Source organism: Phocoena phocoena, chromosome 2, assembly GCF_963924675.1.
Source record: "Phocoena phocoena chromosome 2, mPhoPho1.1, whole genome shotgun sequence".
Classification (NCBI taxonomy): Eukaryota; Metazoa; Chordata; class Mammalia; order Artiodactyla; family Phocoenidae; genus Phocoena; species Phocoena phocoena.
The window spans coordinates 1-53,743 of record NC_089220.1 but is presented as its reverse complement, the minus strand read 5'-3'; the positions used below and the strand labels follow the sequence as shown (position 1 = coordinate 53,743).

Genomic DNA, 53,743 nt, shown 5'->3' with positions numbered 1-53,743 from the left:
AGTCTCTGTAAGTCTGTATGAGTCTGTGTGAGCCTGGGTCAGCCTGTGTGCTTGTGTGAGTGTGTGCCTGTGTGAGCCTTTATGACTCTGTGAGCCTGTGTAGGTCAGTGTGCCTGTGTCAGTCTCTGTGAGCTTGTGTGAGCCTGTGTTAACCTGTGTGAGTCTGTGTGGGCTTGTGAGCCTATGTGAGTCTTTGTGCCTGTGTGAGCCTGTGTGAGCTTGTGTGACTCTGTGTTAGTCCTTGAGACTGTGTGAGACAGTCCGCCTGTGTGAATCTCTGTGAGACTGTGTGAGTCTGTATGAGTCTGTGTGAGTCTGTATGAGTCTGTGTGAGTCTGTAAGCCTGTGTGTGCCTGTGTGCCTGTGTGAGTCTCTGAGCCTATGTGAGACAGTGTGAGTCTGTGAGACTGTGTGAGGCTTTGTGCCTGTGTCAGGCTGTGAGTATGTGTGAGCCTGTATGAGCTTGTGTGAATCTTTTAGTCCTTGATCCTGTGTGGGTCTCTGTGCCTGTGTGAGTCTCCGTGAGACTGTGTGAGTCTGTGTGAGACTGTGTGAGCCTGTGTCAGACTGTGTGAGTCTGTGTGAATCAGGTGTTTTGAAAGCCTGTGAGCCTGTTTAAGTCAGTGTGCTTGTGTGGGCTTGTGAGTCTGTGTGAGTCTCTGTGAACTTGTGTGAGCCTGTGTGATTCTGTGAGCCTGTTTGAGTCTTTGTGCCTGTGTGAGTTTGTGTCAGTTTATGTACCTGTGTGAGTCTGTATGAGCTTGTGTGAGTCTATGTGAGCCTGTGTCAGGCTGTGCGTCTGTGTGAGCCTGTGTGAGCTTGTGTGAATCTTTTAGTCCTTGATCCTGTGTGGGTCTCTGTGCCTGTGTGAGTCTGTGTGAGACTGTGTGAGTCTCTCTGCCTGTGTGAATCTCTGTGAGCTGTTTGAGGCTGTGTTGTTAGCCTGTGAGCTTGTATGAGCTTGTGTGAGTCTGTGAGCCTATGTGAGCCTGTGTGAGCCTGTGTGAACCTTTGTGCCTGTATGAGTCTGTGTGAATCTGTGTGTGTGTTTGAGCTTGTGTGAGTCTGTGTTAGTCCTTGAGACTGTGTGAGCCTCTCTGCCTGTGTGAATCTCTGTGAGTCTGTGAGTCTCTGTAAGTCTGTGTGAGACTGTGTGAGTCTGTATGAGTCTGTGTGAGTCTGTGTGAATCAGGTGCCTTTGAAAGCCTGTGAGCCTGTTTAAGTCAGTGTGCTTGTGAGTCTGTGTGAGCCTCTGTGCCTGTGTGAGTCTGTGTGAGACTGTGTGAGTCTGTGAGCCTATGTGAACCTGTGTCAGACTGTGAGCCTGTGTGAATCTTGTTAGTCCTTGATCCTGTGTGGGTCTCTGTGAGACTGTTTGAGGCTGTGTGAGTCTTTGTGCCTGTGTGAGACTATGTGAGCCTGTGAGAGCCTGTGAGCCTGTGCCTGTGTGAGTTTGTGTGAGTCTGTGTGTCTGTGTGAGCCCATCTGAACTTGTGTGAGTCTGTGTTAGTCCTTGAGACTGTGTGAGTCTCTCTGCCTGTGTGAATCTCTGTGAGCTTGTGAGTCTCTGTAAGTCTGTGGGAGTCTGTGATTCTGTGTGAACCTGTGAGCCTGTGTAATTCTCTGTGAGCTTTTGTGAGTCTGTGTGTCCATGTTCCTGTGTGAGTGTGTGTGTGCCTGTGTGTAAGTTGTCAGTCTGTGTGAGTCCGTGTTCTTGTGTCAGTCTGTGTGTCTGTGTGTGCCTGTGTGGGCCTGTATGAGTCTGTGTGAGTCCGTGTTCCTGTGTCAGTCTGTGTGTCTGTGTGTGCCTGTGTGGGCCTGTATGAGTCTGTGTGAGTCCGTGTTCCTGTGTCAGTCTGTGTGCCTGTGTGGGCCTGTGTGGGCCTGTATGAGTCTGTGTGAGTCCGTGTTCCTGTGTCAGTCTGTGTGTCTGTGTGTGCCTGTGTGGGCCTGTATGAGTCTGTGTGAGTCCGTGTTCCTGTGTCAGTCTGTGTGCCTGTGTGGGCCTGTGTGGGCCTGTATGAGTCTGTGTGAGTCCGTGTTCCTGTGTCAGTCTGTGTGCCTGTGTGGGCCTGTATGAGTCTGTGTGAGTCCGTGTTCCTGTGTCAGTCTGTGTGCCTGTGTGGGCCTGTGTGGGCCTGTATGAGTGTGTGTGAGTCCGTGTTCCTGTGTCAGTCTGTGTGCCTGTGTGGGCCTGCATGAGTCTGTGTGAGTCCGTGTTCCTGTGTCAGTCTGTGTGCCTGTGTGGGCCTGTGTGGGCCTGTATGAGTCTGTGTGAGTCCGTGTTCCTGTGTCAGTCTGTGTGCCTGTGTGGGCCTGTGTGGGCCTGTATGAGTCTGTGTGAGTCCGTGTTCCTGTGTCAGTCTGTGTGTCTGTGTGTGCCTGTGTGGGCCTGTATGAGTCTGTGTGAGTCCGTGTTCCTGTGTCAGTCTGTGTGTCTGTGTGTGCCTGTGTGGGCCTGTATGAGTCTGTGTGAGTCCGTGTTCCTGTGTCAGTCTGTGTGCCTGTGTGGGCCTGCATGAGTCTGTGTGAGTCCGTGTTCCTGTGTCAGTCTGTGTGCCTGTGTGGGCCTGTGTGGGCCTGTATGAGTGTGTGTGAGTCCGTGTTCCTGTGTCAGTCTGTGTGCCTGTGTGGGCCTGCATGAGTCTGTGTGAGTCCGTGTTCCTGTGTCAGTCTGTGTGCCTGTGTGGGCCTGTGTGGGCCTGTATGAGTCTGTGTGAGTCCGTGTTCCTGTGTCAGTCTGTGTGCCTGTGTGGGCCTGTGTGGGCCTGTATGAGTCTGTGTGAGTCCGTGTTCCTGTGTCAGTCTGTGTGTCTGTGTGGGCCTGTGTGGGCCTGTATGAGTCTGTGTGAGTCCGTGTTCCTGTGTCAGTCTGTGTGCCTGTGTGGGCCTGTGTGGGCCTGTATGAGTCTGTGTGAGTCCGTGTTCCTGTGTCAGTCTGTGTGCCTGTGTGGGCCTTCTGACTCGAGGGGCTTGAGCCTGTTCTTCCAGCCCTTTGATTCTCTGAAACCTCTGTGTGTGTGAGGTTGTGTGAGTGCATATGTCTATGTGACTCTGAGTGTGACCCTCTGAGAGTGTGCCAGTGGCTGGCAGGGTGCCTTTGTGTGTGTGTCTGTGTGTCAGGGTGTCTGTTTGTTCATGTGAACACATGTTTTCCTGAGAGGCCCCATGTGCCTGTGTGTGTGTTTGTGCCCATGGGGTCTGTGGCTATATCTCTATGTCAACACCTCTTTGTGTATCCTGTAGTTTGTCTGAGTTTCTGAGTGTGTTTACATTTCTGTGTGTCTCTGTGTCTGCCTGTGTCTGTGTCTCTCTACGTGTCTCTCTGTACCTCTGTGTCTCTGTGGGTCTCTGTTTGTCCCTGTGTCTCTGTGTGTGTCACTCTGTGTCTCTGTGCATTCTGTGTCCCTGTGTGTGTCCATTTGTGTGTCTGTGTGTCTGTGTGAGTCTGCATGGCCATGTTTGTTGGAGACTGTGTGTGTAAGGAGGGGCCGCCCAGTGACCCTGTCACTCAGGCCACACCCTGGGGGCCTGGGCCTGGCTGGGGAGGTGGGTGCAGGCACAGGCCTGGGCCCTGGCAGATGTGGGCGCCCCCAGGTGCTCCTAGCCACGGTCGCCACGCACTTGCTGGCCCTCCGGGGGTCTCAGTCTGTAGGACGATGGGCCCAGAGGCCTCCTGTGTGTGGGGCCTCATGGGGCTTCCATGAGACGGAGGGTGCAGGGTGACCGTGGAGTGGGCAGCCCCTGTTCTGGGCACGGCAGGGACAAAGGTTTGGTGGCAGGATGGGCCACGAGGGGCTGTGAGGCCGGAGCTGTGGGCTGAGTGGGACCAGGTCCTGGGCCAGGGGCTTCGTCTCTGGCTGGCCTGCAAAGCCTACTTCCCCAGGTGCTGGGCCTGTGGGGCTGTGCCTGGTCCCTCCTGTCCATGGGGCCCCCTCCACCAGGCAGGCCACTGGGAAGCGGCCTGGGTGCCTGGTCACTCTGGCCGGGCCATGGCACAGGCTTGGCCACCTGGGGGGAGGGGTGCCCAGGACGCGGCGGGAGGATGGTCAGGAACCCTCCCCACCAGCTGGCCCAGCTGGGCCCCCTCCCCACCATCCACAATGCAAATGCCCTGGGGCCCTGGCTCTGCTGTTTCAGTCTCAGGGCTGTGGGGCTTTCCACCCTGGGCCCCACCTGCTCTGTGGCCCGTCCCTGGCCCGTTTTTAGAAACATTTGCAAGTGTGTTTGTGCTGTGTGTGGGGCGGGGGTGGGGCACAGCCAGCACCCTTGGGGCTTGTTTCTCAGACTGGGCTGGGGGAGGGGAGCCCACATCCAGCCTCCCCAGGGGGGCAGTGAGGGTCCCGGCAGGAGCCCAGGCAGTGTGTGGAGCCCAGGCATGGGTCAAGGCCTTAGTGGGGAAGCCTCTGTGGCTGGTGTTCCCACCTGGGTGTGGCCCACGGCTCTGCCAGAGGGAACCTTCCAGAACCACAGTCTCCCTGGGCCAAGGGGACAGATAGAAAGTGAAGCTGACAGCAGGCCCCGGCTGCACACTCACATCCCATGCGTGTGCCCCCACACACACCAACACACGTGCGCACACACACACCCAGCACTGACTGCCCAGGGGTCCTCACCTGGGCTCCGGGTGGCGGTGCAGTCCCCTCACCACGGCCTCATGCCTCTGACCTTGGTGCTGACCAGGGAGGCTGGAGAGGCCGAGGTGCCCGCTCAGCCAGCTTTCTCTGACCTCAAGTGCAAACCTCAGGGCCCACAATCCACTTGTGTGCATGTGAGTGTAAACATGTTGGTGAGCATGCAAGTGTGTGAAGGCGCATGGCGTGAGCATGACCTGCAAGTGTAGTGTGTAGGTGTGTGTAGGTCTATGGGTGTGCACAGGTGTGTGGGTGTGCAAGGCGTGTGTAGATGGGTGTGGGTGTGCACAGGCATGTAGGTCTGTATAGTATGTAGGCGTGCACAGGTGTGTGAGTGTGCAAGGCGTGTGTAGATGGGTGTGGGTGTGCACAGGCATGTAGGTCTGTATAGTATGTAGGCGTGCACAGGTGTGTGAGTGTGCAAGGCGTGTGTAGATGGGTGTGGGTGTGCACAGGCATGTGTAGATGTGTGTAGCTGTGTACAGGTGTGCAGTGGAGGCTCCTGGCCAGCTCCCCTCACCTTCCAGGCCTGGCTCATCGTCACCCCCAGGACAAGACCTCTGGCTCTCCTCCGGGTCCCTGCGTGCTCCTCAGCCCCCTGGGGGCAGTGACAGGGCTGGGTCGGGGGCCAGGCAGGGTGTGGCCTGTGCCACAGAGGAGACTTGCATTTACGATGTGAGCACCGTGCTCAACAATGGCTGGGGTGTCCTGGGGCAGGTGTGGTGCACAGCCCTGTGCTAGGGCCTGGTGTCTATGCACGTGTGTCAGAAGGCTGGGGCTTGTGGAATTGCCCAGCTCCAAGCTGGCCTGGGCAGAACCCCCAGACTCCCGGCCCCCAACAGAGGCTCCCACCCGAGGAGGGAGGGGTGGCGAGTGGGGGGCCAAGGAGACCCTCGGGGTCAGGGCCTGGCTGGGACTGGGTGGGGGCCCCGTGACTCGGCCTTGGGGGGAAGTGGGGGCCTCAGGGCAGGTGGCCTGTGAATACACGCTCACCCCACTCACATACACACAGAGAAGCACACTGAGAGACACACACACTGAACACAACACCCACACCCACTACACACCCACAAACAAAATACAGACACACAACACCCAAGCTCTCACTCCCCCTCCCCCCACACAGCCAGAGCACATGGACAGACTCACACACACAGGATGAACATATAGACACCCACACACCTACACACCCACACACTCACACCCACACTCACATCCACACTCACACCTACACACACTCACACCCACACACCTACACTCACACCCACACCCACCCACACCCACACACCTACACCCACACTCACTCACACATTCACACCCACACACTCACAACCACACACCCACATTCACACACTCACACTCACACCCACACTCACACACTCATACCCACACTCCTCCCTCCAGGCCCTTGGGGCTCAGGGAGCCCCACTGAGGCTCTCTCATGCCCAGCCACTTCCTTTGGGGCCGAGAACCTGCCCAGGTGTCTGCATCCACCGGCCCCACCTCTCACCCGCCATGTGCCCCCGTCCTGCCTCGGGGGTCCCATCTGGGAGGTGGGCACATGCCCTCCGCTCGGGGAAGGCCCCCCAACACACGGTGCAGGAGCCCAGGGGCACAGGTCAGCTGGCAGCTGGGAGCGGCCGAGTGAGCCCTGGGTCAGAGCCGGGGGCCTGAGTGCAGGTCGGGGCAGAGCGGCTCCGGGACCCACCTGCGCCTCCGGGGTCCGGCCCCCGAGGTCTCTGGGATCCCCTCGGCCCTCTGCCCTGTGTGCTGGCGCTGTGCTTGCCAGGGCAGGCCTCCAGGCCTCGGCGAGAAACCCACAGGCCTGTCTGGGCCCTGAGCACGGGGCTGGCAAAAGGGCCAGCGCCCAGGGGAGCCGGGAGGTGCTGGGACTCTGGGGCACTGGGACCCCAGCCCCGGGGCTCAGACCTGGGGCTGGTGCAGGATCCCCCTCGAGGGGCTGACAGCCAGGGGCTCTGGGCCGGCTGCCCTTGGAGCCGGTGCTCAGAAGCCAGCAGAGCAGGGCAGCCAGCACAGCTCAGCCTGAGGACAACGGTGGTGCTGCGAGGCCAACAGGACGGGGGCTGGGGGCAACTTCCAGGTGGTGGGGGTGCCCTGGAGGGGCCTGTGCAAGGCCGGTGTCTGTGGGAGGCTCTGGCTGAGGTTCATCCCGCCCTGGCCCGGGAGCAGCCGGGGGGCATGGGGAATGAGGGCAGAGGAGCAGTGAGGTGGGGGCGACAGGGCCGGGCGGGGGGCTGGGAGGTGATGGTTTGCTCTGACTGAGCCCAGCTGCAGGGTGTGACCTGCTGGGACCCTGTCCCTCTGGCTGCATGGAGAAGGGACCCAGGCCCAGGCGGAGGCAGGGACATGGGATGGGGTCCTCATTTCACTGAGGGTTCAAGGAGGTCTCCCACTTCTCCAACCCATCATGTGTCAGCTGGGAACCCTCTGGAAGGAGCGGCACCCTCAGCTACTGTCTGGCTGTTGCAGAGCATAAGGCGCCCTTGAATTATTCACTAGTTTTCAGAACAGCCAGTCAGTCCCTGGAGTCAGAGGTCCTGTGTGGAGCCTGCAATGCGGCCCGTGTGCCCACATGGGCGCAGCCTCCAGCTTCTCCCCCAGCCACGCGGCCTCCTCGGCCACCACCCAAGATGCCAGCCAGGCCGCCAAGGCCAGGAGGCCCCTTGCTCCCGCCACCCTTGCCAAGGCAGCAGGCACCCAGGCCTCCACAGGCACCTCCCTCCAGTGGGCCAGTGACACCGTGGCCACCCAGGCATGGGCCCTGGTTGCTGTCCTTCAAACACCAGTGGTGGGGTCTGTGCTTCCTCCCACCATCCTGGGCCCCTGGGTGCTGCGTCCTAGCTGGCCAAGGGCACAAGGGGCCGAGCAGGACTCTGAGCCTCACGTTTTCCTCTGGGGAGGGACCTGCCTGGGGGGCTGCTGGGGGGCTGCTGGGGGGCTGCTGGGGGCTTCCGTGGGGGCCCAGCCTGTGCACTCAGCGCTGTGCTGGCAGGGCCGTTGGCGGCCTGGGGGCTACCTCGTCAGGGTCTCTGGGCCCCGAGGCCAGGCCGTGACCTGGGCCTGCTTCCCCACCCCCCACCCCCTCGCTCCCCCCAGGCAGGTGCGAGGCCGGCTCAGTTTCTCCCCAGGTTACTCATTTGGGGCAAACTTGGCCCCGGAGGGCACATGCAAATGGCTGTTTGCTCCACACCGAAAAACAAGTCTCTCAGTCTCTGAGGATGTTTCCCGAAATAGCTTGTACCGACCACCCACCTGCAGCTCCCCCAGTGTGGCGGGTTGGCCTAGGCCTCAGGAATCGGGGGGCCGAGCCCGCCGGGCCCACCCTGGGCCAGTGGCCACCCTGCGCACGGCAATCTAGTGAAACACAATTGCTCTCAGCTTGCTTGCACCTTTGTGACCTGGTCCCCCACGGGGCGACCCTCAGACCCCAACACTGGGGGCGGGAGCGTGCAGAGGAGAGCAACCCTGTGGCTCAGACGCTGGCCACCCCCCTGGCTGGACAGCCCCCGCCGAGAGCCCGGGATGGTGAGGCCCCACGCAAGCCCGTGGGGCCCCAGGGTGGCCACGGCAGCTGAGCCCCGTCAACATGCCCCTCCCGTGACCCTGCCCTGCCCTGTCCTCATCCTACTGTCCACATGCGTCTCCCCTGCAGCCTCTGTGTCCACCACTCTCGGACTCGCCCCCGTCCCCTTCTCCTGACACCCAGGTCTCTCCCTGTCTCTGTCTCTCTCTGGTTCTCTCTCTGTTCCTCTGTATTTCTCTTTGTTTCTCTCTCTCTTTCTCTCAGTGTGTCTCTCTATCTCTGTCTCTCTCTGTTTTTATGTCCTATGTCTATTTATTTCTCTCTGTCTGTCTCTATGTGTCTGTCTGTCTATCTCTACCTCTCTGTCTCTGTCTCTCTCTGTGTATCTCTTTGTCTCTGTTTCTGTCTCTTGTTTTCTCTCTGTCTCTCTGTATCTTTCTGTCTCTGTGTCTCTCTGTCTCTGTGTGAGTGTCTGTCTCTCCCACTCCCTCTCTCTGTGTGTCTGTTTCTGTGTCTCTTTGTCTCTCTCTCTCTATGTCTTTATCTCTGTCTCTCTCCCCCTCTGTTCATCTCTGTCTCTCCCTCTCTGTCTCTCTCTCTGTGTCTCTCTATCTCTCTGTGTCTCTGTCTTTCTGTATCTCTGTCTCTTTCTCTCCTGTCTCTTGTTCTCTCTCTATCTCTATGTTTCTGTGTCTCTCTGTCCCTCTCTGTCTGTGTCTCTGTCTGTCTATCTCTCTGTCTCTCTGTGTCTCTATGTCTCTTTCTCTTTCTGTTTCTGTCTCTTGTCCCCTATCTCTCCATCTCTGTGTCCCCTCTCCCTCTGTCTATGTCTCTCCCCCTGTCTCTGTCTCTCCCCCTCTGTCCATCTCTTTCTCCCCGTCTGCGTTTCTCCCTGTCTTGAGCTGGTGCGTAAGGGGAGGACGTGAGAACCTGCACCCACTCCTCAGTGATCTGTGCTCCACGATCTTCAGGCAGTAGGTGAGGGAGCTTCTCCTTTTGGAAGGTTCCAGCTGACACATGAAGAAGGGACAGAAGGGGTGGGAACCCCCACCTGTGATCCCTAATGAGACACAGTCCCAAGGCCAGTGGCGGACAGGGCTACCCTCTGGAGTTTGTGGCTCTGGTGGGTGAGGCTGGGGCCAGGCTGGGCAGTGACGGTCGTGGTCCTGACGCCCACACCCGTGGCTCCAGAGGGTTCCCCCAGAGGGCCCGAGGGTCTGAGGAGCTGGAGTGGCCCTGACACCCGGAGCCACAGGACAGTGGCAAGGGCCCGAGTGGGACCACCAAGGGTGCAGGACTCAGTGTGGGAGATTTTGAGTGGCCGGGGTGGCACTGAGAAGTTAGGAGCCACCAGAGCCTCTGGGCCTTGGAGACTCGGGCTGAGGTTTACAGGTGAGACGTGGGGTGTCAGGGCCTGCGTGCAGGTGGAAAAGCCTGAACGCACCGCGACCCAGGCCCCTTGCCTTCCTCAGCAAGAGTTTTCAGATGGACCCTGGAAAGTGCTGAGCGACACGGGGAGCGGGCGGAGGGACACAGGCACGTGTGCGATGTTGACACACGTGCAATGGGAGGCCTGCCGAGACAGCTCTCCCAGCTGCCGTGTGTGTTTGAAATACCTCTAGTCAGCAGGGTGGAAGTGCTCCACTCTGCCAACACACTCCCTCCCAGCCCTGCCACCCCTCACCCCAGGGCTCCCGCCTCCACCTGGACCCCCATCTGGACCCCCACCCCGAGCCCCTGAGGCTCCCACCTGGACACGCAGCCTTCACGCTGGTGTCCCCGCCCTGACTCAGACCCCAGGTCTGTTCCCCATGCAGCAGCCACCCTGCAGCTGGGCTCAGTCAGAGCAAACCATCACCCCCCAGCCCCCCACGCCCGGCCCTGTCGCCCCCACCTCACTGCTCCTCTGCCCTCATTCCCCATGCCCCCCGGCTGCTCCCGGGCCAGGGCGGGATGAACCTCAGCCAGAGCCTCCCACAGACACCGGCCTTGCACAGGCCCCTCCAGGGCACCCCCACCACCTGGAAGTTGCTCCCAGCCCCCGTCCTGTTGGCCTCACAGCACCACCGTTGTCCTCAGGCTGAGCTGTGCTGGCTGCCCTGCTCTGCTGGCTTCTGAGCACCGGCTCCAAGGGCAGCCGGCCCAGAGCCCCTGGCTGTCAGCCCCTCGAGGGGGATCCTGCACCAGCCCCAGGTCTGAGCCCCGGGGCTGGGGTCCCAGTGCCCCAGAGTTCCAGCACCTCCCGGCTCCCCTGGGCGCTGGCCCTTCTACCAGCCCCATGCTCAGGGCCCAGACAGGCCTGTGGGTTTCTCGCCGAGGCCTGGAGGCCTGCCCTGGCAAGCACAGCGCCAGCACACAGGGCAGAGGGCCGAGGGGATCCCAGAGACATTGGGGGCCGGACCCCGGAGGCGCAGGTGGGTCCTGGAGCCGCTCTGCCCCGACCTGCACTCAGGCCCCCGGCTCTGACCTAGGGCTCACTCGGCCGCTCCCAGCTGCCAGCTGACCTGTGCCCCTGGGCTCCTGCACCGTGTGTTGGGGGGGCCTTCCCCGAGTGGAGGGCATGTGCCCACCTCCTAGATGGGACCCCCGAGGCAGGACGGGGGCACATGGCGGGTGAGAGGTGGGGCCGGTGGATGCAGACACCTGGGCAGGTTCTCGGCCCCAAAGGAAGTGGCCGGGCGTGAGAGAGCCTCAGTGGGGCTCCCTGAGCCCCAAGGGCCTGGAGGGAGGAGTGTGGGTATGAGTGTGTGAGTGTGGGTGTGAGTGTGAGTGTGTGAATGTGGGTGTAGGTGTGTGGGTATGAGTGTGTGGGTGTGAATGTGTGAGTGAGTGTGGGTGTAGGTGTGTGGGTGTGTGTGGGTGTGTAGGTGTGTGGGTGTGAGTGTGTGTGGGGGTGTAGGTGTGTGGGTGTGGGTGTGAGTGTGTGTAGGTGTGAGTGTGGATGTGACTGCGACTGTGGGTGTGAGTGTGAGTGTGTGTGGGTGTGAGTGTGAGTGTGGGTGTGGGGTGAGGAGGTCTGTGTGGTCAGGGGCTCTCCTGTGTACGTGTCTCTGTCGGGAGCAGGTGTGAGTGTGTGAGAGGCTTGTGCAGATGCCTGTGCCCAGCTCACGGCCCTTTCTTTCTCTCTGCATCACTTTATCTCCTTGATCTGTCCTCTCTGCATCTCTGTGTCTCCGTGTTTCTCTCTCTGTCCAGGTCTCATGTCTCCCCTTGTCTCTCCCTGCCCCATCTCTCCCTGTGTCTGTCTCTCCCAGCCCTGTCCCTGTGGCTGACCCTGGTGCTGTCTCCCCTTGCTAATCCCTCCGTGTCCCTGTGTGTGGGACGTGGGTCCAGCCGTGAGACCTGTAGGCTGTTCCTATCCTGGCCTGTGGCCCAGGGGGAAGCTGCTGGGGTCCCAGGGCGGTGCCTGCAGCCTGCCCCTGGCTGTGGGGCCTGGCACAGGGGAAGAGGAGGGACAGGGTGCATGGGGTTCAGGGCCATGCGAAGTCATTGCTGGACCTACGACGCCAGCTCCCCATCTGGGCCTGGCTCTGTTGCGGGCTCAGCCAACGTGGGAGCAACACCCTGAAGGGTCCTGTAGCTGGCAAGAGCCCTGCTGGCCCAACCTGGGTGGATGCCAGGATAACCTGTGCAGACCCAGGTAGAACCTAGGCTGACCCTGGCCTGACCCTGGCTGACTGTGGGTTGACCCTAGCTGACCCTGACTGACTCTGAGCTGGCAGAGCCAGGTTGAACTTTGCCTAATCCTGGCTGACCTTGGGCTCTCTAAAGCCTGACCTTAGTTGACCCTGGCTGATCCTGGATGACCCTGGACTGACGCTAGTTACACTGGCTGATCCTAGGCTGACGTTGGCTATTCAGGGTGATTCCAGCTGACCTTGGGAAGATCCTGGCTGACCTAGGCTGCTGTGGGCTGGTACGGTGTGGGGGCTGGGGCAGGTCTCGGGGAACTCACTGCCCCCAAAGGGCTCTCCTGGGCTTTGGCCACTTGCCAGGCCCCAGGGCCCAGTGGCTAGGTCTCTGTTTTGGGACATGATTCTCAGAACAGCAGTCTGGCTGGGACACCTGGGCTAGCCTGTGCTCGCAATGACTCAGCCTCCCATAGGGCTATTTTGGGTGTTTCAGCAGGTGATGAGGTGCAGGAGGCTTGAGAAGAAAGAGAAAAACAAGAGAACACAAACACCATTGCGTCCCCCATCCTGCCTACACTCCGGCACCCAAGCCCTCCCCTTCTGGTAACCGTGTGACTGGTGACCCCAATGTACTGGGGTCTGGCTCATGCAGCCTGGGCCCTGGGCCAATTTTCTTGCCATGAAGTTGGCCTGGCATCTACAAACAGCTGTGGGCACTGGAAGGGGTGAAGCCAGGTGATGAGGTATCACCTCATTCTCCATCCAGTACTCAGACCAAGAGGGTCTTGGGGCCCCTGGGAGGCTCTCCTTCCTCTGTGTGAGTAACTTCTTATGAGGGTCAGGACTCAGGACCAATGGGGTGGGAATAGGACTCAGGATCTAAGATAAAGTGATGAAGCCAAAGAATGAGGGCTCCAGGAAGAATGGACAGAATATGAGGGCCTGGCTGAGAGAGGAGAGGACACAGTTTTTAGGACCAGGGCCCAGTGATCAGGACCAGGCCCCAGTGATCAGGACCAGGGCCCAGTGATCAGGACCAGGACTCAGTGATCAGGACCAGGACTCAGTGATCAGGACCAGGGCCCAGTGATCAGGACCAGCGCCCAGTGGTCAGGACCAGGACTCAGTGATCAGGACCAGGACTCAGTGATCAGGACCAGGGCCCAGTGATCAGGACCAGCGCCCAGTGGTCAGGACCAGGACTCAGTGATCAGGACCAGGACTCAGTGATCAGGACCAGGGCCCAGTGATCAGGACCAGGCCCCAGTGATCAGGACCAGGGCCCAGTGATCAGGACCAGGCCCCAGTGATCAGGACCAGGACCCAGCGGTCAGGACCAGCGCCCAGTGATCAGGACCAGGGCTCAGTGGTCAGGACCAGGACCCAGTGATCAGGACCAGGGCCCAGTGATCAGGACCAGGGCCCAGTGATCAGGACCAGGGCCCAGTGATCAGGCCCAGGGCCCAGTGGTCAGGACAAGGGCCCAGTGGTCAGGACAAGGGCCCAGTGATCAGGACCAGGGCCCAGTGATCAGGCCCAGGGCCCAGTGGTCAGGACCAGGGCCCAGTGATCAGGACCAGGGCCCAGTGATCAGGACCAGGACTCAGTGATCAGGCCCAGGGCCCCGTGAACAGGACCAGGACTCAGTGATCAGGACCAGGGCCCAGTGATCAGGCCCAGGGCCCCGTGATCAGGACCAGGGCCCAGTGATCAGGACCAGGACTCAGTGATCAGGACCAGGGCCCAGTGATCAGGACCAGGGCCCAGTGATCAGGCCCAGGGCCCAGTGGTCAGGACCAGGGCCCAGTGATCAGGACCAGGGCCCAGTGATCAGGACCAGGACTCAGTGATCAGGACCAGGGCCCAGTGATCAGGCCCAGGGCCCAGTGGTCAGGACAAGGGCCCAGTGATCAGGACCAGGGCCCAGTGATCAGGCCCAGGGCCCAGTGGTCAGGACCAGGGCCCAGTGATCAGGACCAGGGCCCCGTGATCAGGACTAGGGCCCAGTGATCAGGACCAGGGCCCAGTGATCAGGACCAGGACTCAGTGATCAGGACCAGGGCCCCGTGATCAGGACCAGGGCCCAGTGATCAGGCCCAGGGCCCAGTGGTCAGGACCAGGGCCCAGTGATCAGGACCAGGGCCCCGTGATCAGGACCAGGGCCCAGTGATCAGGACCAGGGCCCCGTGATCAGGACCAGGGCCCAGTGATCAGGACCAGGCCCCAGTGATCAGGACCAGGGCCCAGTGATCAGGACCAGTGCCCAGTGGTCAGGACCAGGACTCAGTGATCAGGACCAGGACTCAGTGATCAGGACCAGGGCCCAGTGATCAGGACCAGGCCCCAGTGATCAGGACCAGGGCCCAGTGATCAGGACCAGGCCCCAGTGATCAGGACCAGGACCCAGTGATCAGGACCAGGGCCCAGTGATCAGGACCAGGGCCGAGTGATCAGGACCAGGGCCCAGTGGTCAGGACCAGGGCCCAGTGATCAGGACCAGGCCCCAGTGATCAGGACCAGGACCCAGTGATCAGGACCAGCGCCCAGTGATCAGGACCAGGGCCGAGTGATCAGGACCAGGGCTCAGTGGCCAGGACCAGGGCCCAGTGATCAGGACCAGGACTCAGTGATCAGGACCAGGGCCCAGTGATCAGGACCAGGACTCAGTGATCAGGACCAGGGCCCAGTGATCAGGACCAGGCCCCAGTGATCAGGACCAGGGCCCAGTGGTCAGGACCAGGACCCAGTGATCAGGACCAGGGCCCAGTGATCAGGACCAGGGCCCAGTGATCAGGACCAGGACTCAGTGATCAGGACCAGGGCCCAGTGATCAGGCCCAGGGCCCAGTGGTCAGGACAAGGGCCCAGTGGTCAGGACAAGGGCCCAGTGATCAGGACCAGGGCCCAGTGATCAGGCCCAGGGCCCAGTGGTCAGGACCAGGGCCCAGTGATCAGGACCAGGGCCCAGTGATCAGGACCAGGGCCCAGTGATCAGGACCAGGACTCAGTGATCAGGACCAGGGCCCAGTGATCAGGCCCAGGGCCCAGTGGTCAGGACAAGGGCCCAGTGATCAGGACCAGGGCCCCGTGATCAGGACCAGGGCCCAGTGATCAGGACCAGGGCCCAGTGATCAGGACCAGGCCCCAGTGATCAGGACCAGCGCCCAGTGATCAGGACCAGGCCCCAGTGATCAGGACCAGGACCCAGTGATCAGGACCAGGGCCCAGTGATCAGGACCAGGACTCAGTGATCAGGACCAGGGCCCAGTGATCAGGCCCAGGGACCAGTGGTCAGGACAAGGGCCCAGTGATCAGGACCAGGGCCCAGTGATCAGGCCCAGGGCCCAGTGGTCAGGCCCAGGGCCCAGTGATCAGGACCAGGGCCCAGTGATCAGGACCAGGCCCCAGTGATCAGGCCCAGGGCCCAGTGATCAGGACCAGGGCCCAGTGATCAGGACCAGCGCCCAATGATCAGGACCAGGGCCGAGTGATCAGGACCAGGGCTCAGTGGTCAGGCCCAGGGCCCCGTGATCAGGACCAGGGCCCCGTGATCAGGACCAGGGCCCAGTGATCAGGACCAGGACTCAGTGATCAGGACCAGGGCCCAGTGATCTGGACCAGGACTCAGTGATCTGGACCAGGGCCCCGTGATCAGGACCAGGGCCCAGTGATCAGGACCAGGGCCCAGTGATCAGGACCAGGACTTAGTGATCAGGACCAGGACTCAGTGATCAGGACCAGGGCCCAGTGATCAGGACCAGGACTTAGTGATCAGGACCAGGACTCAGTGATCAGGACCAGGGCCCAGTGATCAGGACCAGGGCCCAGTGATCAGGACCAGGGCCCAGTGATCTGGACCAGGACTCAGTGATCAGGACCAGGGCCCCGTGATCAGGACCAGGGCCCAGTGATCAGGACCAGGACTCAGTGATCTGGACCAGGGCCCCGTGATCAGGACCAGGGCCCAGTGATCAGGACCAGGGCCCAGTGATCAGGACCAGGACTTAGTGATCAGGACCAGGACTCAGTGATCAGGACCAGGGCCCAGTGGTCAGGACCAGGGCCCAGTGATCAGGACCAGGGCCCAGTGATCAGGCCCAGGGCCCAGTGGTCAGGACCAGGGCCCAGTGATCCGGACCAGGGCCCCGTGATCAGGACCAGGGCCCAGTGATCAGGACCAGGGCCCAGTGATCAGGACCAGGACTCAGTGATCAGGACCAGGGCCCCGTGATCAGGACCAGGGCCCAGTGGTCAGGACCAGGGCCCAGTGGTCAGGCCCAGAGCCCAGTGGTCAGACCCAGGGCCCAGTGGTCTGGCCCAGGGCCCAGTCATCAGGACCAGGGCCCAGTGGTCAGGACCAGTGCCCAGTGGTCAGGATCAGGGCCCAGTGGTCAGGCCCAGGTCTCAGTGATGAGGACCAGGGCCCAGTGGTCAGGCCCAGGTCTCAGTGATCAGGACCAGGGCTCAGTGGCCAGGCCCAGGGCCCAGTGGTCAGGCCCAGGGCCCCGTGATCAGGACCAGGGCTCAGTGGGCAGGCCCAGGGCCCCGTGATCAGGACCAGGGCTCAGTGGGCAGGCCCAGCGCTCTGGGTGTCGTTACTGTGAGAGGACTTGCTTCACTTTCTCTTTTGTGAAACCCAGTACTTGCCGTGAGCCTGCACGGCCACAGGACCAGCTGATGAGTTCTAGGCAAGGGGCCCGCGTCCAGACCCCTGAGACCCTGCCGTGGGCCATGGGGCCGGCATCCTTGTCTTCAGAGCCTCTGCCCCTCTCCTCCCCCTCCCCTCATTCAAAGTTTGAGAAGTTCTGCCTTTGGGATCATTTATTGCACCAGGAAGGCCTTTGTGGGTGCGCACATGGCTTCTGAGCAGCGCTGAGCTCTGGCATCCAGCTGGGCTCTCAGGAGGCTCCTCACGTTTCCTCCCTGCAAACACGAGAGGTGTCAGGCCTGGGGGCCTCCAGAGGTGGGTAGCGTCCTTGCCAGTGGTCCTTCCCCACCATGGCCTGGCTCCCATAGACTGGATGGAATCCCGTGGCAGCCGCACCCAGGAAATCTGATGCCCTGACACTGCTGGGGCACATCCGTGCTCTGCCCCCAGCCCTGCCCAAGCTCTCAGGGTCTGTGGGGGGGCCGCCTCTCTGTAGGCCAGACCCCCATCAGGAGGGACAGGGGAGCTGTGTTGGAGCCGGGCCCTCCTGCCCCCCTCAGCCAGCTGCTGGACCTTCTTCTCCTTTATCTATCCACCCCCGTCTGTCCATCTCCCACCTGTGCCCGGCTGGCTCCTGGTCAGTACTGGGGACCCCCTCAGCTGCCAGGTGGGCCCCGGATGCTAGTCACAGTCAGTGCTGTGCTGTAGAAGAGGCTTAACAGGAAGAGGGCGAGCAGGGTGATGGTGGCGGGCCACAGGCTGGCTTCCGGGCCGTCCTCCTCGGGGCCCTCCCACGGCAGGTCCAGCACCAGCCAGGGCAGCGGGTCCCGGTGATCTGTAAGACACAGCAGGCCTGCGAGGTCCGGGTCTGCGTGAGTGCGGGTCGAGCCAGTGCCCTCCCCGCCGGGAGCTCTCAGGGTGGGGACGCTGGCGGTGCGGGTGCCCTGTCTCAGGTCTGAGGCTGCCTCCTGGAGGGTGAGAGAGCAGGTGCCCGGGGCAGGGGCTGGACTTTGCCGCTCTTGAGGCACCCTCAGGACTCCTATCTCTGGGGGTCTCAGGGCACCTCAGAGAGAGAGAGGGACATGGCAGGGCAGGAGGGTGGGCACCGTCTCTGCTCTTGCAAGGAGATCTCAAGCCCAAGGCCTCCTGGATCCCAGTCCTACTTGTGAGCTCAGCAAGCCCTTGCTCTTGGACCTTCTTGGCCTGGGCCCTGGATGGGACCAGAGAAGATCAGACATGCCCACCCTCAGGGTGCTCCAGGTCGAGACATAGGTCTGGGTCTGTGGTTCATTGTGCCAAGGGCCAGATGGACAAGACCAAGGGGCTCTGTTGCTGTCCCAGGAAGTGGCTGATAAGCTACAAGGAGCATGAGAAAGGCCCAGGTGAGAGCCACCAACACAGGCAACCTTGCTGTCTTCAGGGTCCCAGGGCATAGACCTCCCATGTTAAATGGGATTTGGACCAGCTTGTTATATGCTGACACATCCAATCATTCGTCCATTCATCCATCCATCCATGTAACCATTCAATTACCTACCAATCTATCCATCCGTCCATCTACTCATTCATCCATCCACCTGTTCACTCACCCATCCTTCCATTCATTCATCCATCCACACCCCATCTGTCCTTCGGTCCATCCATCCACTTCTCTGTCCTTCCATCTGTCCATCTGTTCATCCATCTATCTGTCTCTTCGATCATCTGTTCATCCATCCATCCATCCATCCATCCATCCATCCATCCATCCGTCCATCCATCCATCCATCCACCCATCCACCTGTCCATCTGTTTGCCCATTTGTCCATCCATCCATCATCCATCCATCCATCCATCCACCCACCCATCCACCTGTCTGTCCATCTTTCCATCCATCATATGTCCTGTGACCCATCCACCTGTCTGTGCTGTCCGTCTGCTGGCTCCACCCTCATCTACTGTCTCTTCTGCCTCCCCCTCTCTTTAGAAAGCTCCTCCTGTGGGCAGGTCTTGGTCCCTTGGTGGCTGGACCACCTTCTCTGTGGCAGCACTTCCCCAATTAATCCATTGCTCCCCCCATTGCCCTTTGGTGACTGGACCCTTAAGAGGGGAGCAGTGGCCAGGGTGGGCAGGGGTGTCCACCCCACCTTGGCCCTGGAAGCAGAGAGAGGCAGCCAGAAGGCTAGGTCCCCTGGGAAGGCCCAGAAGGTGACTAAACGAGAGCAGGGGCCCCGCTGCCCCCTTGTGGGAGCCCTTGTGCAGGTGTCCCATGGTGGTCACGGGACTGTCCTTCTAGGTTCGGTCTCCCTGACCTTCCCTCCTGCCAGGAGCTCCGAGCAGAAGCTGTCTAGGGGCCCTAGGTGAGAGCTGTCTCTTCTGACCCCTCTCCACCCCAGCCGCCCGCCCCATCTGTGGTTTGGGCGACTTGAATTTGCAGACCAAGTGGGGAGCAGGTGATGTCTGAGAGGGTTCTCTCTAATCGATCCCTGAACTGTGCCCAGCTGGGTACACAGGGAGGCCTGAGGCCTGGAAGGACCTGAGGCAGCAGGTCTGGGCCTGGGGAAAACCCTCTGGGAGCTTGGGTGGGGACTCCTCTTGCCTTCCTGGAGCTGGTTCTGGGCTGTCAACTTCCTGCACCTGCAGGGCTCAGACGTGTGTGTGTGTGTGTGTGTGTGTGTGTGTGTGTGTGTGTGTGTACGTGTGCCCGCGTGCGTGACCACGAACACATATGAGAGTACGTGTGCATGTGTGTGTGCGCCCTTGTGTACATGTGCAGAGCAGTGGGATGTGGGGTGGGGAAGGCTGTACCCAGGTGGGGTGGCCCCCTTTCCGTGCGGTCAGTGGGGCCGTCCTACACTTGTGTGCGCTGTGCCCACAGAGGGCCCCTGGAATCCAGCCCTCTGCCCTCGCCACTCCTCCTGTGAGCCCCCCTCTGCGTGATGGCACCAGCCCCTTCTCTGGCCGCCAGGCTCCCCTCTCCCTCGCTCATGCCTCCCGGCTGCCCCTAGAGGCAGTTTCCTGAAATACAAGTGACCAAGTCACCTGCCCCTGGGAACCATCGTGGGGCCACTCTTCTCAGGACCCAGGAGGCTGTGCCTGTCTCGCACATCTCAGCCCCAGTTCGACGCTCACTCCTGTGCTCACACTCACGCACAGCCATGAAGGCACGTCCGGCATCAGGCTGAGGGGAAACCAAGGCCTAGAGAAAGTCGGGGCAGCAGCTGCTCTTTCCTCCTGGGTCCTGCCCCCTCCTGGCGTGTGCAGACCCCGAGCACGGACAGATAGGCAGCCGGAGGGAAGCGCAGAGCTGCTTCAGGCGAGCATGGAGTTTATTCAAGGGGCGGGTGGGGCAGGGGCACGGCTCAGTAGCAGACGCCGTCCACCTCCGACATGACCACGGACACGTTCACGTGGGTGGGTTTACCCGCCAGGCGGTCGATGGTCTTCTGGGTGAAGGCCAGGGGCAGGGTCTCGTGGCCCACCATGCAGGAGAAGGACTCCCCCTGCTTCCAGGCCTCGGCATCCACGCGCAGCACGCTGGTCACGGTGAAGGTGGGGACACTCTGGTTGGGCTCGGGCAGGGGCCTCCAGGTCAGGTACTTCTCGTGGGGCAGCTCCTGGTTGCCCTGCAGCCACCGCACCAGCACATCCTTGGGGCTGAAACCTCGCACCAGGCACGTCAGCGTCACCATCTCATTGAGGGCCAGCTCCTCCGACGGCGGCGGCAGCAGGTGGACCTCTGGCCGGAACGTGTTCACTGGAGGGCAGAGAGCAGGGTCAGGGGTCTGGGCAGGGAGGAGAGTGCCCCCTGCCCCCCGGGCGACCCGTGTGGGGGGTGGGCGGGAGCTGGAGGGTGGAGTGGGCTCAGGAGTGCACCTCGCGCACTGTGTAGTGCCCAGCCGCCCACTCGCGGGTCAGGGCCCACCTGAGGGTTTTGTGATGGTGGCGGTTAGCAAGTCCTCGGACTCGGGGTGGGTGGCGGTGCAGGAGAAGGACTGTCTGTTTTTCCAGGGATCGGCGCAGCCCGGCAGGACACTGGACACACTGAAGCAGCCGCAGGAGTCAGGCTTGGGCGGCTCCTGGATGGCGTTCTTCCCACCTGTCGGGTTCCAGGTGAAGGTGGCGCCCTCGGGGTCTCTCAGGCCACTCAGTGTACACGTGAGGCTGGCATTGGAGCCCAGGAGCAAGTCCTCAAGGGCCGGTGGGTTCAGGGACAGGCTGGGCTTTCCGCACGAACACTGAATAGCTAGAACTGAGAGAGAAGCCAGAGCAGGTCAGCAAGCCCCTCCGTCCGCCTCCGTGGCCTCCATCCCCAGCCCAGGCCCCTCTTGGCCACCCGCCGGGCCCCAGCCACCTCTTGTCTGAGGGGAGTGCCCACAGGGATGCAGTCAGGGAGCTGGGTCAGGGTGGCACCATGGGGGACCCGCCCCAGCCTGCCCTCTGACCTTGGCAGGGACCTGGGCAGTGAACTGTGCAGGGCACGTCCACGGTCTGGCTGGATTTGGAGAGGTGCTGCACTTGGCATTTCACAGACTTGTCGGCTGGGCACTGGTTGGCTGGCAAGGTCAGCTGGCTGCTCATGGTGTACAGGCCCCCGGCCTGAGCAGGGGGGAAGTTCCTGATGGACACGCCATTGCCGCTCTGGCTCCAGGTCACCTTCGGTGGCTCTGACGGGAAGAAGCCCTGGACCAGGCAGCCAATGACCACCTGCCCGGCTGAGTTTTTGCTGCTCAGGCTCAGTGGGAAGAGTCTGGGGCTGGTTTCAGGCTCTGAAACATAGGGTGTGCTGTGAGATGGCAGCCTTCACGCCGACCAGACGCCCGACACAGCCCCATGAGGGCAGGACGACGCCTGCGTTTCCTTAACACACAGAGAGTCAGTGACTGCCCCAAGGTCACGCAGCTTGTACGCGGCGCACCCGGGGTCGGCAGTGGCCACCTGAGTCCAGCTGAGCCATTTCTGAACGCACTCCTTGGGACTCTGAGCATGTGGACCACACACGCTCCTCAGACGTGAGGCCTGGCTGTTGCACACGGCTCTCCCACTGACCAGCTGAGTCTGTGTGTACTGTCAGAGCCTCAGCTGCCCTCTGTGCAGTGGGCACGGTCATGCCCTTCCCCAGGGTGTGGGGTATCGTGAGAAATGGGCCCAGAGAGAGGGCAGAGAAAAGACAGAGAAGCCTGGGCTTGAAGCTGAGTCTGCATGGGGGCCAGTTTGTCTGTCCTGGGGCTCAAGCTGGGGAGGTGAGGGGGCCTGAGAATTCTATGTCCCCCCTCCCACTTCCTGGGTAAAAGTCCCAGTCCAATCATTTCCCCCTACAAAGCACCCCCCGCCCCCGACCCCATCCTCCCAAACTAGCAGTTGACTTCCATGGACTATGTGGAACTTTAGGCTGGAGACCCAGTTCCAAATCAGTCCTTCTGGGATGCCCCCTGGACAGCTGGGCTACAGAGGGCACGGTCTGCCCGTGACCTTTCACAGTTCCCTTCCGGTCAACTGGTGAGGGGAGAGGGGAGCACCACATTTGCACCCTGAGGCTGCATGGCCCTGTGCGCCCCCGAGAAACAGAGGGGGCTGTCTGGCTGGAAACCAGGGCTCTGGGGGTGACCATGATCAACCCACTGTCCCCTGTTCACCTCAGGCACTAACCCAGTCCACCACAGTTCAGCCCAGCCCGGCCCACCCCAGCTCATTTCAACCAAGCTCAGCCTAGTTCAACTGAGCTCGGCCCAGCTCAACTCAGTTCAAGCCATTTCAACCCAGTTCAGCCAAGCCCAGCTCAGTCCAGCTCAGCCCAGCCCAGCCAAGCCCAGTTCGGCCCAGCTCAGCCCAGCTCAGCCCAGCTCACCTCAGCCCAGCCCATCTCAGCTCACCTCAGCCCAGCTCACCTCAGCCCAGCTCAGCCCAGCCCAGCTCAGCCCAGCCCAGCTCAGCCCAGTTCAGCCCAGCTCAGCCCAGCTCAGCCCAGCTCAGCCCAGCCCAGCCCATCCCAGCTCAGCTCAGCTCAGCCCAGCCCAGCTCAGCCCAGTTCAGCCCAGCTCAGCCCAGCTCACCTCAGCCCAGCTCAGCCCAGCTCACCTCAGCCCAGCTCAGCCCAGCTCAGCTCAGCCCAGCCCAGCCCAGCTCAGCCCAGCTCACCTCAGCCCAGCTCACCTCAGCCCAGCCCATCTCAGCTCACCTCAGCCCAGCCCAGCTCAGCCCAGCTCAGCCCAGCCCAGCCCAGCCCATCCCAGCTCAGCCCAGTCCATCCCAGCTCAGCTCAGCTCAGCCCAGCCCAGCCCAGCTCAGCCCAGCTCACCTCAGCCCAGCCCATCTCAGCTCACCTCAGCCCAGCCCAGCTCAGCCCAGCCCAGCCCAGCCCAGCTCAGCCCAGCCCAGCTCACCTCAGCCCAGCCCATCTCAGCTCACCTCAGCCCAGCTCAGCCCAGCCCAGCCCAGCCCATCCCAGCTCAGCCCAGTCCATCCCAGCTCAGCTCAGCTCAGCCCAGCCCAGCTCAGCCCAGCCCAGTCCAGCCCAGCTCACCTCAGCCCAGCCCATCTCAGCTCACCTCAGCCCAGCCCAGCTCAGCCCAGCTCAGCCCAGCTCAGCCCAGCCCAGCCCAGCCCATCCCAGCTCAGCCCAGTCCATCCCAGCTCAGCTCAGCTCAGCCCAGCCCAGCCCAGCCCATCCCAGCTCAGCTCAGCTCAGCCCAGCTCAGCCCAGCTCAGCCCAGCTCAGCCCAGCCCAGCCCAGCCCATCCCAGCTCAGCCCAGTCCATCCCAGCTCAGCTCAGCTCAGCCCAGCCCAGCCCAGCCCATCCCAGCTCAGCTCAGCTCAGCCCAGCCCAGCCCAGCCCATCCCAGCACAGCCCAGCTCAGCCCAGCCCAGCCCAGCTCAGCCCAGCCCAGCCCAGCCCAGCTCAGCCCAGTCCAGCCCAGCTCACCTCAGCCCAGCCCAGCTCAGCTCACCTCAGCCCAGCCCAGCTCAGCCCAGCTCAGCCCAGCCCAGCCCAGCCCATCCCAGCTCAGCCCAGCTCAGCCCAGCTCAGCCCAGCTCAGCTCAGCCCAGCCCAGCCCAGCCCAGCCCAGCTCAGCCCAGTCCAGCCCAGCTCACCTCAGCCCAGCCCAGCTCAGCTCACCTCAGCTCAGCTCAGCCCAGCCCAGCCCAGCTCAGCCCAGCTCACCTCAGCCCAGCTCAGCCCAGCCCAGCTCAGCCCAGCTCACCTCAGCCCAGCTCACCTCAGCCCAGCCCATCTCAGCTCACCTCAGCCCAGCCCAGCTCAGCCCAGCTCAGCCCAGCCCAGCCCAGCCCATCCCAGCTCAGCCCAGTCCATCCCAGCTCAGCTCAGCTCAGCCCAGCCCAGCCCAGCTCAGCCCAGCTCACCTCAGCCCAGCCCATCTCAGCTCACCTCAGCCCAGCCCAGCTCAGCCCAGCCCAGCCCAGCCCAGCTCAGCCCAGCCCAGCTCACCTCAGCCCAGCCCATCTCAGCTCACCTCAGCCCAGCTCAGCCCAGCCCAGCCCAGCCCATCCCAGCTCAGCCCAGTCCATCCCAGCTCAGCTCAGCTCAGCCCAGCCCAGCTCAGCCCAGCCCAGTCCAGCCCAGCTCACCTCAGCCCAGCCCATCTCAGCTCACCTCAGCCCAGCCCAGCTCAGCCCAGCTCAGCCCAGCTCAGCCCAGCCCAGCCCAGCCCATCCCAGCTCAGCCCAGTCCATCCCAGCTCAGCTCAGCTCAGCCCAGCCCAGCCCAGCCCATCCCAGCTCAGCTCAGCTCAGCCCAGCTCAGCCCAGCTCAGCCCAGCTCAGCCCAGCCCAGCCCAGCCCATCCCAGCTCAGCCCAGTCCATCCCAGCTCAGCTCAGCTCAGCCCAGCCCAGCCCAGCCCATCCCAGCTCAGCTCAGCTCAGCCCAGCCCAGCCCAGCCCATCCCAGCTCAGCTCAGCTCAGCCCAGCCCAGCCCAGCCCATCCCAGCTCAGCTCAGCTCAGCCCAGCCCAGCCCAGCCCATCCCAGCACAGCCCAGCTCAGCCCAGCCCAGCCCAGCTCAGCCCAGCCCAGCCCAGCCCAGCTCAGCCCAGTCCAGCCCAGCTCACCTCAGCCCAGCCCAGCTCAGCTCACCTCAGCCCAGCCCAGCTCAGCCCAGCTCAGCCCAGCCCAGCCCAGCCCATCCCAGCTCAGCCCAGCTCAGCCCAGCTCAGCCCAGCCCAGCCCAGCCCATCCCAGCTCAGCCCAGTCCATCCCAGCTCAGCTCAGCTCAGCCCAGCCCAGCCCAGCTCAGCCCAGCTCACCTCAGCCCAGCCCATCTCAGCTCACCTCAGCCCAGCCCAGCTCAGCCCAGCCCAGCCCAGCCCAGCTCAGCCCAGCCCAGCCCAGCCCAGCCCAGCTCAGCCCAGCTCACCTCAGCCCAGCTCACCTCAGCCCAGCCCATCTCAGCTCACCTCAGCCCAGCCCAGCTCAGCCCAGCCCAGCCCAGCCCAGCTCAGCCCAGCCCAGCCCAGCCCAGCCCAGCTCAGCCCAGCTCACCTCAGCCCAGCTCAGCCCAGCTCACCTCAGCCCAGCCCAGCTCAGCTCAGCCCAGCTCAGCTCAGCCCAGCACAGCCCAGCCCAGCCCAGTGCAGCCCAGCTCAGCCCAGTTCAGCCCAGCTCAGCCCAACTCAGCCCAGCCCATTCCAGCTCAGCCCAGCCCATTCCAGCTCAGCCCAGCCTAGCCCAATTCAGCCTAGCTCAGCCTAGCCCAGCCCAGCTCAGTCCAGCTCACCTCAGCCCAGCCCAGCTCAGTCCAGCTCAGTTCAGCCCAGCTCAGCCCAGTTCAGCCCAGCTCAGCCCAGCCCAGTTCAGCCCAGTTCAGCCCAGCTCATCCCAGCCCATCCCAGCTCAGCCCAGCCTAGCCCAATTCAGCCCAGCTCAGCCTAGCCCAGCCCAGCTCAGCCTAGCCCAGCTCAGCCCAGCTCAGTCTAGCTCAGCCCAGTTCAACCCACTTCAGCTCAGCCCAGCCCAGGACAGCCCAGCTCAGCCCAGCCCAGGACAGCCCAGCTCAGTCCAGCTCAGCCCAGTTCAACCCAGCTCAGCTCAGCCCAGCCCAGCCCAGCTCAGCCCAGCCTAGCCCAATTCAGCCCAGCTCAGCCTAGCCCAGCCCAGCTCAGCCCAGCCCAGTTCTGTCCAGCTCAGTCCAGCTCAGCCCAGCTCAGCCCAGCTCAGCTCAGTCCAGCCCAGCTCAGCCCAGCCCAGGCCAGCCCAGTTCAGTCCAGCTCAGCCCAGTTCAACCCAGTTCAGCTCAACCCAGTTCAGCCCAGCCCGGCCCAGTTCAGCCCAGTTCAACCCTGTTCAGCCCAGCTCAGCTCAGCTCAGCCCAGCCCAGGTCAGCCCAGTTCAGCCCAGTTCAACCCAGCTCAGCCCAGTTCAGCCCATTCTACCCAGCCCAGCTCAGCACAGCCGAGCTCAGCTCAGCTCAGCCCAGACCAGACGAGCCCATGTGTACAGCACCCTGATCTGTGTCTTCTGGGTCGATGGCCGTCTGCCTTTCTCCTTCTTGTCTCTGTACCTGTCCCCCATCCTCCCGCCCCAGGAGGCTGTAGTATGGCCTGGCCGATCAGCTTCTGGGACCCACCTGCTCAAGGCTGCCGGCGGGTCCAACACGGCTGGCAGAGGCCCACGTCTTTTGGCCGTGTGGCCGTGCCCTGCTGGTCCCTGTGCCCACCTGCCCAGAGGCGCTGGAGTGGGGAGGGAGAACGAGGCCTCGTCCAGGCCCGCTGATGGCCGTATAGTCTCAGCCGACCCCTGCCCCGCTCTGGGCCATTTGCGCTGTGAGGTGAGGCCGATGCTGGGAAGGGGCTGCGTGACGGTGTCTGGCCCACAGCTGGGGGTCACTCACCCACTTCCTGTCCCGCCAGTTGTGGCCGCGTGCCTCCACGTCATGTCTGGTCTGTGGTCTGGCTGTGGCGGTACCAGGTGTGTGTGGCCTGGGCTGTGGGACCCCCAGGAGCCCGGCCCTGGCCTGAGGCCCTGTGTGTGCAGGCGAGTGCCGTGGTGGCGTGTGTCTCCATGGGGTGCCCACAGGGCTGGGCTGGGGGCCGAGGTGCAGAGGCCAAAGTAGACAGAGTCAGGGGCTTAGGGTGCCTGAGGGAGAAATAGTCCCCGAGGTGCGGGTGAAGTGAGGGCCGCAGGGGAGGCTTCACAGGCCGGCAGGGGCGGAAGCCCCAAGGGACAGCCTCGCCAGAGTGACCGCAGTGAGCAGGCCCCATAGACCTTCAGGCCACAGGGCGGCTGTGAAGGTGGGGGAAGCCACCCCCTCCTCCACCAGCCTCAGCAGCAGTGGGGCCCTTGACTGAAGCTGGACAGGGGGTGTGGGCCCCCCCCCCCCGCCCCGCGTGGAGCCTGGAGTCCTGTGGGTCGGGGTGGCTGAGGGCCTGCCCCCGCCTGCATCCACCCAATTCCCTGCCTGGGGTTCTCCCACCCACGGACCCTGCCGGCTGCCCAGCTGCTCGGCCCTCCCTGGTGCCCCTCAGGAGGTGGTCCCTGCCCAGGCACACGAGGGGCCGTGGGACCTGCACCTGCTTTTACATGTTCATTCATTTCTTCACACCCAGAAGGTTCTGGAGCTACACACAGGCACCTGTGGTCCCCTCCCGGGAAGGACACCATTGCGGGGAGAGCTGCAGGCAGGTGGGGGGGGAGATCAGCATTTCCCTGGGGGTGGGGTGGGCCCAGGAAGGGAGTTGGGGCAGGTGGGCTGGGAGGGGGAGATGGAGGGAGGAAGGGGGGCCTGGGGCAGGGCACCAGGTGGGCAGACACACCTGGCTCGGTCAAGGGACTTCCGGGGTTTTATCACCGACCCTGGCACACTCACAGCATTGCCCACGAGGGGCACTTCCTCCTGGGCTGCTGGACTCCGGTCCACCCCACGCCCGCCGCTCTCACGAGCACCAGCGGCTCCTGCATCGTGGTTGATTGGCCCTGAGGATCCTTCCTCTTGCCTGCCCGTGAGGTCCTGGGGCCCTGCCCCTTCCGGGAGTCTGAAGCCCCGGTGTCCCCTGGAGCCGCCCCGAGGGAGCTGGAGGTGTGGGACTCGGGGTGAGTGCTGGGACAGTGCCTGGCAGGAGTGGAGGAAGCAGAGGGCGGTGTGGGGCCGGAGGCCGCCCTCTCCTGAGGCCAGTGTCCCCCACGCAGACAGCACTGCCCTGCTGTGGGCACAGACGGGTGCAGAATGCGGGGCAGAAAGAAGAGCTTGGACTTGAGGCGGACGGATGTGGGGTCTTGCATGACCTGATGGTCGCAGCGGTTGGGGGAAGGGCCTGAGCCCGAGTGGACACTCTTGTTAAAACCGATGAGCACCTCTGGGAGTCAGGGACTTGCCGAACGCGGGTCCAGTTGGGAGGGAAGAACCGGGACGGGGCGAGTCCTCCCCGGGCTTCTTCGGAAGGAGGAGGGGCCTCGGCTTGGCCAAGGCCGACTGGCTGGTGGTGAGTGTCCTGGGGCCGCGATGAAGGACCTCACACTGAGGGGCTTGAACCAACAGAAATTCAGTCTCGCACTCTGCAGCCAGACGCCGGAGATCCAGGTGTCCCAGGGCCCTGCTCCCGTCAGCAGCTTCAGGGGAGGGTCCTTCCTGCCCCCAGCCTCTGGTGGCCCCAGGTGTCCCAGGCATCACCCAATCTCTGCCTCTGCCCTCATATGACCTCCTGCCCTGAGTCTGATCTCTCCTCCTCTGTCCCTTGTAAGGACGCTTCTCACTGGATTTAGGGCCACCTGGACAATCTCATCTTAAGGTCCTTAACTTCAATCATATATGCAAAGACGCTTTGTCTGAACAGGATCACCTTCACGGGTTCCAGGGCTTAGGACGTGGACATAACTTCTGGGCCTGGGGGCACCATTCCGCCCTCTGTGGTGGGTTGATGAAGAAGAAAGAGGAGGAGGGGCAGAGGGGAGCCCGAGAAGGTGGGTCCTGCTGCTGGGAGGGCGCGTGCGGCATGGCTGCTGGCTCTGGAGCCCGTCTGGCTGGCTGGGATGCATCCTGCTTTTCTCTGTGGGCCTGCTCTTGGGCTGTGCTCCCACTGTGCCAGCCCTTCTAGGTGGGGTGACTGCCACTGTTCTCGGAGAGACAGAAGTGAGCGGTCCTGAAGTGGGATCTTAGTTCCCTGCCCAGGAATTGAACCCGGGTATCCTGGATGAAAGCCAGGAATCCTAGCTGCTAGACCACCAGGGGCCGGAGGCTAGAAGGAAAGTTGCCCTGGCTCTTGCCCCGTTTGAAAGCAAGAATGTTTCACGGACCAAAAACTACAAAGCAGGTATAAAGTTTCTTTTTTTTTTAAACATCTTTATTGGGGTATAATTGCTTTGCAATGATGTGTTAGTTTCTGCTTTAGAACAGAGTGAATCAGTTATACATATACATATGTTCCCATATCTCTTCCCTCTTGTGTCTCCCTCCCTCTCACCCTCCCTATCCCACCCCTCCAGGCAGTCACAAAGCACCGAGCTGATCTCCCTGTGCTATGCGGCTGCTTCCCACTAGCTATAGAAGCACAGCACAACATGTGGGCTAGAGAAGTAACCTATTGAAGACAGGAGGAGGCAGAAATACTCACCTGGAGAGTGTGGACGTTCTCCCTGATGAGAAGTGAAGGGGTGCTTGGCTCGTCTGTACAGCGCGGCTCTCCCGGATTTCTGTCTTCCTCTGGCCCATTACCTCGCCTCTTTTCCCACATCTGACCTGCCCTAGGGCCCTCCTGACAAGTGTGTATCTTTTTGACAAGAAAGATTCCAACGCTGGCTTCCCTGGTGGCGCAGTGGTTGAGAGTCCGCCTGCTGATGCAGGGGACGTGGGTTCGTGCCCCAGTCTGGGAAGATCCCACATGCTGTGGAGTGGCTGGGCCCGTGAGCCATGGCCACTGAGCCTGCGTGTCTGGAGCCTGTGCTCCTCAACGGGAGAGGCCACAACAGTGAGAGGCCCGCGTACCACAAAAAAAAAAAAGAAAAAAAAAAAAGATTCCAACGCAAAGGCTAACGGGAAGTTTGACAACACATTATGGGCTGGCACGCCCTCCCTTTTTGACCCCCGAGGAGGCTTCCTGCACATGTGCAGTCGGAGAGCTTTCCCTGACCTCAGGAGCGATAGACGTGGTCGTCTTATCTCTTTACTCCAGCAGGGCTCAGCTCCTGCCACTGACTTTGTCCTTGGAGTGTCAGGGAAAACAGAGCTCCAGTTTCCTCTGCTTGGCAAGCTCCAGCTGCTCAGCCCAGGGGCCTATCTGTCTCCTACTTCACCACCTTTCTTCCCGACTTGGGGGAGATGCGCGTTGTCCGTGTGTGACGACGCCCAGCTTTCAGGGGCCCGTGTGGGCTGAGCCCTTGTTGCCCTCGCTCTGGATTCCATGGGTGGTCTTATGATCCGGGGTGCAAGTCAGAGAAAGGGAACACTCAGCTCTGCCCCCGGGGTCTCCCAGCTCAGGAGACGGGAGGAAGGCCCCTGGACCTCGGCTTGAGAGAACCATGCAGGTGGGGGCCGGTCTTGGGGCCTGGTTTCTGGAAACTGTGTGCGAGTCTGTGCAGGTGTGAGTGTCAGTGTGAGGGGGCAGAACAGAGCAGGGCTGTGCTCTTGACCTTGTGTGAAGTGCTCTATTACTCCTCTCATGTTCTATTTGAACCAAACACTTGGGATCTCTGGACAAGCCTCAGAATTGCCCAGTTCTGGGTTTTCTATGCCCGACCTCCACAGGCTGCATGGTCCGTGTCGGAGTCTGTGGGATGCCTGGTCTCCCAGCGCAGATGGAAGCTCTCAGAAGGGCCTTCGCCACAAGTGGACTCTCCTGTCAGAGTCTGGGCACTCGTATGCTGGGAAGGAGGCCACCGGGCCCTGAAGAATGGTCTTAACTGCTCACAGGCCCTCAGAGGCCAAGAAGGTCACTCACCGCCCCTAGTTTCCTCCTTATTGTACCTTTCCTAATAATTGAAACCTTTTCTTCCTGTTATTGGCCACCCGGTTTTTCCTTACAGTGCAGGACCCACTGCCCACATTTCTTTCTTTCCATTGGTTGCCGAGTGCTCTTTGTATATGAAGGAGTCCTGCCCTGTGTCACATGTGCTCATGTGCTCTGCCCCGTTTCCATGGGACTTCAGAGCCCCTTGTGGGCGGGCTTCTCCAGCTCTTTACCCTCAGGAGGGGGCTCGGCCCATGCCCACCACTGTGCTTGGCCAGCCGGCCCTCTCCCTGGTGCCTGTGGCTCCTGCCTGCGCGGCTCCCAGCTTTCTTCTCGAGGATGGTGGCGGCCAGCCCCAGACAGCTATCGCTTGTTCATCGGGACGTCCGGGCAGGCTGGCGGGATGGGGCCCGAGGACTGGCCTGTGTGAGCTCAGTGGGTGGACGGCTGGGTGGTGACTGGGGCCCCAGGAGGCTGATGCCGGCCTCCACCCTGGTGCTTGTGCAGCTGTGTTCCTGCGGCCTCCTGCACTGACCACTGAATGAGCCCCTCAGGGTTTGCCCACGGGGAGTGGGACTGTTGCCTTTACCTTCGTGTGGGGAGGGGCGGTGAGTCTGGGCTGGAGGCCAGTGGCGCAGGCGTGGTGGAGCCTGAACCGGGGTCTCAGTGGGCATTGAAGGACTCGAGGCGGAGCCTGGCTGGACACTTGGGTCCTCGGGGCCCACAGCGGCCCTCTGCCCCCTTCCCTCTGGCCCCTTGTCCATGTCCTCGGCGGGGGGCACCTCCTGCTCCCAAGTTACCACAGGCACCTCCCCAAGGTATGCTCAGGTGGCAAGGGATTCTTTTTTTTTTTTGTGGTACACGGTCCTCTCACTGTTGTGGCCTCTCCCGTTGCGGGTCACAGGCTCTGGACGCACAGGCTCAGCGGCCATGGCTCATGGGGCTTGCCGCTCCGCGGCATGTGGGATCTTCCCGGACCGGGGCACGAACCCGTGTCCTCTGCCTCGGCAGGCGGACTCTCAACCACTGTGCCACCAGGGAAGCCCTGGCATGGGATTTTTTTTTTTTTTTTGCGGTACATGGGCCTCTCTCTGCTGCAGCCTTTCCCGCTGCGGAGCACAGGCTCCAGACGCGCAGGCCCAGCGGCCATGGCTCACGGGCCCAGGCGCTCCGCGGCGTGTGGGATCCTCCCGGACTGGGGCATGAACCTGTGTCCCCCGCATTGGCAGGCGGACTCTCAACCACTGCGCCACCAGGGAAGCCCCTGGCATGGGATTCTTTAATGAACTTTACTAGGAAAAGTTAGGAGAGAGGTCGAATGAGGGCATGGGGGATGTGGGTGGGTGCTGCAGGGCTGACTTGGCCACACTGCGGACCCTTTGGGAAGCGCCTTCTGCTGTGGGACCCTGCCTCACAGCCTAGGGCCCTGCCTGCAGCCCTGGAAACTCCCCTGGACCTTCCCCAGAAGGTCTTCTCTGCATCCTCATTCTGCATGAACGGTGCCTGGGGGTGGACAGCAGGGAGGGTGGGCAGGGGGCAGGAGCAGGGCATGGGGGGCAGCGCACTTGGCCCTGGGGGCACTGAGGGTGGGACTGAGCCTGGGGAGTGAGCCCGTGGCTCGGCTGGGCTGGACTCAGACGCTGGATCGGGCTGGTTGGGACTCTGAGTTCTAGATCTGGCTCTGGGCTCCAGCGTGGGCTGGGCAACGGGCTCAAGGCCGTCACTGTGTTTCAGGGGTTGTTCAGTCAGAATCGGTGTGGGCCCGAGCCCAGGGGCCTGGGAGAAGCCTGGGGTGGTCAGCACCCACGCCCAGCCCAGGTCTCTCTGTGGAGGGAACAGATGCTCTTCTGGGACTTGCCCCAAAGTGGGGTGGTGTGGGGCTGTGATAGGTGGGCCCCCTGTTGCCTTCGACCTTGGGGCTGAGCTGGGGGCTCTCGGCACCCGTGTGCTGGTCGCTGGGCCCCTGGCTCTGGCCCCCTGGGGGCTGGTCTGCTCCTTCCTCCGGCCCAGGGTCGAGCTGGCAGCCTCGGGGACGCTCACACGAGGGCGGAGGCAGGGCTGCGCGGCGTTCCTGTGGTCGCGGGAAGCCTGCGGCTGTGTCTGCAGGGCAGCAGCCAGGACCCACTTCACCTGGGGGACGGCGTGCGTGAGGGACTGTGCGCCCAGCCGAGGCTCTCCCTCTGTTGGGGCGCCCTGCCCTGGAACAGGGCGTACCCCCCTGGAACGGGGCGTCCGTGCCCACCTTGCAGAGGGTGACGGCAGCGCCATAGCTCACGCTAAGCAGGAAGAGCGCCACGAAGGTTAGGAGGCCAGTCTGCGTCCCCTCCAGCTCGTCACTCTCGGCCTCCTCTGTGCACAGGTCCTCCAGGGCCAGCTCTGCGGGTGCCAGCTGGTCAGCCACCTGGCCTCGGGGTCCGACGGGGAAGGACAGGCCTGGCCAGCCTTAGGGAGTCGAGGGGACTGGGCCTGGCGCCCTGGTCCTGGGCAGTCCCTCCGTCTGGCCCCTCTGCGACTGCCCAGAGCCACCAGCCGGACCTGGAGGGTGGGGGGTTGGAAGCCCCAGAGCTGGCCGGCGGCTGTGTGGGGCGGCGCTGCTCCCCTGCCCTCTGCTGTCCCTCCACTCTCTGGTGGCTGGTGTTATCTCTGCCACCATTTCTCCGCCACCATTTCTCCGGCTTTTCTCCTGACGGCTGGTCGCCCCTCTCAGCCCCGCGGGCCCCTCACCTCAGCTCCAGCTCTGCCCCACCCCGCTCCCTGCCCCGTGGCAGGCGGGGGCCCTCGGCCTGGGGAGCACCCACGTCCACCCACTGCATGGCCTGTGGCTGCCCAGTCTGGCCCCCTGGGCCCCGTTCCTGCTCGGCTCCATTTTCACCAACCAGGGGGGCCCTTGAAGAGCACAGGCTGGCCTCCCTGCCTGGAGCCCTCAGGAGGGGGTCTGGACCCGGGAGGGCCCCTAGGGTCATAGGATCATTGCAGAGGGTGCCCCGAGGGCTGGGCCCGGCTGCACGGATCTTGCCCAGTGTGCGGGAACCCAGAGCTGCCCCTGGCCCCTAGCTCCTCCTGTCCTGGGGCTGGGCCCCTTCCTTCCCCAGCACGGCCTCTGCTCTGGGCTCGTGTTCAGGGTGTGGGCTGTGCTTTCTGTATGGATGTGGTGGGTGCCTGTGTGCTGTCCACGAGTGTGTCTGTCCGTGTGTGTCCATGTGTGTCCACGTGTGTCAGTATGTGTGTGTGCATTCATGTGTGTGGGTTCATGTCTGTGTCCCCGTGTGTCTGTGTCCATACGTGTCTGTGTATATCTATGTCTGTGTGTGTCAGAGTGTCTGTCCATGTGTATCAGTATGTGTCCATGTGTGTGTCTGTGTGTGTCCACACGCATGTGTCTCTGTGCGCCTGTGTCCATATGTCTGTGTGTATCCATGTGTGTGTCCATGTGTCTGTGTGTGTCTGTGTGTTCATGTCTGTGTGTCCATGTGTCTGTCTGTCCATGTGTATCTGTGTGTGTTCATTTGTATGTGTTCATGTCTCTGTCCTCATGTGTCTGTGTCCGTGTGTGTGTCCATGTGTGTCAGTGTGTGTCTGTGTGTCCAACTGTCCATCTGTGGGGTACAGCTGCCAGGGAGGGCTTGGCTGCATGAGGAAGCCATGTGGGGCAATGGGTGGGTCCAGGGGCCCAGGTATGACGGCGAAGGGTTTGGGAGTGGTCTGGGAGCTAGGGCGGGCCTCGGGAGGCCACCTGTGAGTGTGTGTGAGATGTTACCAGCGGTTGGCAGTGCCGTGTGACTTGGGTGCGTGCGGAGCCCTGGCACCAGTGGGCATGACAGTGTGAGGGTGCGTGCGAGGGCTGGGTGCTTCCCTGGACCGATTCAGGGTGGAGTGAGCCTGAGCGGCAAGATGGGGACCCTGGGCGCCGACCCTGGCCTGGTGTGGCCACGCAGGTAGGCTGGGGGTCAGAAGGCAGGGGTCAGAGGAGTGGGCTCCGCACAGGCCCCTGTGCAGGGTTGACCCATTTGTGCCCAGGAGGTGACAGTGGAGGGACCTGCGTGTTGGTGCCAGTGCGGGGGTCTGACTCGGCCCATTTCTCTACCTGGAGGGCCTGTGTGTGCAGCTGGTCTTGGGAGCCTGGGGGCTTGTCTGTGTCCAGAGGGTCTGGCAGGAGGCTGGGGGTGGAGGCTGAGGCCTCCGGGAGCTCCGGGAGAGGCTGGGGTCTCTGTGGTCCCTCCCCTAGGACTACTCTCGGGCTCTTAGAGCTCCTTTGACTGGGTAGAGTCCATAGTGGCGTGGCGGGGAGGCCCTCTGACACAGACGGCGATGCTGGATGGAGACGCGCCTCAGCCCTGGCCCCCACCCCGTGCCTCCCTTTCCTCTGTGCCAAGACACCGCTCCCTGCCCCACAGCTCCCCAAGGATGGGCACGCCCAGGGCTCTGAGCAGGCACTGGAGTGTTTATTGACAATGGACAGAAGGTCTGGCCGGCCCCCTCCCCCACCCCAGCAGGATGGAGCCCTGGGATGAGGAGAGGGGGGAGGCCAGGCATCATTTACCAAGGTTGATGGACATCGATTTCTTGAGCGTCCTTGAGCCGGGCAGCGCCTCGTGCACCACTTGGCAGGTGAATTCGCTCTTCTGCTCCCAGTCGGCCTGCCTGACCACCAGGTGGCTGTAGATGAAGTAGGCGGAGACGTCGGAGACGGGGCTGCGGACCTTGTGGGGCCTCGTGATGGTGTGCTGGTCCGCCTGCATCAGGGTGCCGTTCCACAGCCACTGCACGGAGATGTCCGCGGGGAAGAAGTTCTGGATCAGGCAGGTGAGGGTGACCTCGCCCTTGGTCTTGAGCTCCTCCTTGGGTGGCGGGAACACGTAGACATCGGGAGCCTTGCGCTTGCCTGCAGACAGGTGTGCGGTCAGCCAGTCTCCACCTGGGGGGCCGCCCACCTCCCCTCAGCCTGCGGCTCACCAGGGCCCTTGGAGATGGAGCGCAGGATCTCCTTGGGTAGGTGTGGGTGGGTCACTCTGCAGTAGTAGGTGTCGCCGTTGAGCCAGTCACTGACGTTCACCGGCAGAGTGGACGTGACAGTGACCGTCCCGTTGAACTCATCCTTGAAGACAAGCGGGTCTGGATACATTAGATCCTTGCTCTCCCTGGACCAGGTCAGTCTAACGTCCTTTTTGCTGGCCAGGTCCACCACCAGGCAGGTGATCTTGGGTGACTTGTTGACGTACAGGTCGAGGGGCGTGGGTGGGCTCAGGTAGGCGCTCACGCCACGGGGCTCGGACTCGGCTGTGTGTGGGAAGGGGCTGAGTGAGGCTGAGTCTGCCCTCCTCTCTGAACCCCCAGCGGCCGGGTGTTGGCGTGGGCGAGGGCCATACCTGTGCACCTGCGGGCGTGGTTGTCGTAGGTGGAGCCATAATAGGTGACCCGGCAGGTGTAGGTGAGTTGGGACACCCACTGGCCTTGTGTGATGTTGAGCTCGCTGTAGGTGGAAGCCAGTTTGCCCTCCACCCTTTCGGGGCCGGTGTGTGGGAACACGTCTGTGGCCTCACGCCCGTCCACCAACCAGGTGACCTTGATTTTGCCTGGGGTGTAGCCGGAGATTAAGCACAGGAGCCGGATGGTGGTATGGGTGTCGCCACGGGGGTCGCAGGAGGAGTAAAAGAGCTTCACGGTGGGGTCGGTGAAGCTCTTGATGCACCCTGGCGGCAGAGGCAGCAGGAGTAGGGCTGGCCTCTCTGAGCCCCCAGCCCTTCCTCCCTGTCCCTCCCGCCCAGCCTCCCCTCCCCCTCTGGCTGTCTCGTGGGCTGCCCGGGCCTGGCTCACCAGTGACGGCCTTGGTGGTGGTGGTGCTGGACGCAGCGTGGGCCACGCTGCAGGTGAACTTCTGCTTGGACCACTGGCCCGAGACTGTCACCTGGCTGCTGGTGGTGTAGAGGCTGGAGTTCAAGTTTTGGATGGCAGGGAAGGTCAGCGTGCTCTTGTTCAGGGATGCTGTGTCCCAGGTCATGGTCACTGGGCCCGGGAAGTAGCCCGTGACCAGGCAGCCCAGCGTCACAGAGGTGGCATTGGTAGCACTTTTGCAACAGGGACGCAAGGGGTAGACGGATGGGCCGTGGATGGAGGCTGTGGGGACAGGACAGCGGTCAATGCTGGCCTCAGGACTGTCACCTGTATGTGCCAGGCTAACTGCTGGCTTTGGAGGGTGGGCTGTGGGGTGGAGGTGGGGAGGTCCAGTGCAGGGAACACCGGGACTGTGTTCCAGCTTTGGGGGACAGATGGCTCCTCCTGGGTCCTTTCCTCATCTCCTGATTCCACTAGGGACGCCCTCCAGTGAATCCTTGTGCCCTGCAGAAGCAGTGGCTGTCACTGCCCTTGGCCAGGACTCCTGCCCTCAGCCCCAAGTGGGTGGACACGGGGCTCCTGAGTGGAGGCGCTAACCCACTCCCTGAGGTGGAGGTTCAGAGCCCATAGCCCTCTGTTGGCACCCAGGGACCCAGGGAGAAACCCCCCAGGCCCAGGAGTTACCAGGCTACTCTTCTGCCCCCACTCATAGACTCCCATTGGAGATCAGGGACCCTGAGAACCTCAGTAGCCACCAGTCTGTCCCCTCTGCCCCACCCATAGCCCTGGGAACACAGGCCTGGGACACAGAGACCCCCAGGATCACTAAGCTGCTTTCCCACTCCTGACCCTAACTCAGACCCCCATCGGGGATCAGGGAGACCCCCAGGAACCGTCAAGCTTGCCCTTCTGCTCCAAACCAAAGACCTCATAAGGGCCTGGGGATCCACAGGACCCCACTTCCCAGGAATCACCTTGTGTCCCCGCCCCACTCCAAAGTCCCTGTGGGCCTGCTGTGGGCGGATCCACCTGCCACCCACTGGACCCCTGCTACCTGCAGCCGTGGGTCAGCCTTCAGGTCCCTGAGCAGCTTTGCCATGGCTGCCCCTTCACCCCATCCTTCGGCTGACCAGCCCAGGCCCGCTGGTGCTCTACCCGCCCTGCTGACCCCCCAGGGGAGCCTGATTCCAGGCCCCATGGAGAGAGGACAAAGGCCCCTCAGAGCCCTCCTCAGTCCCCCTCCTCAGCCCTTCTCAGGCTCCTCTGGCTGCCAGGCCTGTCTGCACGTCCCCTGGCCTTGGAGCTCCAGCCCCCAGCCCATCCCAGCTCTGCATCCCAGCTCGGCTCTTCCAGCTTCCTCTATTCTGCCGGCTAGCCCAGCTGAGCACAGCCCAGATGACCGTGTGTCAGGACAGCTGAGACCAGCTGAGACAAAGCAGCTCGCGAGTACAGCCCAGCACCGCTAACGAGTCCTGCGCATTTCAAGTCAGCTCAGCCCAGTTCATCCCGGTTCACCCCAGCTCAGCCCAGAGCAGCCTGCCTTGATCCAGCCTGGCCCGCTTCAGCCCCTGACGTCCCATCTCAAGCAAAACAGCTCATCTGAGCTGCGTCCACGTGGTTCATTTTAGTTCAGTTTAGCTGACTGAGCAAAGCTGGCCAGGATGACCCCACAGCCCACTCCACCCAGTTAATCCAGCTCAGCCCAGCCCAGTCCAGCCCAGCTCAGCCCAGCTCAGCCCAATTCCACCCAGTTCAGCTCAGCTCAGCCATGCCTAACCCAGTTCAGCCCAGTTCAGCCCAATTCCACCCAGTTCAGCTCAGCTCAGCCCAGCCCAGCTCAGCCCAGCCATGCCTAACCCAGTTCAGCCCAGTTCAGCCCAGTTCAGCCCAGCTCAGCCCAATTCCACCCAGTTCAGCTCAGCTCAGCCCAGCCCAGCTCAGCCCAGCCATGCCTAACCCAGTTCAGCCCAGTTCAGCTCAGTTCAGCCCAGTTCAGCCCAGCTCAACCCAATTCCACCCAGTTCAGCTCAGCCCAGCCATGCCTAACCCAGTTCAGCCCAGTTCAGCTCAGTTCAGCCCAGTTCAGCCCAGCTCAACCCAATTCCACCCAGTTCAGCTCAGCTCAGCCCAGTTCAACCCAGTTCAGCCCAGCTCAGCCCAGTTCAGCTCAGCTCAGCCCAGTTCCACCCAGTTCAGCCCAGCTCAACCAAGCCCAGTTCAACCCAGTTCATCCCTGCTCATCCCAGCTAATCTCAGTTCAGACCAGCTCAGCCCAGTTCAGCCCTGTTTAACCCAGCTCAGCCCATCTCAGCCTAGTTCAGACCAGCTCAGCTCAGCCAACCCTAGCTCTGCCCCACCCCTCTGGGGTAGGCAAGCTCAGCAGAGAAGAGCCCAGCCCAGTGCATTCAGCCCAGGTGAGCCCAGATTGCCCCTTTTATCCTGCCTAACTACGCAAGTCGGGCCCCACTCAGCTAAGCCCATTTCTTCTGCCAGCCCAGCTCAGTCCAGCAGAGTCCAGGCCTGCCTAGTGCACCTGAGGACAGCCCGGCTGAGCCAGGCTGGGAAGGCTCAGTCAGCTGGGGCAGCCTGCTCCCTCCCTGTCTGTCTGAAGCAGCCTGGCCCACGACAGCCCAGCTCACTTTAGCTCAGTGCACGGTCCCACGTGGCTGGGGACAGCCCTTCTGGCCAGTGTGGCCCAGCTGAGGCTGGGATAGCTCATCTGCCTCCACATAACTCCATCCACTCAAGCCAAACTTGCCCAGCCCAGCCCTGCCTGGCCTACCCTAGTCAGGCTGGCTCAGGCCAGCCCAGCTCAGGCCAGACGACGTGGGCCCAGGCCTGCCTGCCATGTTGGCCGGCCTAGGGACTGAGACCCGCTGCTTCCCCCTGACCCTGGGCTGGCCGTCACCATGTTTACTGGTTGTAGGCAGATCCACGCTCAGCCCGAGGTCCATGCCCTGTGTGTGATTCTTGCCCTGGCCCTGACCTGTCTGAGATTCTCGGCTCCTTGGTCTTCTCCAGGTCGGCTTCGAGCGTTCTCTTACTTCCCTGTGTCCCCATGCAGGGAAGGGACAGCTGCAAGGCAAGCAGTGACTCAGAAGCTTGGTCCCCGCTGGGTGGGCAGTCCAGGTGTCTTCTCCCAGCAGTGGTCTGGGCAGCTCCAGCGGCGGGGTGCCTGAGGGGCTGGGGTCTTCTGTCAGGTGCCCGTGGCTGGTGTGGCCCATCTGGCCAGTGGTGGCCGTCTGCAGGCTCCCAGATGAGGTGAATCGTTAGGAAGCATTGCTGTTATTTTTATGCCCAGACGATAGAGCCTGGGGCAGGGCGGGGCAGGGGGGCGAGCTCTGCCTCAGTGCTCTCAGCTAAAAATGGGGTGGGAACCCCCAGGGGCCTCGGCAGCCCTGGAAGTTCCCTTCTCTCTCTCTGTTCTCGGGAAGTCAACCCAGCGACGGCCGGTCTCAGGTGAGGCTCCTCTCTGTGGCCTCTTCCCCGGCCTCTGCCACCCGGCTCGTGACCTCTCCCTCGATGCCACGGGCTGACTTGGTGAGCAGCCGGCACACACTGTGGTCACTACGATGGCCCGGGAAGGGAGAGGCACCAGGCACCGCCACCACTGCCCCCGAGGCAGCCCATGAGGGACGGTCCTGGCCGTTTTGTGCTTGAGAAGTTGAGGCCCGCGTGGCCTAGGTGCCTGCGGCGGAGTGCGGGGCTTTCTGAGCAGTGGTCTGGGGGCCGGCCTGGTGGGGTGGCCCTGGGTACGAGCGTGAGAGGCTGTGGGTCCAGCTGGGTGTAGGCAGGTGCTGGTCCTCTGGTGGCTTCCTGGGCACCCTGCTGGCCGACAGTCTCACCTGCTGTCTGCGAGCCAGCCTCCCGATCGCTGTCCTGCAGCTGGGCTCCCATCGGGGCTGCGACTGGGCTGCGTGGCCGGCAAGGGCTGGCAGGGGCCTGTCGGGAGGTGGGACATGGCTGTGAGCTTGGCCAGCGGCTCGGCAAGACCTCTGCAGCCACCGGACCCTGGGGTGTACCATGCCACCCTGTGCTGTTGCTGTCCATCAAGGTGTGGGGACCACAGAGTGGCCTTCGTAGAGGTGCCCGCAGCATTCGACTCTGGTCTGTCGGGGCAGCCAGTCTACCGTCGACGCTCCCTGCCATGTGCTGAGCCAGATGATGTGCTGAGTCTTGGCCTTGCCTCCATGCTGTGGACGTGTCCTGCAGGCCGGTGTGTCTCTGGAACCCCCCAAAGGCCCAGATGCACACACAGGGGAGGCCACGAGAACTTGCAAGCTAGCTCATCAGCATGGACTCCTGGGAGGTGACATGTAGTCTTTGTGGAGAGGGAGACAGCAGGACCACGTCCCCTGGGCCCAGGACACCCAGGGCCGCTGGTCTGCATGCAGGGAGGCTGTGCAGAGATGAGCTGTCAGGCCTGCACGCCCAGAGGAGTGTCCGGGCCTCTTGGAAGACCCAAGAGGGGCCGCTGGATGGCTGGGGAGGGGCCCTGTGTGCAGAGCCAGGGCCCCGAGGCCCCCAGGACAGATTGTCCTGGTCTGTTCCGCCCCACCCTTGGCCCCAGGGACAGATGCTGCATGGCAGGTGCAGGGGGAACGCCGAGTTCCCTGGAAGGACTCAAGGTTCTGAGAGAAACCACAAGGCAGGCAGAGCCCCACCGGGGAGCCTTCTGCCAGGTGGTGCCTGGCCCTGCGGCCTGTACGGTGTGAGTGTGTGGGGCTGGGGGCTTGGCCCAGCACCCCTGCGCTTCCTACCCAGCTGTGGGCGTTCAAGACTGAGGCCTCGGGCCCAGCCAGCCCCTCCCCCAGCTCTACCCCAGCACCCCAGGAGCCACTGGGCTGCCGGCGCAGGGGCAGGGAGGGTAGGGGGTGTGTGTCCCTCGGTCAGTGGAGGAGACTCGCTCCTGCACCTGCCCGGCTGCAGGAAGTTAGATGGGACCTGGCCAGACAGCCTGGGATAGGTGGGCCTTCAGCCAAGGCAGTGTGAAGTCCCTCTGAGGCTGGGCCTCCGTGTAAGGGCCTGTGGGGTAGCCGGGGGCCAATGCTGGCTCCGGCCAGTGGATTGCTTGGAGGGAAGGCCAAGCTGCAGATGGTTTCTTTGACATTTCCTGACCAGGACACTAAATGGGTGGCAGCGCTAGCTTCCAGATCCCTCAGACTCAACCAGGGGCTCACTGCCCTCGGTACCCATGGTGGGGGCCAGGCCCCAGAGTTCTCCTGGACAGTGAGACCAGCTGACCCCCTTGTTGCCCTTGGTTGTGGCCCCAAACATGGGCCCAAAGATGCTTCAATCCCCCCTCCCCGGCTTCCTTCCCCCAGGCCAGGCCTGGCTCCACGGCTGTCCGCTCCCTCTTGGGGCTGGCCCACCACCACCCAGGCCTCCAGACGTCCTCCACCCCAGGGAGGCCCCGCTTCTCCAGCTCCGTGCCTGCCTTTCCAGCAACGATGCTGTCATTACACTCTCTGAAGTGTGCAGTGCTTTGTCTCCTAATTTAAATGCTCCCATTACTAATGAGCTGGAGTATCTCTTCAGAGACTTGGGAGACATTTGGACGTCTGTCTCTGATCTCATCCTGCTTTCTGAAGATTTTCTTGGCGATTTCCTGGGAATTTGCGAGGCAGTCATCTCTAGGGGCTTGCCCCTTGCTAGTTTTAACCTTGGGATAAACTTCTCCTGGTCAATGCCCTGGTTGCTAATGCTGCTTGTTGAGTCCTCCTTTAACAGAAATTCTTCATTTCCACGTGGCAGGTTCATCAGCTCTTTACCCTGCAGCTTGCACGTTTGGAGGCCGCCATGTGAGCTTCCTGTGGCTGCAGTCACAAAGGCCCCCAAACTTAGTGGCTTAAAACTACAGAAATGGACTCTCACATTCTGGAAGGCAAGAAATCCAAAAACAAGGTGTTGGCAGTGCCAAGCTGCCCTGAAGACTCCAGGGCAGGGTTCTTCCTGCCTCTTCCAGCCCCTGCTGGCTATTGACATCACTCCAATCCTTCCTCCATCTTCACATGGCCATCTGCCCTGTGTGTCATCTTCTCCTGTTATAAGTCACTGGACTTACAATGCTTCTGAAATCTAGTGTGATCTAATCCCAAGGTCCTTAACCTAATTACATTTTCAGAGACCCTATATCCAGACAAGGTCACATTCTGAAGCTCTGGGTGGACATACATCCCACCAGGCTGTTGCTGTTCCTGTGCTCCGCCAGCCTTGCTGGTCCATTTCCTTTCAGCTATATTTAAAGTTAGCCTTTCAGATGCAAGTGTTTGATCCCAGCAGGCTCCATCACCACTCACCGTGCATATGGTGTGGAGTAGAAACCCAGGTTGAAGTTCTCCACAGAAGAAGCCAGTTTCCCACCCATCTCAGAAGCTTTCCCGCTGCCTGAAGGCACCACACTCATTGCAGTCCAAGTTCCTAGGAACGACCAGGCTGTTTCTGAGTGCTCTCCTATTCCTTGGGTCTGGTAGTCTGTGCATGAGTACCATCATTTTCAGTGATGGCTTTGTGTATGTGTTAACATTCAGGGGGACAGTCCCCCTGAAACCCCTCATCCTGTGCTTTTATTTTTCAAAATGGTCTAAGCTGTAAATGGATCTCACAAACAAACAAAGAAACGAACAAAACCAACCCAGTTGGAATTTTGGTTGGGAGTACACTGTATTTCTTAGTCTGGGAGATAGATGACACTTTAATCTAACATGTCATTCCTTCCTTGACCAGTGTATCTCTCCAGCCATTCAGATTTCTTTTATGTCCTTGAATAGAGTTCAATTTTTTCCTCAGAAGTCTTGGGCGTTCTTTCCCAGGTTATTCCTCCCATTGCTGTGACTTGTGCCCGGCTTTCTGTTACATTTTCTAGTAGGTTTTTGCTGACATAGAGGAACACAGCTGCTTTTGGTAAGTTGGTCTTGCATGGAAATTGCCCCGATTTTCTTGTTAGTTCTAACAGTTTGTCTGCTGATTGTGTTGGCTTTTCCTTGGAAATGATCACATCATCTACAAATAATACATCCTTCACATCTTTCCTTTCAATCTTAACAGCCCTGTTTTTTTTTCTTGTCACGTAGCATTGGCCAGGACCTCCAATAATCTATTAAATAAACATTTTCCAAACTGTTTTGACCACAATCCTTGTAAAAAAGGTGTCTTATAATCTAATTCACATACACACATTATTTATATGTAACATTATTATGTATATTTATTTATGTAACTGAAACAAAATTTTCATGAAAATATTTACCATTGTTATGTACAATGCATAGACTTTTTTTCTTTGTTTATTAAAAAGAGCTGGCTGTAACTGTCTGATTTGATTTCACAATCCACAAATAGTTAAGCACATATCTGAAAAGCACTGCAAAATGGTGTGACAGAAGTGACAGGCGTCCTTGCTGTGTCCCTAATCTTATGGGAACACCTCTTAAAGTTTGGCTATCGAGTGTGTTCACTGTAGCTTTATTCCTTCTTTCCTACATTCTTTTGGGTTAATAAGTACTTCTTAGTACTTAGTAAGTACTTTAAGTACTTATTCCATTCTAACTTCTCTGGCGACTTCCCTGGTGGCTCAGTGGTTAAGAATCGGCCTGTCAATGCAGGGGACGTGGGTTCAATCCCTGGTCCGGGATGATCCCACGTGCCACAGAGCAACTAAGCCCATGTGCCACAGCTACTGAGACTGCACTCTAGGGTCCATGCACCATAACTACTGAAGTCTGCTCACCTAGAGCCTGTGCTCCGCAACAAGAGGAGCCACGGCAATGAGACACTCGTGCACCACAATGAGGAGTAGACCCTGCTCGAGAAAGCCCACACGTAGCAACGAAGAGAAGGCCCATGTGTAGCAACGAAGACCCGATGCAGCCAAATATAAGTAAATAAATAAATGTATAAAAAAAATAAAGGAAACGAAAGAGGCATGACAACTGAAACAACGTGTGATCTAGGATTTCCTTTTTCTTTTCTTTGGTTTTTTTTTTTTTTGCGGTACGTGGGCCTGTCACTGTTGTGGCTTCTCCCGTCGTAGAGCACAGGCTCCAGACGCGTAGGCTCAGTGGCCGTGGCTCACGGGCCCAGCTGCTCCATGGCATGTGGGATCTTCCCGGACCAGGGCACAAACCTGTGTCCCCTGCATCAGCAGGCGGACTCTCAACCACTGGGAAGCCCTAGGATTTCCTTTTTAAAAAAAATTTCTCTGTCAATTTTTTATAAATTTATTTTTATTTATTTATTTATTTTTGGCTGTCTGGGTCTTCGTTTCTGTGCGAGGGCTTTCTCTAGTTGTGGCGAGCGGGGGCCACTCTTCATCGCGGTGCGCGGGCCTCTCACTGTCGTGGCCTCTCTTGGTGCGGAGCACAGGCTCCAGACGCGCAGGCTCAGTAGTTGTGGCTCACGGGCCCCATTGCCCCGTGGCATGTGGGATCTTCCCAGACCCGTGTCCCCTTCATTGGCAGGCAGATTCTCAACCACTGCGTCACCAGGGAAGCCCCTCTGTCGACTTTTTAGATAAGCCTCTTTGCATATGGATTCAGTGAATATAATGTGCATCCTGAAGTCATCACAATGAACTTAGATTAAATAATTGACTACCTCACATGAGTCATTAGAGCCTTGAGAAAGTAGAGTTTCATTTATGAACTCATCTTTTGTGCTACTGTCATATATGTTGCATCTGTACCTATTATAAGCCCCACAACACACTGTTAATAATTTTTACTTTAAACAATCGATTATCTTTTTAAGAAACGAAGAGAAAAAAGATTAGTTTTTGCACTTGCATATTTGCCATCTCTGATGCTCGCCTTTCCATCCTGTAAATCAGAGTTTCCGTTTGGTGTCATTTCCTTTCAGCACAAAGATTCTCTGTTAGCCTTTCCTTTACTGCAGGTCTCTTGGAAATGAACTCCCTCGGTTTTTGTGTATCTAAAAATGTCTATTACATATTCATTTTGGAGCGATATTTTCTCTGGATGTAGAATTCTGGGTTGAAACCCCGCCCTTCTATTGCTTCCTGGTCACCATTTTTTCCGATGAGAAGCCAGATGTAGTTTGTTCCCTGTATGTCTGTGTTCTTTCTCTGGCTGCTGTCAAGACATCTCCTTTACCTTTGGTCTTCATCAGTTTGCACGATGTGTCTCAGCATGGCACATCATGTTGTATTTATGGTTAGGAACTGGCTGAGCTTCTTAAATCTGTAAATTGATATTTTCCTCACATTGGGAAATTTTGCTTTTTATCTCTTCAAAGACTTTTTCTGCCCCATTCTATCTCTTGTCCCTTTCTGGGACTCCAAAATTTTACATATTTTCAAATGTTTCATAGTGTCTCATAGGACATTGAGTCTCTTTTCTTTTTTTTCAATATTTTTCTTTCTGTTCTTTGGATTGGATTAAAAGAACATTTTATTGATATATAAAATATATAGATATTATATATAATCTATATATTATATATAAATATATTTTACATACATAATACATTAGAATATCTATAATAAATATAGAATGTCTCTATATTGAAATGTAGTTTTCTGACCTTTCTTATGCCTTCTCCAATCTGCTGTTAAGCTCATCAAGTGACTTAAAAAACTCAGAATTGTACTTTCTAGTTCTAGAATTTTTATTTGGTTCTTTTTTTTTTTTTTTTTTTTTTGTGGTACGTGGGCCTCTCACCGTTGTGGCCTCTCCCGTTGCGGAGCACAGGCTCCGGATGCGCAGGCTCAGCAGCCATGGCTCACAGGCCCAGCCGCTCCGCGGCATGTGGGATCTTCCCATACCGGGGCACGAACCCGTGTCCCCTGCATCTGCAGGTGGACTCTCAATCACTGCACCACCAGGGAAGCCCTTTATTTGGTTCTTGTAGATAGTTTAAAATTTTCTGTAGAGGTTATCTAGTCACTCATTATGAGCATATTTTCCTTTAAGATCTCTGAACATATTTGTAATAGCTGCTTTAAAGTCCTTGTCATAATTGGGTCTGTGTCTGGGTCATCTTTGGATCATTCTCCATTGACAATTTTGTATTCTGACCATGGGTCACATTTTCTTGTTTCTTTGCACATTTAGTAATTTTTGAATGTGCGCTGGGTGTGGTGGATGAAGTATGATCCAGACTATGGATTTTGTACTCTTCCTCAGAGAAGTACTGATTTTTTTGTCAGGAGGCAGTCTGCTTGACTGGATTCCAAAATCTGTCTGCCATGGTATTATTTCTGTGGTTGGCAGTAGCTAACGTCTCCTCAGTTCTTTCAGCCTCCTGCTTGTGGTTTTTCCCTGGCCCTCTGGAGTTTCCCCTACACATGCACAGGTAAGGGGACAGTCAAGGATTTGAGCAGAGTGTACATACAGAAGTTGGGGGTTCCCCTTCTGTGGCTCCCTCCTTTTATGGACATCTCCCCTTAATTTCCAGCTGCCCTTGCAATGTAGCCCTGCATCCCATGATCTGACCCCTCGAACCAGTGTGACTGCTATTCTTGTTCATATTCTAGCTGCACCTGGTGCCTGGTAGGGGTACATCCTCAGAGAAATCTTTCAAGGGGATCATTTTCTCCAGTGTCTGCTTGCTTTTGGTCATTCCCCAGTGCCTTCAACTCCTCTTTTAAAACAGCTCCCCCCCACCCCGCAGGGCTTATAATTGCTATTTGTAAGGGATTAGTCTGGCCCAAGCTGCCTCACCTGTGGTGGAGTCAGAACTACTTTCTCTGATGTGGTTTTTCATTTTCATTTCCCTCGTAACCAGTCTGGTTCCTTTCAAATGTTTGAGGGCTCTTTGGACATCTTTTGTGAAACATCTGTTCAATTCTCTTTACCACTTCTCTACCGAATTGTTTGATTTTTCTGATTGATTTGCAGGAGTTCGCTTTATATTCTAGATCTGTTTCTGTGAGTTGTATATGTTAATAGGAGAAATTGTGAAAGACTTGGAAATGGACCAAAGGGTTACTTCTTGTGTCTTCGGTGGAAAGCAAGGCATTGTCTTGCACACCCTTCAAGGTTATCTGATTCTACGATTTTCATTATCTTTGAGCTACTTCACAACTCTGTAAGCCATGGATAATTGATGGCAATGCAAATTCTCTTTTTTTGGAACGATGATTGATTCTTCTCCGCCTCCCATGTATAAACTCACTTCAGTATCCTTGATTCAACTATATACATGTAGTACTTTGAATTCTACTTTGAAGTGGGTGTAAACCATTAATTGAGTTAAATAAAATTGTGAGATGTGTTCTTTATGTATCTGTGTGAGCGTCATCATCAGACCATGTTTTGAAACCTATCATGTCACTGACATCTGCTCCCACTTGGCCCCACGTATCCTGGGTCCAGAAGTTCTGTGGCCAGGAGGGCAGGAGACCAGGTGTTGACAAGCAGACCCGAGGCAGCCACGCCACTCCTCCAGGGCTCCGCTTCAGGGTGCTCCCCCCGGGGAGTTCACCCTGGCCCCGAGACTGGGCTGTTGCTTCTGTTGTAGGGCCGCATGCTCCAGCTTTCCATTCATAGCACTTATCATGATGGTCCATACATCATTGTTTGTGGGATGATTTACTGGAGACCTGCTTTTGCCCTGCTCCCTACTGTCCTTGAGGCCAGAGGCCACACCTGTGTTATTCATCACGGGGTACTCAGTGTCCAGCGATGATGGCAGAGTTGCCATTGGGTGAGTAGTTGTCCGGTAGATAAATGGATGCACCTTCACAGGACTTCCAGGGCTTCTGTCTCTCCAAACATCTCCAGGCTGGAGGGATGTCCTCAGACAGCCTGTCCCCGAGGGCAGGAATCAGATGAGGAGGGTGTTGTCGAGTCTCTCTAAGAGGTAGTGTGGGCAGTGGAAAGAACATCAGAAGACATAGATGAAGCCCTGGCATCCTCCCCAGAGGCAGGGTGTCCTCTCGGACAGGGGCTTCAATGGTAAGATTGTGACAGTGGCCCCTGCCTCCTGGGGTGTTGTGAGTACGAAAGGAGAGGAGGTCCCTGTGAGGGTCAGAGTCATAGACCCACTCAGCTGGGCCGTGTGTTCGGACATTAGTCCGGGCGTTGCTGTGAAGGTATTTTGTAGATGTGGTTAACATCTACAGTCAGTGGGCTCCAAGTAAATGAGATGACCCTGCATGATGCGGGCGGGCCTCATCCAACCAGGGAAGGACTTAACAAAACTGAGACTTCCTGGAGAGGAAGGAATTCTGCCTCAAGACAGCAGCACCTACTCCCGCCTGAGCTTCCAGCCCGCTGGCCTGCCCCACAGATTTCAGAAGTGCCAGGCAGCCCCGCACAAACATGAGAGCCAGTTCCTTGAAAGAAATCTTGTTGTCTCTATATGTCGATATATGTATGTCCTCTATATCCATGTCTATCTTTAGCTGAATTTTAGCTCTATCTATAGATGTACATATGTACATATATAGCTATATCATATGTAGGTATGTATTATCTATCATCTATCTATCTATCAATCATCTATCTATCTATATCTATCTGTCATCTATGTTCTATTGGTTCTGTTTCTCTTGAGGACCCTGACTAATAGTCTCTGAAAACCCTGTAAAAGTCAGGACACTGTGTGCACATCACATGTGGTTATTACACTTGTGCTTGTTGTTGAGTTTACTTCACTCAGTGGCATTTGAGGGTGGCTGTATCAGCCAGATTTCACCAGGGTGCACTGTGACCACAGCCCCCAGGTGAACAGGCTGTGATGTCAGGGTCTATTTCTCTCTCGCTGCTGCGTTGGCTGCAGTTTGTCTGGGCTTCTCTGTTCTGGGATCCAGGACAAAGGAGCAGGTGCCTTCTGGGACTTGCCAACGTCAGGGCAGAGGGACGGAGCAGTGGTGGTCTGCACAGTGGACAGAAGCACAGAGGGTGGGCCGTGAGTGGTGGGGACAGTCATCGACGTACCCCCAGGATGAAGACACACTTGGGGAGCCCAGAGCCAGCTGCCTGACAGCTGGTACACCACCTCGTCCTGTGCACTGTGCCCTCCTGGGTCTGTCTGTATCACTGACACTGCCGGCCCCTTGCCTGGTCTCGCTCTCCCCCCACCTGGCCGTGGGCAAGCTCTACAGCCCCCACTGGCCTCTCCCCGGGCCTGGCCCTCTGCAGCCTGCATTTGAAAAGACCCTAGGGGTGGCAGTGGGGAGTTGTCACCCAGCCCCAAGTCAGGCTGATGCTGTGACCAACTCCTCCACCTATGGCCCCCAGCCCCGGCCCCAGCCCCTGCCCACATCCGTGCCGGGTGGGGCCGGGGCCGGGCAGGCCCTGGCTGTGACTTTGCAATGGTGATCCCAGCCTGGAGAGCAGCCTGACGGATCCACAGGGATGACAGCGAGACGGGTGCCCAGGCTGGTCCCTCCCTCGTGCTGCGGCTCAGCCACGTCTGGGGGTGCCCGTAAGAGCCTCTTTGGGGAGGCCAGGCTGCTCTCCCCGTGCCCTCCCCCACAGGCTGACTGTCCCTGTGACTCTGGGCGGGCCTGGTGACGTGGCAGCAGCAGTGCCAGGAGCCCGTGGACTGGGACAGAGCCCAGCAGAGTTCCACACGACCCCCAGCCCTGGCCTGGCCCGTCCCCAGGCCCGCCCCATGCAAGCTGAGCACACATGGGGGCTTCAGCAGCACGTGCGCGCCAGGGGTCTCACGTGCCTACGCCCCACGGTGGCGGGTACTTCCCGCATCTCACCAGCCCTGCCGCTGCTCTGCCAGCCCACCTCGGTCCTGGGGGTGGGGGCACCTGGCCAGGGGTTTCCTGTCTCAGTTCGTCCGGCTGCTCCAACAAGGCACCACACATGTATGGAGGGCAGACACTTGCCCTCACTGCTCTGGGGGCTTGAAGTCCAAGGCCACGGAGCCGGCAGATTCGGTGTCTGGTGAGGGCCGCTTCCTGGTTCACAGATGGCGTCTCCCTGCTATGTCCTACCATAGAGAAGGACTGAAGCTCTATAGGGTCCCTACAGGGACACTAATCCCACTCACAGGGGTCACCCTGATGACCTCATCAACTCCCCAAGCCCACCGCCTGATGGCATCATATTAGAGGCTTAGGGCTTCAATGTATGGATTTTGGGGGAGATATTCAGCCCATTGCATCACCTTCTCTTCCCCTCCTCCACTCATACCAACCATTCTGTCTTGGACCCCACATCATGGACATCACACCACAGATGTCACAACGGGATTCAGAGTTCAGACTGACAATGTCTCCCTTGGTGAGGGAGGAGTCTGGGACCGGGTGGCGGCCCAGGGGTGCAGGCGTGTGTGTGCGTGTGAAAGACACAGATGGAGGTGTGTGGTGGTGAGGTGAGGCACTGACAGGTGTGTGCGGAGCTCATGGTCTGGGGGACTCTAGGGGTCAGGAGGCAGCCGGAGGCTGATCTCAGGCTCACACAGGGGCAGCCCGAGGGGCTCAAGGGCAGGCGTCGGCCACTGGGCTTCGGGGTGCCCGGGGGGCATGGAGAGGGGAGGGATGCCGTGTGGTGTGGCACTGCTGGGGGAGGAGGGTGGGAGCCCTGGGGCCCCGTGTGGGGCAGTTCTCCAGGGGCCCAGAGGCAGCCGTGCCAGGGACGGGGCTCAGCTAGGAGGCCGTGGGGCCGGCCCTCGTGTGACCACCCTGGCGTTCGTGCGGGGCGGGCCGGCTAGCGGCTGCTCGTTGGTCTGGGGGATGGAAGCGAGGGGCAGGGCCCAGGGCTGGGCAGGCGGTGCTGCCCTCAGGCAACTTCAGCCTCTCGGTCACCTGTTTCGGGGGAGGGAAGCGCAGGGTGTGGGCTGACCCCCAGGTCCGTCACCGGGAGCCCCCATGGAGCCCAGCAGGCAGAGGGGGTCCTGTGCCGGCGTGCCCAGCGAGCCTGGCAGGGTCCCCGAGGGCCAGGTGTTCTCCCGGACACTGCTGTGCACCCCTCGGCCATCCTGTTTGCCGCCCCTCCCGGCCTCCCCGTTTGGTGCAGGGACCGCTGAGCGATGCAGTCCCTTCCTTGCATACCATTCTCTCTGTCTCTGCCTCTGTCTGTCTCTGTCCCCCCACAGGAAGCTGCACCGGCACATCGATGGCCTTGGGGTGCAGCGTCCCTGCTGACCAGACTCCGGCTGCCGGTCTGGGGGGCTGTCCTGCTAGTCCCCTCGCCCTGAAAGGCTGCAACAAACACAAGCGTGGCTTCCAGCAGCCCAAGGCCGCGTCCCCGAGATGAGCCAGCCCTCCTGAAACGCCGGCCTGAGGGAGCCCAGCACGGCCAGCACCCGACCCGGACCCTGGCCCACTTTTTTGGAGCTTTTACTGAGAAGGGCCGACAGCTGTGGATCCTGACTCTGCCCTCTGGGGAGGGTTGTGTCTCCTCTGAGGTGGAATCACCAGGGGGATGGGTCCCTGGTCTCCGTGAGGGCGGAGTCCTGACCCATCCCTGCATCCTTGCCGGCCGGCGGGCACAGCGGCCTCATCGCCTCTGCACGGCCACCCTTCCTGGTCCCTCACCAGAGCCCCTGGAGCCCCACTCCTGCTTCTCCTGTGACACACTGGTCACCTCTGTGCAGCCAGCTGAGCTCAGTGCCACCCGACCCCCTCCCCTCCTGCGGTCCTTCTCACTGCCGTCTGTCCTGAGCCGTGAGCCAGGTCTGGCTCTGCTCCCCTTTGGCAGCCCCTCCCCACCACTGCCCCTCCTGGCCTGGCGTCCCCCCGGTCCTCCTTTCTCGCACCCAGCTCGGCTGTTTTGGGCTGAATTGTGTCCCCAAATTCCAGCTTTGAGGACCGGACCCCCAGGACCTCAGAATGTAACTGTATTTGGAGATGGGGTCTGTAAAGATGTGGTGATGTAAACTGGGGTCTCTAGGGTGGGTCCTAATCCAGTCTGACTGGCGTCCTTAAAAGAGGAGGACATTAGGACGGAGAGACGCACAGAGGGACGACCACGTGAGGACACGGAGAAGACGGCGTCTACACGGCACGGAGTCAGGCCTTGGGGGAAGCCAGCCCTGCACCTCCAGGATCTGGGATTCCAGCCTCCAGGGTGTCAGACAGTGATGTCTGTTGTCAAAGGCCCCCTGTGGTGTCTGTTACAGCCTCCTGTGCAGACACACCCAACACGTGCGACTTCCCCGTGGCTCCCCCAGGCCCCTGGCTCGCCCCTGCACCCACGGGCCAGGTGGGAACCCCAGCTTGGGTGGTGGCATGGGGGAGACTGGCTGTGGATTTCACGAGGGTAGGCGGCGTGTTAACCTAGGGAGACTTCTCAGCGAGCTAGGCCGATTGTAAAGAACGCTTTATTGTCATTAAGAAAATGAAGACACAGCGAAGAGCATCAGTGGGCCCCACGTTCAGGAAGGAGAAAAGCCTCCCGAGCTGCGATCACGTGGCCCTTCTTTCCAGTCCGGGAGCAGCTCCACCACATGCGCATGCTGACTGCGCTTTTCCGCAGAGACCGGAGAGTTGGTACCGGGCCCTGAGGCGGGGGCCCGGCGTCCGAGGCTGGCCCTACGCGGGTCGCGTCTCTCACCCCCACCCCGGTGCAGGCGGAGCTCCTGCTGTACGTGCCTCAGGCCTTTGGCTGCAGGATGGGCTGGCATGCCTTCTGCCCTCTTTTCCGGGAGCCCCTCCAGCTCAGCCCGCAGGGCACCAGGTCAACAGCGTGCTCCCCCGGAGGCCGGTCTGGCTGGACCTCGTCGCCTCCCGCGCTGGGGCTCCTGCAGCGGCCTCGGGCCCAGGCCCTGTTCTGAGCAGCGTCCTCGGTGGAGGTGACCTGAGGGACTGTTAGCGGCACCTGCAGAAGCTCTCCTGCTGGCAGAGGCGGGCGGCTCCCCTCCAGCATCTGGCACAGGCCCTCCTCCCGGGGACCCTGCGTCTGGAGCCCGGCCGGGACAAGATGCAGGGGCCAGGCCCTGTGCAGAGGCCTGGACGCCGGCCTCCTCCTGTTCGACGGGGACCCCCACGCTGACCCGGGCGTTCCCGGTGGTCCCTGGGGTCCCGGAGGTGTCCTGCGGGGACATCAGCTCAGGTTGGGCATCACCTGCGGTCCCCTCGGGTCTGTGAGTGGGGTGGGGGCAGGTTGTGGTGGCCACGAGGCCAGAGGCCGGGGGTGCAGGTGAGGGTGCTCAGAGGCTGGCGAGGTCAGCGGGCAGAGGAGAGGCCTGGCGCAGGCTGAGCGGCACAGGGGGATAGACGTGGTCCTATAGGTCAGGGGCAGCCCAGGACGCAGCCCGTAGTGAGCGCTAGGCACCCTGTCCGACCATGTTCCTGTAGTCGGGGACAATCGTCCGCTTCAGCTCCACCACCGACGAGAAGATCCACTTCACCTGAGGGGCGGCTAGGGTGAGCGCAGGCTGGAAACCACCCGGGCCACCCCCCGCCCTGTCCCCATTCCCCGGGCCGACAGACAGCGAGGAGTTCCGGGGGGACAGGAGGCCATGATGGGCACAGTGTGGGAGAGTGAGGGACAGGGAGGGACAGTGAGGGGACAGTGAGGGACAGTGATGGACAGTGAGGGACAGTGAGGGGACAGTGAGGGACAGTGAGGGACAGTGAGGGCCCATGAGGGACAGTGAGGGACTGGGGGGGAACAGTGAGGGACTGTGAGGGGACAGTGAGGGACCGTGAGGGACAGTG

At 60.3% G+C, this 53,743-nt stretch overlaps 2 gene segments (V, D, J or C); both read right to left on the bottom strand.

The window, feature by feature from the left end:
• Positions 1 to 17,095: 17,095 nt before the first annotated feature.
• Positions 17,096 to 21,546, bottom strand: LOC136117877 (immunoglobulin heavy constant alpha 2-like). The segment is given in 5 exon segments: positions 17,096 to 17,310; positions 19,861 to 20,193; positions 20,362 to 20,682; positions 20,894 to 21,205; positions 21,486 to 21,546. Coding segments are annotated over 5 exon segments (1,242 nt in total).
• A 5,036-nt stretch (positions 21,547 to 26,582) lies between these two features.
• Positions 26,583 to 40,059, bottom strand: LOC136117875 (immunoglobulin heavy constant epsilon-like). The segment is given in 9 exon segments: positions 26,583 to 26,741; positions 27,258 to 27,500; positions 32,272 to 32,460; positions 32,573 to 32,706; positions 34,871 to 35,212; positions 35,284 to 35,607; positions 35,697 to 36,020; positions 36,145 to 36,444; positions 39,765 to 40,059. Coding segments are annotated over 9 exon segments (2,310 nt in total).
• Positions 40,060 to 53,743: the final 13,684 nt, after the last annotated feature.